Below are 57738 nucleotides of genomic sequence, written 5' to 3' on the forward strand. Positions count from 1 at the left end.
ACTAGCATTTGGAAAAGGGGGAGACATTTTTAGGATGGATAGCAAACGTCCAATCCTGTCAAGCATTAATAACCCTGCAGCCTAGTCTATGCCATCCTGAAGTAGCTGATAACAAAGAGCACTAGCTGCAGGCTACCTGCTTGGCATGTGTTTCTGTAGAAGTGTTTACGTTACACAGGGAATAGTGTGGAGAATTAGTTGGTGGGTGCAGAGCGCTTTCCTTCACACGGAAGTCACATACACAATGTTTACCTTTGTCCCAGGGGTGAAGAGAGATCCTGCTGCCTCAGGGCTCAGATCCGGATTTACAGCTATGCAAAATCTGCCTGGCTGAGAATACAGGAGAGCGCTGGATGCCAGGGAGGTCGGGGGGGCTCAGAGTGCCCTGTCCCCTGCTGGTCACTTGGTTTATGTATCACTTTGCCTGTATTGCATTGGTAAGTGTGTCCTACTGCTGCACCCCCAGTGTTGGTGTGCCATGCAGGTTGCTATCCTGCTTATTGTTCTGCTGATTTTGGGGTCCTGCCCTCCATCTTGCCCCACCCACCCCCTGCATATTATAAGATTTCCTGCTGCTCCGTATAATGTGATTTCTATCCTAGAACATCCCTTGTGTTTACAGTGTTCCCACGTGTTTCCTGACCAGATGGTCACAGTGCAGGGGGCAAAGTTCTGTGGACACAGCTACTCTATTGTGGACAGAGTTCAGTCATTTTGGGGGTTGTGCATTAAGGTGGGGGTCTACACTAGATGCCTTCTTGTGTCTTTGTACCTTATTTTACAAAGATATTTTTTCTTCCCTCTTTAGATTTGGATTGGTCATCCCTCTGGACTATACATTTACAGCCGTAAATGACTGAAAACATGGCGGACACTTCCAAACTGGAGGCAGAATATGAGTGTCCCGTGTGCTGGAATCCATACAACAATACCTTCCGCACCCCCAAGCTCCTGAGCTGCCACCACACCTTCTGCATGGAGTGTCTGGCCCACCTGAGCTTTACCACCCAGATCAGAAATCGCTTGCATTGCCCGCTGTGCCGCCATACCACAATGTTACACCTGGACCAGGTGATTGCCGACCTCCCCACCAACACGACCATCCTCAGCCAACTGAAACTGGAGACAGAGAATCCTGGACTGTCTGCTCGAGACACCCGGAGACTCAACTTCTTCCACCGCCCACCCTCTGTCTACACACTCAACGTAGGCCAGGACATGGGGTCCTTGTATGGTACGCAACAAACTCAGGTACAGACACCCCCAACCACTATTCCCTCTAGTGACTCCTCCTGGCAGTGTCTACAGAACCCCCAATTCCGTATGTTCTCCTACATGATGATGACTATGCTGGTGGTCAGTATGCTGCTCATCTTTTCCATTTTCTGGACTCGCAAGCTACTGTGGGGACCAGGGTGACCCCCGGGAGGGGGCTGGGATCTACCAAATGCATATAGCCATACATGTCTAGCTTGTAAATGCCATTATAAAGATCCTCTATTACTCCAGTGTTCCTAATAAACCCTGTACAGTATAAACTACCCAGCTTTCCCAGGCTTGAGTGGCAAACCTACCTGTTATATAGCAATGCAGCATTTTATAACATGTACCTCAAAATATGGAGGCATCTTTTATCTTAAAGGGGTTGTCCACTTTCAGACCAATATTGAGAGACAATTGTTATAGTTTGTATAATAAAAAGTTGTACAATTTTCCAATATACTTTCTGTATCAATTCCTCAAAGTTTTCTGGATCTCTGCTCGCTGTCATTCATTCTACTTACCTTTAGTGGATGAAACTCTGACCATGGTCACGTGATTTACAGTCCTTGGTCATGTGATGAGCACACAGGTGCCGCTCGTTATAGTCACAGCACAGTAATCAGACATCTGCCTGGTAATCAGCTGTGCACCTGTGTGCTCATCACATGACCATGGACCGTAAATCACATGACCATGGACCGTAAATCACATGACCATGGACCGTAAATCACATGACCATGGACCGTAAATCACGTGACCATGGTCAGACTTTTATCCACTAGAAATAACAGAATGAATGACAGCAAGCAGAGATCTAGAAAAGCGTGAGGAATTGATACAGAAAGTATATTGAAAAATTGTGTCACTTTATTGTACAAACAATAACATTTTTTTTCTCAATATTGGTCTGAAAGTGGACAACCCCTTTAAATACTCTTTTAATATTGAGCAACTTAGTTTTACTTTTGTACTCCAGTCACATCCAGAGCTGCATCAGGTAAGTCCATGAAATGTGGGGCTGAGAATAGATGGAATCTTTCCAATGATATTGGGGGACATTTATAATGCCTTGCCAGTTTTCTCAGTGCAAGACTTGTTACTGGAGCTTCGTTTCTGCTGACAAGCTCGTATTAAGAAATGTGATTGTGAGGCAGTGACGCCACGGCTCAGCTCATATCGTGGGCAATCCAATACTGTCAGCAGAGATATGGGGAGCAGCTTGGTCCCAGGACACATGACCATCTATTTCAGCTGGTATATCAGATTTGTTTTAAAGGGGTTTTCTGGCCCCAAATCCAATTTTCATACTAATGATAAGTCATTAGTACGTGGTGTGTGGACGTCTGACACCTGGACACTGCACAGATCCGCTTTTCCTTCAGTCTTTGGGTGTTAGAAGCCATACAAGTCATAGGAGTATCTCTGCAGTTCACCGGAACCACCACTATGCAGTAGATGGCACTGCCGCGACGCTCCTATTACTTGTATAGCAGCAGTGCTGGACGCACCACCCGTTCACTAGCAGATTCCAGCACCAGAGGCTGCTAGAACAGCTGATCTTTGCGGGATCAGGGTGTCAGGCCTCAAAGATCACATACGGATGACTGAATCCTGTGGATTGGTTTCCCTTACGAAAACTGGATTTGGGGCTGCAAAATCCCTTTTAAGTATATTTAGTAGACAGCACATTGAAGTGAAGGGGGCTGAGCTGTAATACCACACACAACCTGAGGACAGGAGGGGTGCTGTTCCTCCACGCTGCAAATTAAACATACAATACTGCCAGGAAAAGACAGATCCAGCCTCGCTAGGAAATAAGAATTTATTTTAGCAAAACAAAAAATATACATATAAAAAAACCTCTCCGATCCAAGACTCTCCTGAGCTGCGGTAGAACCACAATTACCAGCATGTCCTGTTCTTGCTGGGAGTTGTAGTTCCAGTTCACATAACTCTTCTCCTCACTGTCCAATATTTTACATCTCCTCTCATTCCGCCATCCACAGCTTAAAGGTTCTGTCGTAGGAGCAGGTGGCAATGAGCTCGCCGTCTAAGGAGATGTCCACTCCCATCACTTTCCCCTCGTGACCGGCGAGTGTCTTCAGTGGCGACCACAGCGGGTGCGTCCATACTTTGGCCGTGTTGTCATACGCTCCGGTCAGCAGGTAATGTCCGTCTGTGGCTGTGGACCGAGAGGGCGGAATAATTTATACACAAAGTGCTCAGAGGGCAGACAGCTATTCATTCCATCCTACACCCAGCACCCCACAGGCCAAGGCTCTGCAGCTCCTTCACTACTTACCAAGCACAGCGCCGTACATTGTATAGCGGCTGTGCTCGGTACTGCAGTGCAACCCCATCTATATGAACAGAACTGAGAACAGGCCATGCAACCTATGAACATGATGTTACATGGCTTGTGAGGCTCTTGGGTGTCAAACTCCTGACAATCTAATAATGACTTTTCTTAAGAACAGCTGCTGTGTTGTCATCATCTTATATATCAATATATACATCTTACCCTAACATAGTGAGATATGTGTGGACACTGATAGGGAGCTCTGACAACACAAAGGCTGGCAAATCCAAAAACCAGGATCGCAAAAGTGCAGCCTCAGGCTTTGGGCCAGTAACTTAAAATACTGAGACCTCAGTCTGGAGTATAGTAGACCTTAGTATGGAGTAAAGCAGGGTTCAGCAACCTTTGGCACTTCAGCTGTTGCAAAACTACAACTCCCAACATGCTCAGTTCACTTCCATGGGAGTTCCAAGAACAGCAGAGCAAGTATGCATGCTGGGATTTGTAGTTTTACAGCAGCTGGAGTGCCAAAGGTTGCCTACTCCTGGAGTAGAGTATAGTATGGAGTATTGTAGATCTAGGTATGGAGTAGAGCAGGGGTAGGCAACCTATTTTGTTCAGTGTATGGATTTGAATAAAAAAAAAATCAAAAAAAAAAAATCAAAGATGAGGTTCTTGGACTACCGGGCAAAAACTGAAAGGATGAAGATTCCTACATTAAAGTCATATACCACAAACCGTAACATCGGGGTGCTATCATGCTGTCATCCCAGTCACGTACATTTACCGTTGTTTGCCTTGATTCACCTGTACTCTTCCATTAGAAACAATGTAAGTACATGTGTATCCTGCAATCAGTGGTAAATGTATGGGGCTGGTGAGGTAACATCTGTGGTGCGGTGACACTATGTACCTGGATGCTGCATCCCCAGCCGCCAGTACTTTCACTTTTCTGTAAGTGAAACGCTGATTAATTTCAGTCACTTTTCATTTCTGGTGAAGCGGTAACAGCAAAACCAGTCAGGAATTAACGGTGTCACACTTACCCCAAAGTGACAGCACTGGGGACTGAATTTGGCTATAGATGCATCTGGGTACACAGTGTCACCACCCGAAAAAAAAAACAAACAAAGGCTGAGGCCCCACATTGTGGAAACGAAGCTTTTTTTTGTTACAGATTTTGCTGCGTTCTTCTTAGCCAAATCCAGGAGTGGATTTTAGCAGAAGGGAGACATATAAAAACTTATTTTTGTATTTCCCATTCCTTTAGTAGCCATTCTTCTTTTTAGCTAAAATAAAATCAATCTGCAACAGAAATGCTGCGTTTCTGCAACGTGGGGCCTCAGCCTAAGGCCTACTCCACACAAATGGCACAGATGTGGTTTTCAATTAGCTATACATTAAAAATGAATTGACAGGGCTGCAAATACAGACAGGTATAGGACCTGCTCCACAATTTGCAGCTCTTCAATTTGGCCCATTTGATGCACTGCTGCAAAAACGGAGTCTATGTGTACAGGCCCAATGAAATGTAATAGTCCATAATTTTATCCACAATTGTAGATAGTCTGGTCATGTGAATTACAGTTTAGCAACTCCATGTGCCTCATATTAATAAGAGTTAACTCCATTATGCCCCTCACATTAACCCTTGTGTACTTTACATAAGAGTTACTGATATGTGAGACATAGAGGTAAAAATTAAGTATTTTCATCATTGAGGTCCTTTATTAGTACTTCCATATGTCTCACATATCAGTAACCCTTATATGAGGCACAGGACATGATGGGGTTAACTGCTATTAATGTGAGGCACATGGAGTTACTAAAACTAAATTAATAACCCCAAATGCCTGACATTACCAGGAATGGAAACCCCAGAATGTGTCTTTTTATTTTCACTTAGCTTTCTTCCTTCTCCTGAGGAAGCCTTTGCAGGATGCAGACGGCAGGAGCTCATCACTGTAGCAGGCAGGGTCCTTGTTCTGTACAGTGATGAGCTCCACCTTCTGGGCTTTCCTCACCCCTCTCATTAGTGGACAGGGAAAGCAGCAAAACAGAGCACTAAAGGGATGCTCCCTCTTCTTCTAATACCTGCAGGTCTCATGCTGGCTGCTGTGCCAGCAAAATAAGCCAAGTGTGCCACGGGTTGCCAACCCCTGGAGGAGAATATAGTGTGGAATATAGTAGAGCTGAGTATAGAGCATAGTATGGTGTATAATAGACCTCAGTATGAAATGTGGTCCACTCAGCTGTATGGAAAATCCAAAACCCACATGTACTTACGCTGGAAACGCACGGCACTGATCAGGTTCTGGTGAGCAGGGATGGTGTAGATGCAGCGCCTCTGCCGCAGGTCCCACACTTTACAGGTGTTGTCCCCACTGCCAGTAGCAATGTGAAACCTGGAATGGAAGAAAGCCATGTGTGAACTGTCACCAGCTACAGAAGAGTACACAAACTATGCTATTTCCATTACTATATCTACTACTATTTGGCATCAGATAATCCAGAATCTCAAGACTAAGCTCCATAAAACAGCGGCAGATTATTATAGGCTGTCTGGGTGATGGCTCTGATAATTCAGCTTCATTCAGACCCTGTGAAAGCAAACCTATCAGGATGATTTATTATTACATTAAACCACTCACAGTTTCTTATGGATCCTGAATTTATACTAACATACTTACACTTCCCCTGCACAGTTATACCTTGGCTTTAGTGCACATAACACAGATCTCAGGCACATGTACAGCGAAGCTTGGGTATACATCTCTGATGACACCGAATAACAGTGCAGGCGCACCAGAGATGGCGACATGGAGATCAGACTCCTCGCCAAGAACGGGTTGTTTTACATCAGGACAATCTGCGTCACTAAACCACTGATCCATAAGGACCTGTGGGTGGTTCAGTGTCCCAAATCAGACATCGGAGCCCTCATCTTACCCATTAGGGGAGAAAGTGATGCTGTAGATTTCCTTCAGGTGACCTTCCAGGAACATAATGCAGCGACCAGTCCGCAAATCCCACACTCTGCCAAAGGCATCCAGACCTCTGAGGGGAGAGAATAAACCATGTCACATGATCGCATGTCCAATAATGCCCCAGCAATAATTACTATCATGGCTGCATCATTGCATACCGCTGTGGTACAACTACAACCCCCAGCAAGGACTATAGTATCACAACAGTTGGAGAGATTCTAGACCAATATGTGGGGATACACAGAAAAGCAGACTTTAGTGCAACTTTATATCCTCTTTTTCTAACCATGTTGTAAGAATGTAAGACTGCTGGTGAAAGCTACCCAGGTAGTGCCCTCTTTATTGTAGGTTCTTATACTCACCAAGGAGATGTGCAGAGCATAACATCTGTGAGCGATTATAATAGAGCACTGCACCCTGATACTTGTAGTACTGAACCCCTTTAGCAGGCAAGATGAATGACAAAGGGGTTGTGCCATTATGGACACTTATGGAGAAGAAGATGGATGATTGGGCACTTGTGTTACTGGCTGCTCTATTCACCGTCCTTAATGACACAATGGTTTCCACCATCCTCTCCTGATAAATTATACTCCTTACCCAGTGCCCGCCAGGGAGCCGTCACCATGGAAGGAGAGGTCGTACACTCCTTTACTGTGACCCTCCTGATGCAGAATCTCCTCCTGGGCCTCCAGGTCCCACAAGCGCCAGGACTTGTCATAACTAAATAGACATCAAGAGGGAGAAGACAATAAACCCATCTGGTCTATAGTCCATTATATACAATATATCATGTCATGTCATACGTACCATGTAGTGCCCAGAAACCGCCCCGATGGATGCCACACCACTCGCGCCACCCTCACACTGTGTCCTTCAAGATCTGCAACTGGTTCATCACTGTAGGAAAGACATTGCAATCACTGTATCTATAGATCTGAAGGGGAACTCCACCTTGTAACACCATGTCCGTATTTGTGTGCTAATCTATGGAGTGGACAGAGCTACGTATTTCATTATATAAATACAAATCCCCTGCACAAGCAGAGCTAAATGAAAACACGCTGACCTCCTACTAGGGGGAGCCACCACTAGGGGGAGCTCAGAAGCGTACAGGATGCTGTAATGTCATTGAGCTCAATGTATATAGCATATACAGCTCCCTCTAGTGGAGACCTGACACTTGGCAAATAATTAGTGAAACTAATTTACATTAAAAATAATGTTTAAGAATGGACATTCCCTTTAAAAGATCTCATTATATAACATATTATATGTCTATAAATAGCTCCTTCACCCTTACATCTTGGAGAAGTCACCCGTACTCAACTCAGTTCATCTAAGCTAATCACAGAACTGATCCATTTACACACACGATCAGTGTCTATTCCCCTGACTGGAGGATTCACTCCCTGCAGGGTAGTAGTGTAGGTGGTGCTGGCGCACGTGACAGTAGGGGCTGCTGGTACTGAGTGATCTCATGTATTCCCTGCAGGGATCATTCACCAGGACTACGCTCTTCGTCCCCAGTGCTCATCATAATTACTCATCAGGGAAGGGACTTATTGAGGTAAAACGAGAAAAATACTCATCAAGCAACTAATGAGAGTGCGCGGCAGCGGCCATATTAGAAAGGACGCTGCTCTTCAGGAAGGAGGTGAATGAAAGCCGATTATCTCCTGCTATTAATATGAGACCGAAACTGTGCTGTAAAGCCTTAGCATCCCCATCATTGTGTACACATGTCCGAAGAGGCCGGGTGATCCCACCATGATTGGGGTGTTGAGGAGGTGACCCTGCCATGACCAGGGTGTATGAGAGGTGACCCCGCTACGACCGGGGTATTCAGGAAGTGACCATGCCATGAACAGGGTGTTCAGGAGGTGACCCCGCCATGAACGGGGTGTTCAGGAGGAGACCTTGGGCTTTCCTTTTGTTTCCTGAGGAGTACCTGCCATCTGGTACAACAAGAGCATATTGAGCCTGGTATTACATGTACAATCAGAGCTGATGATTCACCAGCCAAAAGGATGCACAAGGGGGGTGAAGAGGAAGAACGGGCACTATGGGAGCTGAGGAGAATAGCCTGGACTATAGGGGGTCAGATGGTGATAGCAATGGAAAGGAACCCACTGTAGAGAGACCAAGGGAGACACTCGGGGCTTTCTATAGAGACCACAGAAGACAAGCCAGGGCAGCTCAGAGCCTGCTCTATAGGAGACACCTGGAAAGCTTATAAGAACCTCCTCTATAGGGTTCAAAAATGCAGAGACTGCATTACAGGGGTCACATAAGAAGCATATAGGGATAATACAGGAGAGGAACCCATGGGGAAGCTTTATAGGGTTAATGGGAGGCACATGGAGACACCACAGGGTGAAAAGCCCACTCTATAGGGTTCACATAAGACAAGGGGAGAGTGTAGAAGAGTCTATTATATAGGGGCCATAATGGTAAGACATTAGAGTAACCTGCTCTATAGGGACCACAGAGAAGTCACAAGAGGAAAAACTCCATGTGGGAAAGAATGGACGTACTGTATAGAGTACCAAAGGAAGAAACACAAAAGACAATGTAAAAGAACCCACTGTACATGGGCAACAAATAAAGGCTGCCCTAAGATATAGTCCAGAGCCACTGGGAGGACAAGATGGCTGCCACTCCCCAACCCTACACACAGGCAGACATCCTTATTGGGGGGCACCAGCGTGGTATGTTTCTCCAATGACATAAGATGATGTAGAAGAGCCCACAATGTCTCCAGGTAAATCTGTAAGCCGCTGCTCTGGTTATATCACAGATACAAGATCGGGACTAATTCCTAGAGGTGCGTCCTATGCCCATGGTAGATACCTGTGTTACATAAACCCCTGGGGGGCCCTCACATACAACACATCGATGAGCAGGACAGAAAACATGGCGAACAAACACTTGGTCCTAGAAGTTTCTTGCCTGTGAAGGTTTCTATTCACTGACAGCAAGAAGTGAAAACTCGACCCTTTAGGGTCCGCTCCAATGTAGTGGCAGCCACAAGTAAAAGAATACCCCCCTCCCCCCCCCCCCAATGAAAGCACAATTATATAAACACCCGTATAATCCCATCCTCATTGGCGGTCACCACTATGTTGAAATGGACCCCGAAGAGGCTACTTACTATACGCCCTAACCCCAATAATTCTGCTTATTTCCCATCATGCCTGCTCGGTACGGACACGGGAATGATTCGCTCACCTTTCCAGGTTCCACAGTTTGACAGAGCCATCGGCAGCACAAGACGCCAGATTTACGTCCTTCTCATCCAGAGACAATGTGGACTTGGGGTGAAAGACTATCGCCCCTACATTCGTGTTGTGCCCTGGAAAGAAAATAAAATCCCATGTGTATTAACCCTAAAGTGACTCCAAGGTAACCAAAAATCTGTGAGAAGCTACAAGAATGCTGGGAGTTGTAGTGTCCCACATCTTAGAGATTATTTCTTACTCCTGACAACCTATCTGCCCCTCTAGTTACCTCTTAGAGTCCGTATAGGCTGACAGTCTGGAACAGACCAAAGCTTGCAGAGTCCACTCCTGGGAAGAAAAATATGAGATGTGTCAATGTGAGCTAAACAAAGCCCCCTACCCACACAAGAGGTCGCCATATAGTACAACACCTGTCAGCTAGAAGCAACAGGACTTAAAGGGGTCTCCTGGCCCCAGGTGTTTTGTTATACTGACTAAAGGTCATCAGTATCTGTGGGGTCCCCTGTACAACGAAGGCGCGGGGTAAAGCTCCTGAATAGCAGCAGCTGCTTCTGTCCCCATCCAGGGTTGTAGCTTCTAGTTCCAGGAGGATACCAGATTGGTGAGGGGTCCGGGTGTTGGCCCCTATCAATCAGATACTGGCGACCCAATGCATCAAAGGTAGGTCCTCTTGCCCATATCAACCCCCAGTACTGCAGTAAGACCTGCCATAAAGGTGCCACTCCTGACTACCATCACTTACCAGCACGCTGTAACCAGGAGCTTGGAGTTGGGACTGAAGTGACAGAAGGACAGAGGGCGATCGTCTCCAATTTGACTGCAGAAATTGTTCAAGGACTGTGGAGCAAGGACAGAGCATCAGTGAATGTGTAAAAAGCTGTGATGACCCCCACCCGGACTAGAAGAATCCGGATATACAGAATCTATACATGTTCATGACCCCCCCCATGTTTCGATTTCTCATACACTTCAAGATCTTCACTTGCTGTCAGTGAATGTAACCAAAACAGATCTCACATCCATTCAAAGGCAACAATCCCACCCTGATGACATAACAGACAGTTTGCTACAATGTATTAGTGCAGGCAGTGGGAAGTTCAGGACTGTAATACTGAGCTCTGCGTCTTCTGAGGAAGTGACATCACGTCCATCAGTCACATGACCAGGATGCAGCTCAGTTTCAGTAAAGATTAGCTGCAGCACCAAACACAGCCACAACACGATGTACGGTGCTGTGCACGGTATTTAGTGAAGAAGCTGCAGCGATCAATATCATACTCTTCGACATCCCCTTTAACACTGAAGCACAAATCTCTTTCCTGATCTGCCTCTACATTACTTTGGGTGTGTTCACATTTGCATTGTTTGATCTGTTTTTCAGGTTTGTTGCAGGGATACAAGAACGGATTAAAGGGGGACAACAACAGACCCCAAAGGACCTCACTGACTATAAAGGGCACTGTCAGGTACTTGTTGTTATCTTGCTGACATGGCCGAATGAAAGTCTTGCTAACACATGCACAAATGTGAACGCAGCCTTATATGGAAAAAATGACATATGCAGGGATGACAGCTGCACCATGTGAATACTCTGCTAATAAAATGGCCGCCGCTTCCACCCCGCATTCTACTCACCCGCAGAGATTTGTGCTGATCTTGTTTCTGGGATGTTCTGACAGATTCTGGGATGCTCCTGAATTCCCGGGCATTCTCCAATCGCTGCACCGCCCTGCACAAGATGGGTATATAGAGAACGTGTCAGATATATAGTATACATAATAGGATACTTGTGCTGGTCAATCCGCGGCTGCTTTCATTGCTGAGAATATAAATATAATCTAGGCTGAGTAGAAGAGGCGAAGCATGAGAGCCATTCCAGGAGCAACAAAGGGCTAAACTCTGTGTCCTGCACTAAGCAAAACACAGAAAATCCAATTAAACTACATACCGAGGTAAGGAATATCGTGCAATCCACAGTCGTGCAGTTTTCAGCGAGCTGGGCCCCTCATGATACCAGGTGTGTTGGTACTGGGGAAAAAGAAAAGAAATCTACTAGCACCATTACCCAGAGCAGTATTCCCAGAATGCATTGCAACACTGCATCATATTCAGGGTTCATCCAACCTCGCCATTGTCTGAGACCCCTGGGTAATGCATACTCATGACCTACCCACAGGACTCTGAACCGGTACACTGATTTTATTGCTAAGTGCTGTATATAAGGTATATACAGCAAGAAGCTGCTCTGCTCCTATAGAAGTGAATGGGGAAAGAGCAGCCGCTCGCCAGCACCTCTGCTACAGTGTACTGAGCCATAAGCTGTATACAGTGTATGGAGATGTACTCTGTAATGGTGCTGGAGAACTCCACCTCTGCCCCACTTCACTTCTATAGGAGCAGAGCTGCTTCCGGCAGCAGAGTCAGCCGATCAGCGCAGGGTCCGGGTGTGGATCTGATAAGGATGACCTACCCTGTACAAAAGTCATCACTATCCATTGCCCAGAGATCTCAGATGACACCTTGAATCGTTGTACAATGTAAAGTTCTACAACTTTCTAATATATATTTTGTGATTCAGTTCTTCACCACCTCTGCTGGCTGTCAGTGAATGGGCACATTCTAGTTTACATTATCCTAGTTCACATAGGTGAAGGATTTGCTGCATTGTAGGAAACCCTCTGTGAGATTGACAGCTTTCACTCCAGGTTCTCTACACTGATACATTGCAGGAAACTGTAGCACAAGATGTATAAGCGAGTTGCAGAGCCATTCATTATACAGTGATCGAACTGGCTGGCTGCCATTTATGTGAGGGCTACATGGTACCATGTGTTGCAGAACAGAATGGTCAGTGTGTCTTTGGTGTCTCACCATAACATCATGTGACTGCAACGCAACAGCTACAGAAAATCCAAACCTGTTGGATTTTGGTCAAAGGTCTCAGGTCACGTGCAATGTTTTACGCCTAGACTTGAAGGGACGTTACACACAACTGTGACTTGTCTGTTACTTGGCTCACCAAATCACAGCTCTAAAAAGTCGTATGACATTAAGTCTTGCACAAGTCAGCTACATATCATGTGACACATGTCGTCATGTAGCCCTGGGCTTATCCTACATCAGATGACAATACAGTAACCTGGTATAAAGAAGACACTTCCCAGAAGGCAAATCACCAGAGCAGACACTGAACATGCAGGGCATTCTGGGAGATTTCAGCTCTGAAACCTAATGAATTGTGAATACAGCTTTGGAGTATAATACAAAATAAAAAACTTCCTTAATATAGAACCCTACATTACCATGGCCGATTTCCTACCTCCTCACTTGATGTCTTTGCCTTCTCTTCTTCCTTCTTGGTCTTCTTCAGGGCATCAGTGCCGACCACTGAGAGGACATTTCGTAACCTGAAACGTAGAAGGGTTTATTTGTGTCCTATGTAATGAAAAGGGCTTGTGCGCCATTAACCACAATCCAGGGGCCCTCCTGTATCCTCTCACCTCTCTCTCCTCTCTGCTGGGCCCTCTCCAAATAGCGTGATGGGCTCCCCTAGGGCCCTCAGACAGGCCTTTACCTCAGAGTCATCGGTGGACACATTAATCTGTCGCGCTCGCTTTCTGCGCTCAAACTCGGCAAGAACTTCGGCCTGCCGCTCGCTGATGTGTTCTTCAAGGTCAAACGACTCTCCTGAGGAGGAAGAAGCGAAACATTTCAGAGGCGGCAGAATTAAAGGGTTGTCTAGTGAGAGCAAGTTATCCCTATTCACAGGGCAGGGGTTATATTGTGGATCCCACCACTGAGACCCCAATGATCATTAGTATTGGGGTTTTATCCCCCATTTTCGGATGGTTCAGCAAATTGGACACTCACACTTCTCCACTCATGTCCATGGGACCACCAAAAATTGCCAAAACACTGCTCTGAGCTATTTCCAGTGGTCACACTGAAATTAATTTAGTGGTGTGTGCTGTCTGAACAGACGCTCCAATAAAAAACTGGAATGCAAAACCTGTGATCGGTGAGACCCACTCCACTTTTTTAGCATGTTACCCCCATCAAGCGCCAAACTAGGGGGTCCTAAAACTAACCACCCAGCTGGGCAAGGAAAAAACGATAATCTGGCAGCAACAATGTGTAGATGTGTGTGTGTGAAATAAAAATGCAAAAAATTAAGAACATGAACCCTGTCTAATGTGAACACAGTCTAATACTGTATAGCAAGTTCTGCAGCTCTCTATCAGATTTCAGTCTAACATGTCTGTTTGTTTAATAATGACTGAGAACATTCATGTTTAGAACCACAACTATTTTTTTCACAACTGAGGGTTTGTTATCATTGCATCCAGTCTAAAAGCTCTCTGTGATGTAACAACATCGGCAGCTCAAATGTCAATCATAATAGATTGTTACAATGTTTCAGTGCTGGTAAAATGTATCAGACTGGATCCACAGAGGAAAGGATTGTCTAGACAGGACAGAATTGTAGCAAACTCTCAGCTGTGAGAAGTATCAGGTCAGATTTCCAGTTTTAGATGTAAACAGGAATGTTCCCATTCACTGATGTGAGCAGAAATTTGTTAAGTATACACTATTAGAATGTATACGTAGAGTTACATAGGGTTAATACGCCCCCGAAGCAGTAGTGAGGGATCGGTCACCTCCTCCGATGTTGATGTTCCCAGACTCTATTCCAGCCTTCACTGCAGCTTTCCCCAGTGATGTCTCGCCCTTAGAGATTCGCTCCTTCTCCTTATCCGCCAAGCTGCCGTAGAAGATACGTGACTTCTTCACCACTGGGATCCCTTCATCGTCCGACATCTTCAGGTCTATGGATAAGAAGTGATAATAAATAAATGGGAGAAATGGACAATCTGACCAGTTACACAGTAAGGCCTGGTTCACATCTGCGTTGGTAATCCATTCAGGAGAGTCCACATGAGGACCCCCCGAATGGACTACTGAACACATTGGCAAGTGGTGGGCAGTGAAAGCACATGGACCCCATAGACTATAATGGGGTCCGCACGAGTCATGTGGAGAGGAAAGTAGATTGTGAACTACTTTCCTGTCTGCATGTTCCGTGAGGAAGCACACGGACCCCATTATAGTCTATGGGGTCCATGTGCTTTCACTGCCCACCACTTGCCAATGTGTTCGGTAGTCTGTTTGGGGGGGAAGAGGGAGGTCCCCATGCGGACTCCCCCTAACGGATTACCGATGTAGGTGTGAACCAGGCCTAAGACCTCAATCAGATGGAGTATTTTGCCACTTGGGTCTGTATATATTTAGGGCTTCTGGCCTGGATACTCTTCTTATTAAAGGGGTCTGGGGTCTATGTATATAGGTCTAGTTCGGGGGTCTGTACATATTTAGGGGGTATGATCTGGGCCCTGTATTTAAGAGGTCGGATCTGGGTCTATATTTATTTTAGGTGGTCTATGTTAATTCAGAGGGGTAATGATGGGGCCCATAATAAACATTTTTCGCCAAGCCCCTGCCTATTATTTTACTGCTGGTCTTGGATGTGGAGTAGTCGGTGCAGACTGATGTTGTGGCCATTACACCTCTAGCCGTCTCTTTCTTTCTCTCTCACTGCCAAACAGTAAATATTTGGTATTAATTCTGTGAGAGTTACAAGATTTGGTATACAGTATACAGCGCTGGAATAGATGGCTCTGTACAATGTATACTGACCAGGCTCCAGTACTGCGGCTCTGCTCCCACTGAAGCCAATCAGAAGAGATCTACAGTAAGAACGCCTGACCAGTACATAGTGTACAGAGTCCTCAGCCTCTGGATCCAAGCACTGTATTTTATGGAGAATGGACGCACCTCTAAACAGCTGATCTGTGCCTGGGCCGGTGGTCAGCCCCCACCCATCATATTGTTACGGCATTTACAAAGGACACGACGAAAAAAAAATCATGGACAATCCCTTTAAAGCTCAATGGAAATTATGGTGCAAGTGTGAACACACTCTTATATTCCCACATGTCAGGAGTCTTGGAAAGCTGGGTGAAAACCTATAAATACGGCCATACTGGTTTCCCACCCTGCGTCCCCAGAACTGGACAAAACTGAAGGACAGAAATGTAAGAACTACAGAGCTGAGAGGGCCAGGAGCAAAGAGCGGGACATATGAAAGGGTCCTGACTCCCCCTAGACTGACACAACTCTACAGATCTGATAATTAACAGAGCGGGGTCCGGGGTGGGGAATAATAAGAGAAAATGACGGAAATTACCTGAAATCTCTCTGGAAGTGGCCGCTACACGTTACAGAAACTACTTCCGGGTCAGCTGGGCGGAAGCAACGACATAACCGGAAGTGGAGAGAAAAGGGCGGAAGTAGCAAGACGGCTGTATGCGGAGAAAAGTGCCAGGACTCCGGCTAGGTAATGGCCCATGGCAGATACATGAGGGGGCTCTAACAGATACAGCCCACACAGCTGTATGAAAGCGTACATGATATTACATGCAGCAACTCAACACATAGGATCACACAGTAGACTTAGATACAAGGTCGGCGTACACATGATAGGCTGAGCTATACTAGACGTACCTGACAGTATCACACAGGATGGAAGACTTAGATACTGGCTCAGCATATGGCTGGTAGACCCAGCTGTATTGTATGTAGCCGACAGTATCACACATGATAGGCTTAGATACACAGCTCAGCAGATGGTATCATACATGAGAGGATTAGATACACAGCTCAGAAGACAGTATCACACAGGATAGGATTAGATACACAGATCAGCAGACGGTATCACACAGGATAGGATTAGATACACAGCTCAACAGACAGTAGCACACATGATAGGATTAGATACACAGCTCAGCAGACGGTATAACACAGGATAGGATTAGATACACAGCTCAGCAGACGGTATAACACAGGATAGGATTAGATACACAGCTCAGCAGACAGTATCACACATTATAGGATTAGATACACAGCTCAGCAGACAGTATCACACAGGATAGGATTAGATACACAGCTCCTCAGACAGTATCACACAGGATAGGATTAGATACACAGCTCAGCAGACAGTATCACACAGGATAGGATTAGATACACAGCTCAGCAGACGGTATCACACATGATAGGATTAGATACACCGATCAATACACTGAATCAGACAGTAGGCTTAGATATAGGATAAGCATACACATGATAGGCTTAGGTACACTGGATGTAGCAGACAGTATCACACATGATTAGATACAAAGCTCAGCAGACGGTATCACAGAATAGGATTAGATACACAGCTCAGCAAATAGAATCACACATGATAGGGTTAGATACACAGTTTAATACACTGAATCATACAGTAGGCTTAGATATAGGATAAGCATACAAATGATAGGCTTAGGAACACTGGATGTAGCAGACAGTATCACACATGATTAGATACACAGCTCAGCAGACAGTATCACACATGATAGGATTAGATACACATGATATAACTAGAATATTTAGTCTTTGATAAAATGAACTCCGCTTTCTCTTACTTCTGACTGTCAGGATATGATGGGAGTAGTAGTTCTATAACAGCTGCTGCTCCACTGTATAGTGACTGCTCTTCCTTCTCTATAGTTGCAAAGATGCTGCGCAGGAAGCCCACCCGCCTGGAGTTGAAGCTGGATGACATTGAGGAGTTCGAGAGCATCCGGAAGGACCTGGAGGTGCAGAATGAACAAACTACCCCTGCCCACCTCATCCTCTCTAAAGGATATTATAATATTACATACATGGCCCATAAAAATCCTGCAGGCATAGGGGCCACACAGTGGCTTAGTGGTTAGCACTGCAGCGCTGGAGTCCTGGTGTTCAAATCCCGCCAAGGGAAAAAAACCTTCTGCAAGGAGTTTGTATGTTCTCCCCGTGTTTGCATGGATTTCCATCCCATATTCCAAAGACATACTGATAGGGAAAAATGTACATTGTGAGCTCTATGTGGGGGCTCACAATCTACATTTAAAAAAAAACCAAAAACCTGCAGGCATCCCGTGCATATCTACTAGCTTCTGCCTGTGACTTTGTCTGCGTGTTGTTGGCATCAATGATCTGCCTGCTCTGGCATTTCGACAGCTCTCAAGCTGGTCTGCTGCTGAACTTGTTCCTCGTGCCATGCCTGTGATTGTCCCGGCATCTCAACAGCCCGCAGGAACGCAATATAATGAGCGTGTTGTTGGCGTCGATGATCCATCTGCTCCGGCGTTTCGGCTGCTCTAAGGGCCACTCGATGCCTAGCTTGCTCAATCCTCCTAAGCGCCGCTTGAGGAGAAGTCTGTTGACTGCTGGCTACCTTCATAGCTCTTGTTTTTTGAGAATTTTGTGACAAATTAGATTTTTATTTTCCCAGCATGTTTAAGATAGGCAAACTGCCAATTTGGATTAAAAGGGTTTTCCCATCTCAGTGATTCTCACTTCCTGTTTTTGCATGATTGAGTAACAAACATACAAACTTTCACATTTTTAATATTAGTAGGATATGTCAGTGGCCGCTGAGCAGGATATTCTACAGAAACACCCTAAGGTCATAATATGTCCTGCAGTCAACTGAAGAGAATAATTTCTAAGCATGAGTGTAATAATAGGGCTTCATTGTATTATATAGTTATACTACTGTGTACCCGCTTCTTTATATTATATAATATTGTACTTCCATGTACACAACCAGTGCTCACAGTCATCCACAGCATCAGACCAATACACCTCATACTTATCACATCTGAAGGTCTGTTACAAATGTGTCTATTCTAGACTGATACAATGTATCCAGCTGATCAGAACAGACGTTTGTGCTGTAGGTGTATTGAATGCTCACAGGACTGGATACAAATGTGACAACCTCTCAGCTGTGATATATTAGATCTGTATTCTTTGGGGTACCAGCTTGTACTTATCCAGCTTTTCCTTCTGTCTGCAGAGTCGGAAGAAGCAGCGGGAGGAGGTGGACCTGTCAGCCAGCGAGCCAGACCCCAGCGCCCCCCTCAGTGTGGATTCTAAGACGCGAGAACAGACCATACATGACAGGATTGGCTACAAGCCACAGCCCAAACCCAATAGTCACACTACACAGTTTGGAAACTTTGAGTTTTAGTATCTAGAAGGTCCTGAGGATAAGACTTTGGGGTGTCAGTCTTGGAGCAGAGGACTCACCATTTCTAGATTATAAATGTCCACAGAATTTCATTTTTTTATATGACCTGTGACCTGAACGCAATCTCTGGAGAACTTGTATCGGAATATGAAATGGAATTTAGTAAATGACTGCATATTCCAAAATGGGGAAAAAGCTGAATCCTAAAGGAGGATGTATGGGTGTGGGGGGCATTTAAAGGGATATTAAACATTCAATATGTAAGATGCCGTTCTTTACTCTCATTGCTGTGCAGTTACCTGCAAACTATTGTTCTCTGTTGTCAGCCATTCCAAAATAAGCAGGAGAAAAGACTTAGTGTTCCGCTATGGCAGAAGATGCAGGTCAAGTTATTCAGGTTCCTGTCTGTATGAATGGCAGCGTTGCTATGGAAAGACACACCCAGTTTATAGGGACCCCCACTAACAGCAGTGTCTACATCTATGATGGGATCATCTTAGGATTTGTGTGTATGATGCAGATATTAGCTTGTAAGGCAGATCCTACTTATATGGTAGTGAAATTCATTTAAAGTCTATTATATACTCCAGTCACATCCAGAGCTGCAATAGTATTCTCCCATTATCATTCGCATGACCACCCAGAGCCCCAATATCTAATGTGTTTGTCAATAATACTACAGAAATTAAACTTTATTATCCAAGAGACTGTACCTTGAACTTGCAGCAGGTATGCATTGTGGTAAAGTGCAGAGAATCACATGCTACACAGTGCTTGCTCATCCTGAGTTACATCCTGTATTATACTCCAGAGCTGCACTCACTATTCTGCTGATATAGTCACTGCCTACATTCATTACAGATCCTGTATTATACTCCAGAGCTGCACTCACTATTCTGCTGATATAGTCACTGCGTACATACATTACAGATCCTGTATTATACTCCAGAGCTGCACTCACTATCATAGCTGTGGACACTAGTAATACTACCACCAACCACAAGATGTCACTCTCACATAAATTTGAAAATAAAAATATTAAATGAAGTTGAGAAACACGAATTTGCAAAATTGTCACTATTAATGTTTTATTAAAAGGATTGAATATTTTCTTTTTTGAGGTTTGTACTATTGGAAAAAAAAAATCATACAAGTCATAAAATGTTCACTTTTCACTAAAAAATATACATAAAATAAGAATTTAAATAAAAAATAAATGGTGAAACTTAAAAAAAATGTAGATTTCTGCAAGCTATATTAAGTGTCATCTAGGTGACAACTTCATTTATTCTTGATTCTATTATCAATACTGTTTCTAATTGTTGAAACAAGTACATGGAGATCTTTGAGTGCGCCTTGGGGGCGGGACTATGCAGGGGAGGAGTTTGCATGGTATTGGTAAACCATGATTGGACTGCATGGGTAGAGATCTTAATTACTGACTTATGTGGAGATTTTAATTGCTCCTTGTGGGCGGGACTGCAGGGGGGAGGAGCTTACACGCCAATGACATCGGCACAGGCCGCGATTTCAATTACTGAAGATTTCCTAATCACGTATAATCCGGATCGAAATGGGATTTTATAAAGAAGTAGTAAATTTAGGAGGAAACGACAATGATTGTATTGGGAGTTCAGCAATGGCTTTTCCATCATGTCTTCCGGCAACCAGAAGTTAAGGCTTGACGTATGCTACTGGGCCCCCTAGTGACTAAATGTGGTGTCTTAAGGTGTTCTTAAAAGGACACTCCAAAGGAAATGCATTGCTGGTAACTTCAAGGACATCAACATTAATTACAGATGTGATATCAAAAGGAAATTTTTAAAAAATGAAGGCCTCGGAGGAGTTTGTCATATTGGTCACTCGTCGTCTCTGTGGATGAGGCGGAGAACTTTGCCGGCGTCACCAGATGTCCCTTTACCCGATCCCTTGGGGGTGGTCCTTCATTAATGGCAATGTTCAGTTATGTCCACCACCACCGCCTTCTTCCAGCTGAAGAGGAAGTAGCCGGTGCCTGCTCCGGCCGCCACAGCGATGCATAGGTAGGCGTTGTAGGTCATGAATATTAACATAAGGAAGTAGCTGACCACAACCTGGATGATGTGAAGAAACGTCTGGAATATGTGGGGGAGGCTCACCATCTGTTGTCTGAGGGAGGAGACAAGAAAGATTTAAAGGTGATGTCTATATAATTTCCTATAGAAGGCCCCTGCAGTCAGATCTGACCTGGGGGAGGAGGGGGATGCTGCATAGTATAATATCATTAATGACCTCCATTGTGTAGTGTGAACACCACAATGGACAGATCTATGAAGCAACCCCCCCCCCCCCCTCTTTTTGATAAAGAGATAGCCCGCCCATGTCTTACCCTACAGTTTTGTGTGTCTCCATTAAGGTGGTGCCATTGGGTCCTGGTACTGGCATGGAGTTATACCGGATACTGACTTGTGACTTCCTGAGGAGGGATTCTCGTGCGATCTTCAGCCCCTCGTACAACATTGCGAGCAGAAAAACGGCCACAAAGGCGCCAGCCATTTCTATACCATGCAGTAGGGAAAGAGATCCAAGTTAGTAGGCGCCATGCCCCTCACCCAGAACAGACATATCATGGAGTGTCCGTCAAATTTCCCCGACTGCTACAGATATAACCCCTCTATATGGGCCTTCAGGTAGTATCAGGTGACCAGAGCTATATATGTTACCTAGACTGACACACACTAACGTATTAACAGGGTAGAGTGGAGATTTGTGGGGTTGGATTGCTTCAAAGGGCATTCTCATCTTATAAAGTGATGGTCTATTGCAAGGATCCCTGACGGATCCCGAAAATGGTGGCTCCGCAGCTCTGCACAGAACCACTCCAGTAGTAAATGGGACTCAGGGCTGCAGCTCTTGCATCTAAAAGGGTCCTAGAGGTCAGACCACCAAACTTAATGTTATATCCCAGCAATTTGGTAATATCTCTTTAAAGCATGTGCACATTTTATTTATCACTTCGCAGCAGCTTAGAAAATGGAGCAACATTGCTAATCTGTATTGTATATACAGCTTATGTGAAGAGCTATGTATTACCATGGTTACAGACTACAAGCAAGCCCTGAGTAGTCTGATCCTACTTTCTATCCTCTGTCTCCTCTTGTACTGTCTGTAGGTTATTAAGAAGAGGGGGAAGAGCAAAAGGTGAAGCAAATGAATCTAGATGAAGATGTATGGTGTCATTGACTAATGTGGGATGAGGTCACCAATGGCTGACCCTGCACGTACTGACCTCCCGCTGTATTGATCACCAGCCCCGAGAACAGAAGCTCCACGTTGTCATATCCAAAGTAAAACACCATGTGCTGTGCAGGAAAACAAAGAGCAGACAGTCAGTGGTCATTGACAATGGCTTCCCTAGCTGTACTCCACCCATGAGGTCCCACCAGAAGTCAGATCCTGCAAAGTCATCCTCCCAGCTTTTTTAGGCTCTGAATAGCTAGTAATGCAGCTTTGTCCTGTAGTGCTGCATAACTGGATAGATTTGCAGGAGACAGAAAGCTGGGTGTATAGGATTCCTCTCACCACCATGATAGAACAGAGGTATGGTATGACCCACAGACTCTTCCATCTTATCTATGCCAAGACATCTCTCCTGAAAGACTCCCTACAAGGTGGACTCACCATCATATGCATAGAGCCTCCATCTCCACCTCCACCGTGGTGATGCCCAGTCGTAGTGTCGTGGTGACCGGCGTGGGGGTCAGATGTGGTCATGCCATGGTGGGACATTTTGGAAACCTTCAAAAACAGCTACTCTGTCAAACCTATAAAAGAAACAAAAAGCATAAAACTTTCGACTCATTGTGGCATTATTTTCTTTATCTGTAGAGTTTGTTGTAAACTGTAAGTCCAACTATATAAAGATACAATGTTATTGTGTACAGTTGTACAGCGAAAAATACAATAGATAAAGATATAATGTAACACTGGTTTATAGAAATTGTATCATCCAGTAGGGGGAAATAATGAGCACAGCAAAAATCTCCATACTGTAACCTGGCATCCAAAACCAAAAATCGCACCAGCCATTCTACTGAATTTCAGTTCTCCACAAGAACAGGTAACTCAGTGTTGTCATCAATCAAGCACAGCCTTGTTACCTAGTAACTGTCTGATTCTAGAGTTCCCCTTTAAGTTCAGCAGTGCTCCAAGGTAAGAGATGACAACCCATATATCAGTATAAAAAACAGGACACGCTTCACCTGGAAATCATCAGTGAGAAGCAGAGAGAACTAGTCAAATGTCACTAGATGACTATCTGACCAGACAGCGCCCCCGGGGGACAGACCTCACTTCTGTGTTTACCATTCACTGGCACCAACTGCAGATTAGATCTGTGAAACTGAAGAAGTGAGATCTAAAAAACAGAGACAACCTGTCTGTAGCATCAGGAAACTAGCCAATCGAGGCTCAAATGTAGTCCAAGTCTAACATGTGTAGTAGTCACTATGTACATACATGACATTACTTATCCTGTACTAATCCTGAGATATATCCTGTATTATACTCCAGAGCTGCGCTCACTATTCTGCTGGTACAGTCACTGTGTACATACATTACATTACTTATCCTGTACTGATCCTGAATTACATCCTGTATTATACTCCAGAGCTGCACTCACTATTCTGCTGGTGCAGTCACTGTGTACATACATTACTTATCCTGTACTGATCCTGAGTTACATCCTGTATTATACTCCAGAGCTGCGCTCACTATTCTGCTGGTACAGTCACTGTGTACATACATTACATTACTTATCCTGTACTGATCCTGAATTACATCCTGTATTATACTCCAGAGCTGCACTCACTATTCTTCTGGTGCAGTCACTGTGTACATACATTACTTATCCTGTACTGATCCTGAGTTACATCCTGTATTATACTCCAGAGCTGCGCTCACTATTCTGCTGGTACAGTCACTGTGTACATACATTACATTACTTATCCTGTACTGATCCTGAGTTACATCCTGTATTATACTCCAGAGCCGCGCTCACTATTCTGCTGGTACAGTCACTGTGTACATACATTACTGATCCTGTACTGATCCTGAGTGACATCCTGTAATATACTCCAGAGCTGCGCTCAATATTCTGCTGGTGTTGTCACTGTATACATACATTACATTACATATCTTGTACTGATGCTGAGATACATCCTGTAATATACTCCAGAGCTGCACTCACTATTCTGCTGGTGCAGTCACTGTGTACATACATTACATTACTTATCCTGTACTGATCCTGAGTTACATCCTGTATTAAACTCCAGAGCTGCACTCACTATTCTGCTGGTGCAGTCAATGTGTACATACATTCATTACTTATCCTGTACTGATCCTGAGTTACATCCTGTATTAAACTCCAGAGCTGCACTCACTATTCTGCTGGTGCAGTCAATGTGTACATACATTACTGATCCTGTACTGATCCTGAGTGACATCCTGTAATATACTCCAGAGCTGCGCTCAATATTCTGCTGGTGTTGTCACTGTATACATACATTACATTACATATCTTGTACTGATGCTGAGATACATCCTGTAATATACTCCAGAGCTGCACTCACTATTCTGCTGGTGCAGTCACTGTGTACATACATTACATTACTTATCCTGTACTGATCCTGAGTTACATCCTGTATTAAACTCCAGAGCTGCACTCACTATTCTGCTGGTGCAGTCAATGTGTACATACATTCATTACTTATCCTGTACTGATCCTGAGTTACATCCTGTATTAAACTCCAGAGCTGCACTCACTATTCTGCTGGTGCAGTCAATGTGTACATACATTCATTACTTATCCTGTACTGATCCTGAGTTACATCCTGTATTATACTCTAGAGCTGCGCTCACTATTCTGCGAGTGCAGTCACTGTGTACATACATTACTTATACTGTACTGATCCTGAGTTACATCCTGTATTATACTCCAGAGCTGCACTCACTATTCTGTTGTATACATACATTAGTCAGCAGAATAGTAAGTGGATTTGGCAGATTTCATTGTATTCACATATAGTGGTGTCCACAGATCAGTTCCTGCACCCCCTCCCCTATTGTGATGTATTATAAGCATCCCCCTCCTCCCTCCTGGTGTCTGCAGGTTTGGGTCTTATCTCGGTAACCAGATTACACATGACATATACGGTGCGGTCAGTTGGTGCCTGCGGCTTGTTCTCTGCCATCTCTGTGCACATCTCACGCATCAGGATTATTACCAGTAATCACATTAGACTGGACCAAACTCAATTTATATCACAGACATTACGCCCAATAATTTGTCACTTCTTCCTGTTTTTTTGCTTTTTGGGTATTTTTATAGTCCAATTTTCTTCTACGATTCACTTACAAAGAGCGCCCCCTGCAGGGTGCATGGGTCATGTGATTTTTATTTTGTCCTCTTTGCAGACAATCCCATCTAGACCTTGCAATTACTATGAGGTCTCCGAGCCCGCGGTCACCTGGGCAGGGCACATCCTACTGTACGCCGCACAATAACGGCGTGTTTACCATGTAAGGCCCCCTGTGATACAATATACACACAGCTCAGTCAGTACATCCTGTCAGCGGCCCCGCTCCAGGATGTCATGTGTTAAGTCCTAAGCTACAAAGTTATGGGTCCTCTGAAGCTCTGACATTGTAATGTAACATCCCCCCTCCCAAAACTGCTTCACTTGGAGGATCCCAGGAAGCCACTGTAGGCCTCAAACTAATGCAGAGAGCGGTTTCCCATGGCTACCAATCACATTTCAGCTCTTATTTTTCCAGAGCAGGTAAAATAAAAGCAGTGATCTCATTGGTTGCTATGGCTATCAGTGGTCTCAGCTCACAGCAAAATGGCAGCAGGAGTTTACTGTGCTGGTCCTGGCAGGTTACATCATGGACGCCAGAAAGCATTACGTAATCTGGGCGTTCATGGAGATGAGGTGAAAACATTGAGCAAGATTGGAAACTGGAGCTGGAGGCTTAAAATAGATTCTCCCTGCAAAGAGTTAAAGGGATTCTATCATTCTATCATTAGAATCCCTTTCCGAACTAAGACCACGTCAGAATAGCCTTAAGAAAAGCGACTCTTCTCCTACCTTTATTATTCTGATCCATTCCGCTGTTCCGGTGTTTTTTTCGCTGTATGCAAATGAGTCTTCAGAAAGCACATGGGGGCGTTCCCCTTTGCTCAAAAAGCACAGGGGGCATCCCCTGTGCTGTCTGAAGACTCTCCAGCGACGCCTCCATCTTCTCCTGACTGTTTCTTTGCCGCGTCATCATCCGCATCTTTAGCCAAAAGAGCCGACTGTGCATGTCCGTCATTTTCCTGTGGCCGAACAAATGCTCTTTTAAGAGGCCACAGGAAAATGGCCGACAGACATGAACAGTCGGCTCTTTCAGCGGAAGATGAGGTGAAGAGGCACTCAGGAGAAGAAGGAGGAGTCACTGGAGAGTCTTCGGACAGCACAGGGGAACGCCCCCTGTACTTTCTGAAGACTCATTTGCATACAGCGTAATAACACTGGAACGGCGGCGCGGATCAGAATAATAAAAGTAGGAGAAGAGTCGCCTTTCTTAAGGCTATTCTGACGTGGTCTTGTTCAAAAAGGGATTCTAATGATGGAATCCCTTCAGTAATGGAATGAGGAAGGACGAGAGGCCATAAAACTGCGAGTCATAGAGGAGGACTTGTCTGTACATTACATAGGCAGCTCATCATTGAAATGGACATCATGCAATACTTCATTTCCCCTCTGGGGGTGCTGTATGAAAACTCAACAACTATTGACTGGTTCCCCCACAAATCATTAGGGGTCAACCTTTACTTGTTAAAGTATCCTACTAATGAAAAGGGATTGTGTAAAGTGGCCATCCCCCATTAACCCCTTCCGCTCTATGCCGTAGTATTACATCGCGCTGAGCGTATATTGCACACCGTAGCGCAAGGACCATGCTGTATTATACAGCCCAATCCCGGGCTAGTCAGAATATGCTAACAGTTAACCCATTAGATGCTCTGATCAGTAATGATCAAAGGTCCACAGCACCCCCCTCTCAGGTCTCTGTGGTTATATTGTGGAGTCCGAGGTGTTGTCATGGCAGCTAGGAGACCAATCCTGGTTGTCTTTCCGTATTATACAGAGGGAGAGTATGTTCCATGTACTGTAATAAAGAAGTACCGGGATCAAAATGGCGATTTACATAATACTGATATCGATACGGTATTACATAAATGTAATGACCCATCGGGCACAACTGTCATGTCAGTTATAATGCCGAGAGATCGCCATAAAAATAGAACACAGAAAATAAAGGATTTTTTTTTTTTTTTTTTTTTTTTTTTTTTTTTTTTAACATGGATCCCCCCCAAAAAAATTAATAATGATTTGATTTAGCTTTTATGTGTACCCACTGAAAGCACAACTCTCCTTGTAAAGAATAAGCCCTCACATGTCGACAGAAAAAAGAAAGTAAAAAAAATTGTCCTGCATACATAAAGGGTTAAATATTTCTACAATTCTTTATAAAAAAATAAATAAATACAAATTAGATATACATTGGATGTTTCTTTTGGTTTTGTATTGCCTTTGGCAGAGAGGATATGCCCAATGTGTAGACCCTGTGTATGCGCCCCCAGAGTACTGCACCTTCAAAACCAAAAATAAGAGAATATAATGGACTATAACAAGAAAAACGTTTGCAGCGTTATCCGCCTTTGGAAATAATACAAAACATTACAAGCACACACATCATAATAGTGAACCCATTGCATTACACATGCCCATTGGTCCTGGAAGCTGAGATACAAGCTGCTGTTTGCTGGGTCCTCAAGGAGTTTTTGCTCCAGCTATACTGACCTGTAGCACTGGTGACTCTGCACACAGCTCCTTATAACTTGGCTTCCTTAATCCCCACCCATCCAGACTACTGCCGCTCTAAATCCAAACCACCATAGAACATAATGGAGAATTGTAATAGAAGCAGCGCTCACCAGTCCAGAGAAGAACTCGTGATGTGTCCCTGGGGTGACGGAGCTTAGATACTCACAGGACACTCCACCCCTGATCGGTCATCATTTACATGTGCATCATCCAGTCACTAATATGGCCCCTGGCACATACCTGTGTGGTATAATATGTGCAGCATGCATAGAGAGAAGGTTTAACCCTTTAAGGGCAACAAAACAATACATACTACATATAGAATAGAGGAAAGCGTAAAACATATAATACACGTCTATGGGAAATCCAAAAACAGCAGAGCACCCCTATCCCAGATGACAAGGCCAATCTATTGGCCATCCATACAAAAGCGATTTGTACGTTGCCCTTTAAACATCTGATTTTTTTGCCCTCGGGCTGCTCGTCCCTGATTGAGCCCTTACAAGACAACCGTGTCAGACATTCCCTAAAAGTACACACAACACAAGACGTGGAGCCAAACACTGCAACACCATGGCACAATACGGAGATTCCTCATGGTCATTTCCTTGTTGGCAGGTCAAAAACAAGAAAGTCTTGAAAGAAAACAACCAAAAACCATACAAAATGTACTACAAAAATACCAGAATCAAAAAAAAAAAAAAAAAAAGTCAATGAGGTGTCAAGAAAAAAAAACAAAAAAAAATTATGAAAAAATAAGTAGAGAAAATGAATCACTAAAATACCAAACAGAGAAAACAAAAGACATGTATATAAAACATGGGGTACTTGTATTTCCCCCTTTTTCGATGGGAAACTATTTGGAGCTAGTGATGACCCCTTCCCCCGTTGACCCAATTTAAGACTCCATTGTCCATTGACCTTGGTGGAACTTTTTGGATTAAAAACCAAGACCTGAATGAATTAGGGCATAATAGTGGGTGCTTGGGTTAGGGGCTCCCACTATTCATCGCTGGTGGTCACGTGGTCTGGATGATGAAGGAGGGGTGAATGAGTCATTGACATGCCGCAGATAGGACAAGTTGGAACCTTTCCTGGTGACCCAATTTAAGACGCCATTGCACTCTTGAGAGCTGAGCCCCACTGGCACTGGTTTGGGGTCAAAAGCCAAGACCTGCATACATTAGGGCACTAGATGAGGTCCTGTTTTTGGGGCTCGTCTCACACCTTATAATATCCTTTCAGTTACAACATATGAAATTCAAAAAAAATTTCCATTACTGGACAATTGTAGCTTTATTGATTTGGCAACAAAGTACAGTATTGGGAATGATTGTTCCTTTTAGAAAGATAAATGAAGATAATATTGATATAGTTCATGTCACACCCAGACACTACTGAAAGACACCACCAGTGGTCATGTGTTCAGCTTGGTCTTATCTACACAGGTAAATAGGACACCTGAGGAGGGGTGAAAGATCCATTGACATTCTACAGATAAGACAGGTTAATTGCAATGCACACACTTAAGTACAGGAGAACTTTCTTATCAGTCACAGTCTTCAGTAAACACATTTTCGAGGTGTCAGCATTACATATGGTTACACCATCCCCTCTGACATACTGCTATATCATAGAGAGTGAGGTTGGGCATATGTAGTTTGATAGTAAGATATCTATAGTAAGCAGAAGATGGGGTTGAATTTTAACCACAAGGATCACATGACCAAGGGATCAGATGTCCTCCACCACCCAACTCCTTCTGATACTGTACCAGTCAAGACCAAGTGGAGGAGGAATGAGGCACCGACGAACCCCAGTCCTGTTCCCCACTATCTAAAGTTTGGCCCATATATGCTTTAAAGGGAGTCGATCATTAGAAAATGACCTTTTGAAGTAATGGCACGTTGGAATAGCGTTACCCCTGTGCTGCGAGCACACCCAATTCTTCACCTCTCGCTGCCCCTTAGTGCATTCTCTTTACATCCCCCTGCATATTCTCCTGTTCTTCTGCCTTGGGTAGGCATCCGACACTGCGCGATACGTGCTACTAATCCCGCGCATGCGCAGTCAGCTCTGCCACTTCAGGTTCGGATAGAGCCGACTGCGCATGCTCTGTCCACCATTTTGCAGTGGCCTTTTACACACGTGCTCGGGGAACAGGGATAAGGCTTCCAGTGCTCCTTGAAGAGTAATTTGCATATCAAGAAAACCAGGTTGATTAGAAAAGCGGCTGCAAGGATCAATGAATGAAAGGTATGCCTAGCAAAGCCTATGTAAAGATATGCTTATTTAAAAAAACGATCAATGGTAGACTCCCTTTAAGGAAACTTAAAAAAAAAATGAAAACTACAATAAAGTTGTTTTTTTTAAATAGAGAGAGAAAGTGGAAAATATAAACTATGAAAAAATGAAAACCAATAAATCAAACACATCTAAGTCACTGGATTCGGAGAGTGCAGTGCAGTTTCTGATCTCTCCCCTTGGCTGGGTGCGTACATTGCAGACACGCAGCACTTACACGCTTGTCTCTCCTACCAATCCCCCAATTACAACGATTTATGGCTGCTCAAAGTCTCTGAAAGTGAAGTCCATCAGTGATCAGCAGAGCCCCTGCCCCATTTATGGCTGCCCCACCAATCATTAACCAAGCAGCGAGAAGATAACAGGACTATATACAAAAACCATATAAAGATCCAGGAAAAAAGTAATGGCCATTCAGGATCCCTAGAAAGGAGGATGACAATGCCTTGGCTTCTTATCATGGATGTTGTCAGTGGTTGTCAACTAGGATATTAATATTGTACTGAAAAATAGAATAGCGTACATGACGTCCTGCGGAGCACCTGAGATAGTACAGGAAACCCAGCTCTGTGTAGTCAAATGCACAGCCCCGCAGGGCCTGCCTGCCCGGTAGTCACAGACTGATCCTTATTAACCTGCATGCAAGGCTGGGAGAGGAACAAGGAAATAAAGGATCTGCAAAGGAAGCAATAACAACCGGCATACGTGCCAAGATGGTGGATTACACAAGAGGAGAGCCAAAACTGTGATTATATCATACCTGATACCTTCTACACTATACACATATATACCACCACCACACTAATTGTGTACATATAATGCAATTCTACATCTATAGGGGGCAGTATTATAGTAGTTATATTCTTGTACATAGGAGCAGTATTATAGTAGTTATATTCTTGTACATAGGAGCAGTATTATAGTAGTTATATTCTTGTACATAGGAGCAGTATTATAGTAGTTATATTCTTGTACATAGGGGCAGTATTATAGTAGTTATATTCTTGTACATAGGAGCAGTATTATAGTAGTTTGATTCTTGTACATAGGAGCAGTATTATAGTAGTTATATTCTTGTACATAGGAGGTAGTATTATAGTAGTTATATTCTTGTACATAGGAGCAGTATTATAGTAGTTATATTCTTGTACATAGGAGCAGTATTATAGTAGTTATATTCTTGTACATAGGAGCAGTATTATAGTAGTTATATTCTTGTACATAGGAGTAGTATTATAGTAGTTATATTCTCTCTTTTCTTTTTCTTTTGTAGATTGTGAGCCCCACATAGAGCTCACAATGTACATTATTTTTTTTCCCTATCAGTATGTCTTTGGAATATGGGATGGAAATCCATGCAAACACGGGGAGAACATACAAACTCCTTGCAGATGGTTTTTTTTGCCCTTGGCTGGATTTGAACACCAGGACTCCAGCGCTGCAAGGCTGAAGTTCTAACCACTGAGCCACCGTGTGGCCCTTACAGTAGTTATATTCTTGTACATAGGAGCAATATTATAGTAGTTATATTCTTGTACATAGGAGCAATATTATAGTAGTTATATTCTTGTACTTTGGAGCAGTATTATAGTAGTTATATTCTTATACATAGTAGGTAGTATTATAGTAGTTATATTCTTATACATAGTAGGTAGTATTATAGTAGTTATATTCTTGTACATAGGAGCAGTATTATAGTAGTTATATTCTTATACATAGTAGGTAGTATTATAGTAGTTATATTCTTGTACATAGGAGCAATATTATAGTAGTTATATTCTTGTACATAGGAGCAATATTATAGTAGTTATATTCTTGTACTTTGGAGCAGTATTATAGTAGTTATATTCTTATACATAGTAGGTAGTATTATAGTAGTTATATTCTTATACATAGTAGGTAGTATTATAGTAGTTATATTCTTGTACATAGGAGCAGTATTATAGTAGTTATATTCTTGTACTTTGGAGCAATATTATAGTAGTTATATTCTTATACATAGTAGGTAGTATTATAGTAGTTATATTCTTGTATATAGGAGGTAGTATTATATTAGTTATATACTTGTACATAGGAGCAGTATTATAGTAGTTATATTCTTGTACATAGGAGCAATATTATAGTAGTTATATTCTTGTACTTTGGAGCAGTATTATAGTAGTTATATTCTTATACATAGTAGGTAGTATTATAGTAGTTATATTCTTATACATAGTAGGTAGTATCATAGTAGTTATATTCTTGTACATAGGAGCAGTATTATAGTAGTTATATTCTTGTACTTTGGAGCAATATTATAGTAGTTATATTCTTATACATAGTAGGTAGTATTATAGTAGTTATATTCTTGTACATAGGAGGTAGTATTATATTATATACTTGTACATAGGGACAGTAATATAGTAGTTATATTCTTGTACATAGGGGGCAGTATTATAGTAGTTTTAGTGTAATATATGTGAAGTAAAGGGATTACTATGCCAGGGATGTTGATATGTCGGGCGAGTGGGGTTGCCCCTTAATCTCCTATTAAGTATTAGTCCGGTTAGCGGAGTCCTCAGGCTCCTCCATACAGTCACCATTGTTCGGCTCTGTTCCCAGTCTAGGCTGCAAATTATTCCGGCTAATGAGGATTCTTCTTGTTTGTGACCACTGAGCTGGAGTGTGAAATAATAGGCACATATTTGATCATAGCAGACTGTCGACATACTTACTAAGCTTCCCTGGAGCGGATCTCTCTGTGAGAGTGGACTGAACCCTGAAGTTCTGACACACAGCTCATAGACTATGCATATAACTTTTGCTGCGACTCCCACTGAAATGAATGGGATTGCTCTCACACCGAGTCTTCAATAGCTGCTCTCTTCTCTGGCGTTCATAGAAATTTCCGGACAATGTTGCAAATTATTTTGATTCAACAAGTTGCAAAACAAAAATGCAAACAATCCCTCGATTTCACAATGGTACAGTCCAATTTACAAAAACAGAACCATGTGTACTCAAACTTCCCAACTACTGTCTCTTAAAGGGACAGACGCACATTTGCCTGGCCACATATAGGGAGCCATTTTGTATTTCTATTAGTTTTTGGGAAAGTTGGGTGACAATCTGTATGGCTGCCAAGATCCCAACACAGCTTTCCCAGATTCCTGAGCGGTAAATTTGCAGAGATCCAGCTGCTGGTGAATCTAATCTAAGAAACCCCCAGGACACAGAGTGCAATGTGATCCTTTGACGCTATACTGTCTCAGTCACATGATCAGGAATCACACGACTGAACTATATGACCTAAGTGGTCACCGCGTGGCGAGAAAGGGAGTTACTTCCTCTTTTTCAGAGGGAGAAGATTATATAAAAAGTCCTTTCATTGTCTTCTCATTCTTATGGATTCACATATTCCTGGGAAAGCTGGGTGACAACCAATATAGCTCCTGTTGCAGTTGTCACCCAACTTTCCCATAAAGCTAAAGGGCAAATATGTGTAGAACGTGCACTGTAAAACTTTGAAGATCTGCCATTTAGGAGACTGAATGGCAAGTATGGGAGTGAGGAATGCGTATTGCAAAACCATGAAGATCTACCATTTAGGAGCTTGGGAAAGCTGGGTGACAGCCCCCCTGAATAGTGTCATGGCAGTGGTCATCACCCTGCTTTTCCAGTAACAGATAGTATTGGTGGAAATAAATCAGGGACATTTTGCACATTTCGGTCCAGGCAATGTTACAAGTGACAAAATCCCTGCAGTGTTTGTGGCCGATGTAATCAGAGCAAACACTACAATAAACATGGAGAGAGCCAAGCAAAACAAGCAGGGCCAATGTCCAGGCCATGTGCAAATACGTGGGCCTGGACACATGGGCTGGGAAAAGGTGGAGCCTCAGGACGATTCATCATCTGGTTTATTTTTGCTGCTTGTCAGATTATTGGGATTGCCAGATTATAGGATTGAGTAAAGGGTTAAAAGCAAGCAGAGCGGGGACTGCAGTGTAACAGTAGGATCATAGTGGTCATGTATGTAGCCTGCAAGTGCCCTCACATTACCCTGTAATCGCAGACAAGCCCTTCACAGGGGGCAGCGTGGCCCCCAGAGTCAGCGGGAATAATCCTGAAAAGTAGCTGCCAAGATTTCTGCACAAGTCTGGAGCTCAATCTGTAGAGGAGTGAAAAATGGCATCTGCTGTGAGATACGACCAGTGACTATATGGGCATACATAGGACAGAAAGTCTACCATATATACACATAGAACATACAGGGTGGCGGTATTCAGCAGCATGATGTCATGCAGAAACCTGATCTATGACTGTAATGATACTATGTAACGTCTCTGTGTGTATTGATGCAATTTTGTCAGTGACCCGGGCAGTGGTGATACAATGTATCCGAGACAATACAAGGCGGAATACACTGCACTATATACAGAATGATCTCCAGTACATCAAGCAGCACCTATAGACATCAGGATGTGACTACGCCATCACCATAAAGCCTGGGAGGGCAACAGTTAACCCTGCAGCTGCCTCTGTTTGTAGATGACAAATATGGTCAGCAAAGACAATAGGGGCAACTAGCACCATACCCTAACAAGCCCAATGTGTGCTGCATGCAATTTGCCCCTAGGATTATTCTGGTGGGATTATATAGGCACTATAAGGCACTGTTGTTATTGCACAATACGATATGCCATTAGTTATTTAGACACTATATGGCAGTAGTACACAGGTACCATTTCTTATGTTATTACTTGTACTGGCACTACAGCTTGTTGTTATGTTTCCTCCTTCACACTAGACACATCAGCACTGTATGGCAACATTATATATGTTTTTTTTGATTAAACTCCTCCACTGTTCCAAGACATTATATATGCAGTTTATGTATTGTTTGACAGTATTAACACTACCATATAGCACAATTTGTTCATTATATGCTACTAGACATATAGTCACCATATGGCAGTATTATATGTTGTTGTTATATCTAGTATTGGCACCACAACAGGGAAATATATGGAGATGTAGCATGGCATAGTTATTTGCTCCCTATACGACACTAAGGATACAGTAACTTGTAGCAGTATTATATGGCGCAGTTATTACTGGCAGAACGCTATATACATTATATGCTTCTATTATTATCACTACTACAGTACTGTTACATATTCTCTACATGATAATGGACATACAGGCACTATATGGCAGTATTACACAGGGCTATACTTTACAGTTATTCGTAGTTTAGATACTACAGCAAGACACTTATACCTTCTCAATATGACACCAGATACATACAGGCACTATATGGCAGTACTGGTAGGTGAAGAGGGTACCCATCCACAGCCTGGCTTCTTAAAATTTAACTTTTAATTCATGATAGGTTAAAAAAATACAAAAAGATGTGCAAGAAAAAGAAAAATACATAGTGAAAAAAGAATTAAAAAGCGCAAGTTGCGCTTTTTAATTCTTTAATTTTTTTTTCACTATGTATTTTTCTTTTTCTTGCACATCTTTTTGTATTTTTTAACCTATCATGAATTAAAAGTTAAATTTTAAGAAGCCAGGCTGTGGATGGGTACCCTCTTCACCTACCAGTAAATTTATTCCGGCTTTGTCGAAGTCCCAAAGCACACATCGTACACCCTGAAGACTTCGGTATAAAATGGTGAGTTGGAGCCGAAACATAATTTTGTTGGTACTATATGGCAGTAATACATGGGCACTCTACTTTACAGTTATTGCTAGTATACATTAGTACAAGACACTTATACCTTCTCTATATGACTCCAATTATGTACAGGCATTATACGGCAGTATTATATGGCCAATATACTGTATTCTTATAACTAGTGTTATCTCTAGCCTTGGGCCCCTCACACCTTGTATCCAGGGCCCTCCACAGACCCCGCTGTGACCCTGGTGACGGTGGTGTTCAATAGCTGATACATTATAATTAATCTCTGGCGATATTTTCATCTGATGACCTGTACCCATAGCCCTGGCAGGCAGCCACATTGTCACAAAAACCAAACTCTGCCAAACCCTCGCGGTTTGCACCGCTCACATCTCCGCAGAATGTTTTCTTTCATTTCCTCATTCGCAGCTGACGAGGCGGCGACCAAAATTTTTTTTTATAGAAATGTTAATTATAAGATGTGAAGAACATAAAGCACATTAATGTCATAACCACTGAAATGTGAGCAAACTGGAGAGGGGGATGGGAGATTAAACCTGCAGGCTGTCAATCACCCAATGACTCCACCCACTGGACACAGAACCCCAGAGCAAGCAGGAATTTAAAGGGGTAAAGTACAAATTAATAATCTGCCGACTCCTCCAGTCTGTAACGTGTGAGCTGTCAGACACACTATAGCCTGAGTTGTCAGATCAGGAGGGAACCTTTAACTTAAAGGGGAAATTTACAATTGTCTGTACGGACTGAAACTACTGGTCTTCCTAGGGCACGTCAAGCAGGCTAAGGCAACACAGCGACTTAAGATGCCATTAAAGAACACCATGTGGACTAGCGACTCCCTCACCAATATAAATCACATTGGGATCCAGTGGGTCCTTGCAGGGGGCAATCTTGAGTCACGTCCAAAGTGGCCACAATATAGAGCTCGCCTGCCTCTAGGACAGTATCTGGCCACACAGTACACTGCCATGCTTCTACCTGTCATAATGTGATAGAAACCATAAAGGCAAAGGCGACAAGAACTACAACACCCAGCAGGTATCTAGGCAAAAAAAATTATATCACAATAGCTGCCCCCACAAATGTCACTTTGACACATGCAAACACAGAAATAGGAGGAGGAGCCCCCTGCACCCAAAGAGTAGCATTCTGCCCCTGAACCTGCCCCATGGGGCAGACCCGCTCTAGGTGCACCCTTAATATTAACCTTTAGTATCCCCCGGCTACTGACATCCTGGCATTAGGAGAAGCCCCTCCTGGTAGGTCCTGCAGAGCATTGCTCTATTACTACAGGCTGCAGAGCATCTCACCAGCCACACTAGTAAGTACAACGCCTTACTGAGGAGTGACCTGTGCCCGACACATGACCTTACAGAGCTGTCCCCTCCAGGCAGGGCCCCCTCACCTGCTGCTCCCGCCGCTCTCTCTGACCGCTGTCACCTCAGACCTCCACAGCCACGGCCGCTAACTCTGACACATCCGCCGAGAAGAGCCTGCCTACTGACGTCACCGCGGGGCGGAGCGAAAGAGATTCCTTCAATGAAAACTCTTACCTAGCCACGCCCTCATCTGCCAATCAGCTCCCGCGACTCACCAAAGTCGCCCTCTTATTGGTTGACCACAGCGAGGCTTGAAACACGCAGAAGTGCCCGCTCCTGCGTTCCACCACAGCAGCCAGACGCCACGTGATATGTTTTGACGGCAGATTCCAGCATTTGCTTTACGGTAGCGGTAAAGTGAGCCCGACGAGTGGGAGTGCAGGCAGTCAGCTGACTACCCTGTGACTGTCAGGCAGCCCGGAAGAGGCAGCTGGCTGCCGGTGGGGTCTCTTGTACCTTGCGCTGTCATGTTTGGGCCAGATGAGGATGATGCGGACTTTTTGTCTCCTACTGGAGGGTAAGTAGCCCCTGACAGAGGTGAGAGTCCCATCCCCCCTCACTAACTGACATTCAGTAAAAGTGTAGAACTAAGTGGAACTACAAGTCCCAGCCGTGTGGGAATGCTGGGATTTGTAGTCCCATAGCAACTATGGCGCCACCCTGTGACTTTTCTGTGACCCGAGACCCGTCCTTTCTTTGGCTTGCCATTGTCCGGTCAGGCTATCTTTGTGATCAGTGGAAATTGTTAGCGCTGGACGCCATGAGGGTCGCCACGAGCCGGTCTGCGGACACTGACACCTGCATAACTTGACTTTTACAAGTTTACAAGACTTTATTCAATTCTTCTCTAACTCTGCTTTCTGTCAGTGACGTCTCGCTCACAACTTACAGTTTGATGGCTTTTTAGGCTGTGTTCATATTTACGTCACTTGTCCGTTTGGTGCAGATACGTCACAGCCTGACAAAAAAGTGTCGCAATCTCAAGTTTTTTTCTTCAGCGATTTCAGCTAAAGCAATGGACACCCTATGGACCCCATTATAGTCAACGGGGTCTCCAGGGCTCCGTTCATGTATTTCAGGGTCTTTCAAGACTACAACCACCACCAGTCCCTGATAGAAGCAATGAGAGTTATAGTACCCTCCTAATCCCTTTTATACAAAGAGAAATTCTGTCATGGGGGCTGGACCGTGAACCTGCGCCATCCCTCTGTCCTGCCATGACCAGCACTTTGGGACCTGTCCATGGACACATTGATCATCGCTGGCATGAGGATCTCTTTAATTGTTGCCAAGGTCGCCTTTACAAAGGATCTATTATTATCCTATATTGGTCCAATGCCAGCATGTTACATAATCCAGTACAGAGGCGCCATTCACACCGGGATCACTGCTCCACTGTCTGGAGAATAGCAATCCCCTAGTATAGTGCAGGGGTGAGACACCTCAAGAAACTACAACTCCCAGCATGCTCCATCCACTTCTATGGGAGCTTCAAGCGCAGAAGATCAAGTGTACATTCTGGTAGTTGTAGTTTCACAACAGCTGGGTTGCTGAAGGGTGCCGACAATGATAAGGTGATGTCATACACCAGGGCTCTATGGGTTAAGACCCCAGTTTTGGGTCAGTACCAAAAACATCTCAGTATATGACAGTCTATGGGTGGCCAATCTGTAGTGTTTGCAGTGCAGTCATCTCATTGGCGATCACTACAGTCATCCTCTGACTGATAACAGAGATCACTAGATTGCAGTCTGGAGTGGTCATAGACCAATCATCTCATTGCAGATCACTACCATCATTCTCTGGCTGATAACAGAGGACATTAGATGGTAGTCTGTAGTGACCATAGACTGATCATCTGTTTTGAGTCCACTACAGTCAACCCCTGGCTGATAACAGAGAGAACTAGATAATCTATAATCTCAGTCCTTGCTGATAATAACTTACTATGAGGTTTCCAGAAGGAAGTGACAGCGGGAACCACGAAGGCTGAAAAGCAGAAGTCCAGGGCACTCCCTAATCTGCTCTATATAATCCAGCAACAGGTGATGTGACCGGCCACAGGGCCCACACTACTAGTAGCCACAGCTCTTGGGTTTTGACATCTGTTTTAGGGAAAGTTGGGTGACAACCAATATAGCCGCCATGGGCCCTCCAGCTTTAGCTCAATGTTCTCTCTAAGTGCCTTACAGCTGTTTGGTAAGGGAAAGCTGAGTGACAACCCGCACAGTAATGGAGGTCGTTCCCCTGGCTTAGCAAACTTTAGTTTTGTTTGAGAAAGCTCATATCACCGAAAGAGTAATATAAAACATAACCTTTAATAGTAGATAATTAAAATAATAAACCTAGTGTATATAAAATTTTTCCAAAGTGGTGTAGTTTTGATGCATTCAAGAGACCACTATGATACATTCAAGTACAATGTTTTCCTATATAGAGGATCTCGGTTGGTTGAGATCTAACCATAACTATCACCCACAGGTCTGGTGATAGTTATGGTTAGATCTCAACCAACCGAGATCCTCTATATAGGAAAACATTGTACTTGAATGTATCATAGTGGTGTCTTGAATGCATCAAAACTACACCACTTTGTAAAAATTTTATATACACTGGGTTTATTATTTTATTTTAATTATCTACTTTTAAAGGTTATGTTTTATATTACTCTTTCGGTGATATGAGCAAATATAGTGAGTAAATTGCCCGTCAGTGATTTATATTGTTTGAGAAAGCTGGGTGACTTCAGTAATGGCAGCCTGTTGTTGGTTATCCAGTCTGATCACTGCACATCTGCCTCATTATGTAGGTTGCACCTACATAATGCTCCTATATTAATGGATGCACAGGTTGACTTGCTTTTCAGGAGCATGGGAAAGCTGAATGACATCACTGACAGGACCCTTTTTGCTTCTCACCTAACTTTCCCAAAAACAGATATCACTGCAGAACAACTTCATGTAATTTTGAGATTCAAGGACTTCTATTAACTCTCTTAAAGGGCCACACATCACATTCCTGAGGTTGCTTATCACATGACTGACTCCTTTGTTGTCTGGTCACGGTTTGTTCTTTTTGTGGTTTTCTGACCTTGTGTGCCAAGGCAGCATGAAAAGGAAACTATGCGTTATAATCCTTGTGTATAGCCATGCCCCTCCCCCACATACACCAAGGATCACCCTCTTTGGATTTCTCCCACCCTGATTTGTTCAAGAAGGTTCTAAGGCACCCCAAAAAATGAGTATGTGGGGTAATGATGGACACTTCACCCCCTGGCCTAGTGGTTAGTTACCTAGTGAAGACTACGGTATGGGATAGTGATGTATTCTTCTCCCCCTAGTGGTTGGTTATATAGTGATGAATATGTGGGATTGTGATATACTTATCTCCCCCTAGTGGTTGGTTATATAGCGATGAGTATGTGGGATTGTGATATACTCATCTCCCCCTAGTGGTTGGTTATCTAGGGGATTAGTATGTGGGATCGTGATATACTTATCTCCCCCTAGTGGTTGATTATCTAGGGATGAGTGTGTGGAATATTATCTGAATATGTGGTTGATTATCCTCTAGTACTATGAGCTACTCATGGGATCGTTTCCCTCTACTGGCTAGTTTTCCATAGGTAAATCTGTAACAATAAAATCCTCATTCCCCTAGTGATTAGTTACCCAGCAATGACCCCAGGCAGTGATACAGCAATAGTCGCCTCCTAGTGGAGTGGCCATTTGCAATATTATCTATTCGGCACAGTGCCCCCTGGTGGTTCACATCTCTCTGACTTAAAGGCCATTGTTGAGTGAAATCTTCCAGTGCAGAGAATTTTGGGCCATGAGTTTGTTCCTGTAGCCCGCGGCGCTCCCAAACTGGTGTCAGATGATGTGTATTAGTGGAATTAGGGCCGTCACCAGCGGACATCCTGCTGCCCTAACCACTTCTCTTCGGCCGTGTGGGGTAGGAGATGTTATCTGCTCGTTGGTTCCTCGGACGCCGATGGTAGAATTTTGTGTTGAGGTGACAGATATCGCATATACTTGTCACTTTTGCACTGAGGATGGGCCCAGGAGAGTCGGTGGAGACCATGTTTCGACCATGGAGGATGGACTACTGCTGGCAGGAGAACCACGGGTCAGTGCAGGAAAACTAGAGCCAGTCCTTCATGTATCAATCTGAGGGTTTGCTGCAATGTATCAGATCCTCTCAAATCCAGACTGATTCATTTTACTTCACTGATACATTATAACAGACCAGCAATAACCTAGATGGTCATTTTACTCTGTTCTGCTACCTTTTATTGTACGTTGTATCCAGTCCAATATGTCTGCCGTCTGTCAGGAGCTTCATTACACCATGCACCTAGTACTTCTCACATTTGAGGGGTTGTTACTATTGCATCCAGCTCTTAGACAATCTCTGTGACTCCAGACTGATACATTGTAGCAGATGATCAGGGAAGAAAGATATTTGTTACTTGGACTGTCTAGATTGGATGCAATTGCATCAAACCCTCAGCTGTGTAGAGATAATAAGTCGAACTCATGATATTCCCATTTACTGATAGCAAGTAGAGATCTTGGAGTTCTACTGCCAGATGTGAAAAACAGATCAATTCTGCTTTATTTTGTCCTGTCTGTTCTGGGAAAGTTGGGTGACAATCATTATGAAACTACTTTTCAGTGTTGTGCATGTCAAATCTGTCTAGTTGTACAGTGATGTATTCCCCTGTACGATACCTGCATTCTGGAAGGATATAACTGCATCACTCAGCTTTCCTAGATTCCTGACTGTCATTCACCAAGCTTTCCTAGATTGCTGACTGCCATATGACCCAGCTATCGCATACACTGGACAAGGACTGTGCGGCTGACTTCTGTTTTCTTCCTAGGGCAAAGCTGGCCTCTCTCTTTGGAATGGACCACACGGTTTCTGCCCAGGGCAATGAATCTTTCCAGTACACCGCTCCGAAGCAGCCAAAGAAGGGCGGAGTGCCAGCTGGTGAGGATGGAGGGCTCTGAGCATTGGTCGGGCCCCAGTTTACTCCTAGTGGGGACTGAACCTTTGAAGCAATTGTAGGAGTAGGCGGGGGGTCTCAGGAAGGGAGGAGGCAGCCAAAACATAATATCCACATTGTCCTCAAGTTTCTCTATTCATATTCCAGGTACAAAGTCCCCCAAACCGCCTGGAGCCAGCGGAGCTGCACCAGCTGTACTGTTTGCGACCGCGGTCCATGCCTATAAATAGTGAGTGCTGACCAGGGGTCACTGTATGTAAGACCCCTACACCGCCACTGTATATAGGGGAGTTATAATGTACATGGATAGCATAATAGTGAGTGCAGTTCTGAAGTATAATACGGGACGGAACTCAGGATCAGTACAGGATAAGTAATGTAATGTATGTACACAGTGACAACACCAGCAGAATGGTGAGTACAGCTCTGGAGTATAATACAGGATGTAACTCAGGATCAGTACAGGATAAGTAATGTAATGTACGCACACAGTGACTGTACCAGGAGAATAGTGAGCGCAGCTCTGGAGTATAATACGGGATGTAACTCAGGATCAGTACAGGATAAGTAATGTAATGTATGTACACAGTGACTGCACCAGCAGAATAGAGAGCACAGTTCTGGAGTATAATACAGGATGTAACTCAGGATCAGTACAGGATAAGTAATGTAATGTATGTACACAGTGACTGCACCAGCAGAATAGAAAGCACAGCTCTGGAGTATAATACAGGATGTAACTCAGGATCAGTACAGGATAAGTAATGTAATGTATGTACACAGTGACTGCATCAGCAGAATAGTGAGTGCAGCTCTGGGGTATAATACAGGATGTAACTCAGGATCAGTACAGGATAAGTAATGTAATGTATGTACACAGTGACTGCACCAGCAGAATAGTGAGCACAGCTCTTCAGTATAATACAAGATGTAACTCAGGATCAGTACAGGATAAGTAATGTATGTAGACAGTGACTGTACCAGCAGAATAGTGAGTGCAGCTCTGGAGTATAATACAGGATGTAACTCAGGATCAGTACAGGATAAGTAATGTAATGTAAGTACACAGTGACTGTACCAGCAGAATAGTGAGCGCAGCTCTGGAGTATAATACAGGATATAAGTCTCTCCCAGTGATCACACATTGTGGTCTATTCTGTATACCTGGGACTTCGGGTACATTATTGATAGTTTTAGTCTCAGTCATTTGTCTTATTCTTACCCTCTTTGCACAGTGTGAATGGGCAGTATGTGAAGCAGGGCAAGTTCGGGGCAGCTGTCTTGGGTAATCCTGCCAGTAAGGAGGTGAGTATAGGAGCTGTACTGGGGTGCAGTGTTACATATACATGGTGTGATGTCACCTCATTGCTCTTGTATATGTCTTGTATGATGACCTGTGTCTCTCCCCTCCCCCTCTCCTTTATGTATGTAGTACAGGATCCTGCTCTACCTCAGCCAGCAGCAGCCGGTCACTGCGGTCAGGATACATCCTGGATTTGTGTTCACGGTAAGCTTGTGGTCCTGATAGGGGATCCTGTATCTAATCCCTGGTGTCCCTCCTCAGGTCTATAGAACAATGTGCTTGTTATATATCAGCTGCCATTCCAACAAGCCTTTTAGTGGAAGTGAAATTGATCTGTCACGTCTACAGTCAGGGGACATTTGTCGCTCTGGATGAATATTCATGTCAGATCTGGAGCTTTATTACCTGAAAGACTGACGCTGCCTGCATGATAGGGAATCAGTGTCTGACTGTCCGGACCCTCCAGAGATCATAAGAGCTGGCATAGCATGGAGCAGTAGCTGTGACCCCCACTTCATTCAGTGCCATAGGAGTGAATGGTGGCCACACATGTGCATTACCACTCCATTCACACACAGCACTTGGTGGGGGGGGGGGCCTTGTCTCACTATCTCTGGGGTCCCAGCTATCAGATTCCAATGCCCAGATCAAATGTTGTAGGACACATATAGCTCTCCTTTGCCATGCGCTACCACCACAGGTCCTACACTAGGCTTAATGTATATTTTGTTGTTATAGCTGTAGCTTGGAGAGGTACAGGGAAGATTTGCCATTCAGGCCCTAAAGAAAGCTGGATAACAACTCCTGTTAGAACTACAGTACTAACGTTGGTTATAACCCAGCATTTCTAGAAATGGATCTTACTTCTGGTATATATCTGCTGAATAGGAGAGTGTGTGTATGGCTGCACTCCTGGAAGATGATGCGTACACAGTATCCTCCGACCACTCCCTTCAGGCCTTGCCTTCTGATTTCCGCAGGTCCAGCTTAATAATTACGCTGCTTTCTATGATGACCAGAGACAGAGCTGGTCGATCATGTTCGAGGTCGAAACGTCTGCAGTGGAATTCAGCAAACAGGTGAGCCATGTATATGGTGTGTGTATAATGTATATGTATAGTTTGTGTACTAAGTTTGTATGGTATGTGTGTAATGTATACATGTAGTGTGTGTTTGTATCTGTATAGTGCGTGTGTATAATGTATGTAACTTGTGTAGGTAGTGTTTGTGTGTATAAATATATATATATATATATATATATATATATATATATATATATATATATATATATATGGTTCATGTGCGTGTGTGTGTGTGTGTGTGTGTATATATATATATATATATATATATATATATATATATTATAATTTGTAATGTGCGTCTATTATGTATTTGCCTGTCTCAGGTCTGCCTTGCCAGGTGTAACAGTGCCCCTTCTATTGACACCGTGGTCTCCCAAGATCTCCTCGCCGGGGAGGGACAAGCTGCAGATGTCGGAGACTTGATGGAAGTTGCTTACACCGGCTGGTTACTCCAGAACCATGGAATTGGACAGGTACCATGAAGAGGGATAGATCGGAAGGTTCTGTCTGATCAGTCTGACATGGTTCACATGCTAGAGTGGAGAGCTCCAACCTTTGGCTCTCTAACTTGTGTACAACTACAATTCCCAGCATGCCCGTTCAGCCTGTGATTGTGATTTGTAATGGCTGTAACTGATACTCATGAGCCCTGTAGTATGATTATGCCCTGGTTGGGGGTGATAGTGACCCCGCTGGACCCCAGGATTTTGCTCGGATCTTGCTGTCCTTCCCAGTTACTTACTAAGTTATCTTTCATTCTGATTACTTTCAGATGTTTGACTCCAACGTTCAGAAGGACAAATTACTGCGGCTGAAGCTTGGCTCTGGAAAAGTGATAAAGGTGATCTGTACATCTCTCCTTCCAGGTTCAGTCTGTTATGGAATTGTTTGGTTTGGGCAGACTTTGAGTCCTGTTCAGTTAGTGATGCCAGTCATCTAGACATAGCGCCATACCTATGAAGTGTGGTGGTGACTGATACTGCACGTGAATCACCTTCATTTAAATGGTCAAGGTTCAGTACCCTACACAGCCACAGGTAGTAATAAGTAATGAAGATGCCTTGGTGCTAGTGCTGTGAGCACTTTGTTCTGCCAGGGGTGGACCCCTATTATCAGATGTTGCAGATGATGGTCGTAGTAGTACTAGTTTCTTGAATGGTACGGTTTGCAATGCACTGATGAATCTCTTTATCTCCCTGTGGTGGTCCAGGGCTGGGAAGATGGCATGCTGGGGATGAAGAAAGGGGGCAGAAGACTTCTGGTCATCCCTCCTGCCCTTGGATACGGTTCTCAGGGACTGAGTGGCAGGATTCCCTCTAATGCCACCCTCATCTTTGAGGTGGAAGTGAAGCGGGTAAGTGACTTTTACAGTATTACCTGTATTATTTCAGTATTTCATACCACTGCCTATATGTGCCCTTATGGAGTTGTCTGGACCAATAGGTCATCAGTATGTAATCTATGGGCATCTGACACCTGGACCCTGCACAGATCAGCTGTCTTGGCAGCATTCTGGGTGTCTGACACCAGCAGATGACATAGCGATGACCCATCCTGTGGACAGCATGTCAGTAGTATGAGAAATCCTCTTTGGCTCGGACACTCCCTTTAACACTGTGCTGCTTAGTATCTGACCAAGAAGTAGTGATATTACCGAGGCGTGAGGCATATAGGTGCCTCAGATAGGAGGTATGGCTGATGTCCCTATAGATACCAAACCTGTATGTAATCAGATATATGTAATGCAATTTTCTCCTGTTCAGATGAAGCAGAAGGACCAGGGGTCAGACCGGCAGAGCATCGGCTCCCGTGACTCTCCCGTCTCCATTACAGACAGTATTCCTGTCGAAAGTCTCCCTCAGCCGCCAACATCAGTGCCGCCAAAGCCTGGGTATGCCCAACCCGGCCATTATTATACATCCCTTACACTTTATCACCCAGCTTTCCCAGACTCCTGGATGGCAGTTGTACATTTACTGATGGATTCTCTTCTCCAGGGATCCTCCAGACGTTCGTGCCAAGTCTAATTCCATCAGTGAGCAGCTGGCGGTAAGTGACCCCCCCCCCCCCACCCCCTCCTCCGCTTCGTCCTTCAGCGCTGGCATGCTGCAGGTTAATGCTGATCGCTGATGTTTATCCTGCAGAATCCTGATATGGCGAAGGCGAAGCTCATCTCCCGTATGGCGAAAATGGGTCAGCCCATGTTACCCTTCCTGGCAGGCAGCTCCCCCCCACAACCTGATTCCAGTGACTCAGAAATTGAGGTAAAATGTATTTTTGGCATTGATATGAATTTGTGGTGTCATATCAGATTAAAGAGTTTGTTTCATTTCATTGCCATTTGTAAGGTCTCTGCTTGCAGTCAGTGAATGGAAACATCTAAGGCCTGGTTTACATCTGCACTCATTATTCTGTTCAGGGAGTCTGTATGGGGACCCCCCAAACAGAATACTGAACTCATTGACAAGCTTATGAAAGCACACAGACTCCATAGACCATAATTGGGTCCGTGTGCTTTCCATGCAGTCTCCGCACGAATCATGTGGAGAGGAAAGTAGTTCATGAAATATATTTGTCTCCACATGACTCGTGTGGAAAACACACAGACCCCATTATAATCTATGGCAGGGGTAGAGAACGTACGGCTCTCCAGCTGTTGCAAAACTACAACTCCCAGCATGCATACTTGCTCTGCTGTTCTTAGAACTCCCATGGAAGTGAATGGAGCATGTTGGGAGTTGTAGTTTCACAGCAGCTGGAGAGCCGAAGGTTCCCTACCCCTGGTCTATGGGGTCCGCGTGCTTTCATAAGCTCACCGCTTGTCAATGCTCTAGGTATTCTGTTCGGGGGGGTCCCTATGTGGACTCCCCAAACGGAATACCAAATGCCGATGTGAACCGAGCCTAATACTTTTGACAGCATGGACTTTGCTACAGTTGTGTCCAGTCCAGGCTATCTCTAGGGACTGCTACATTTTCTTGCGATGATACAAAGAAGCGAACCAACATGAGGATTTGTGATTACCTAAACTGAAACACTGCAACAAATCCAGATGTAGGACGTCTTACACATTTAAAATAAAAAAATTTTAAGCTTTGCCATCAATTGTAAAACAGTGTGTTTCTTCTTTCAGGACCCCAACACACAGAAAATCTCCCCACATCCTGCCGCTCCCCTCACTGTCCGGCCCACACCACAGATCAGCCACCCTCCTACTATAGCAGCTCCGGGTATAGATAATATAATATATTGTATATACTCACCAGTTACCACTTAACTGCTCTGTTTACAGCAGTGAGAACAGTTCAGGCGTCATTCCCTATATAACCTTTCTTTATGTCCTTTACAGTGCCGCAGCCAGTACCAGGGCTCCCCGCCTCCTCTGCTGCCCTCTTACCAGTGGGGCATCTTCCATCCCAGGGCGTTCCAGCTGCTCCAGGCTTCCAGGTAATACATGCAGTATGTGAGCCATCTAGTGGTGGATTTTGGGTGTTGCAGCTGATAGATTTGTCTCCAGTCCTGTTTGCAGTATGTTCACATTAATTGACATTGAAAATATCCCAAATCTACATCTAATTTATAGAATATTCTTATTTTACCCAAAACATTATCTATTTTACTTCTGTTATAATTTTTTTTAGCTACTGTCAACGTGTAACCTCCACGTATGTACCAATGCAGTATTATTACCTGTACGTTGTACATTATAGCACTTCTAATTGTCTTTCAGCCATACACTGGAATCCAGTATACATATCCACAGAACCCGACAACCCAGCTGCAGCCGGTCAGCCATGTCTATCCTGCACCTGTGCAGCAGCCGGCTGCGTATCAAGGTACGAAGGGTGTTCCTTTATGTCAGTGAAGCTCCACAATGTCACTCATTGCCTGATTTCAGCAAAGATGCTGTTCTTACTGTTGAAGGGGTTCTCAGGGACTCGTTATTGCTTTTGCCTTTAGGATAGGTCATCAGGATCAGATCAGTGGAGGGGAACTGCAACACCCCCCCCCACCCCCAGCTGATTGAAGAGGGTGCAGCATTTAGCCTGGTCATTTGGTCTCTACTGCTTACCAAGCACAGCGCTGTGTGCTGTATAGTGGTTGTGCTTGGTATTGCAGCTCAGCCCCATTTATTGAATGTAATGTCACTGGCCTGGGAAGTGAGAAAGAACATCCAAGCACTGCAAACAGCTGATCAGTGGAGTCTGCGAGGTCAGACATTACCACTCAAATATTGATGGTCTACCCTAAGAATTGGTCATTGATATCCTAGTCCAAAAAAATCTTATAATGCATCAAAAACCTTGATGGGTCCCAGACGGACCCCTCTGTAAATCAGTGGGGTTGCTATTGGATTTAGCAGTCTCATGGGTTCCATTATTATTTATTTAATATGTCCATTCACTGCAGATGGAAGGCCATCAACTGAAGATCAGCGTGGGGTCAACACCCCGCAGATCAGCTGTTAGAAACAGCAGTCATGTGATGCCTCATTCATTGGTCATATGACCTGTTTGGAACTTGGTCCCATTCAAGTAAATGGTGTGATCCGCAATACCAAGCACAACCACTATAAACATAGGATAGGTCTTCAATCATTAAGCCTGGAAAAACCCTTTAAGGGTGCATGCACACTGAGTAACGCCGGTGGTGTATGAGAGCCGTACACGCCGGCGTTACAGCAGGGCTGCCGAACACTTCCCATTCACTTCAATGGGAGCGCTCGTAAACGCCGCTGTTACGAGCGCTCCCATTGAAGTGAATGGGAAGTGTTCGGCAGTCTGCCGTAATGCCGGCGTGTACGGCTCTCATACACGCCCGGCGTTACGTAGTGTGCATGCACCCTAAGACCTCTTGCTTATGAGTCAGAGGTAGATGCGGTCAGAGATGCTCACCTCCAGCTTTTGTGGAGTGCCCTCAGCATGAAAGCAAGATGGCTGCTGCCACCCATGACTGAGCTAATCTTCTCTATGCCACTCCTCTTCATTGTGTGTTCATCTGCTCAGCCCCAGGTGACGTCACTTCTTTCCTGATGACAGAGGCGCGACAGCACAGCACAGAGATCCGGATGGCCATTGGCAAAGTCATTGATAAAATTGACAACCTGGCCTCTAAGGTATGGAGTACTTGTGTGATCTGTACTGTGGTCTCCGCCACTTCTTGTCCTCTTACTTTCATGTCTGTCGGAGCAGGTGGACAATCTGCAGAAGGAGAATTCAGCCGGAGCCTCCCATCTGCTCCCTGGAATATCCTCCATCACCATGGAGAGCGCCATGATCATGAATAATATCCAGCGCATCATCCAGGTGAGCGTCCGAGAAGGGGAATGGGAGAACACCTACTGTGCACACCCATACCAGGCAGTGAGCAGCCATGATCTTGGAGACTTTTGCATTAGGTAAATCCAATAATTTAATGTTTGTTTGCCTGTCAGGAAAATGAACGTTTGAAGCAAGAAGTCCTGGACAAGAGCAGCCGCATAGAGGAGCAGAACGGAAAGATTGGCGAACTTATAAATCGTAACCAGAGGTAGAACTCTCAAGGTGCTGCCATCTAGTGGCAACAAACTGGAATGACTCTTAAAGGATTTTTTTCAATGTTAAATATTGATGACGTAACCTTATATGTGATTGGTGGGGTTCTGACACCAGGGACCCTCAGAGATCAGCTGTTTGAAGAGACTTTAGCATTTGGATGAGCGCTGAGACCTCTTCACTGAATACCTAGTACAGTGCCGTATGTGTTATAATGGCTGCCCTTGGTATTGCAGTTCACCTGCATTCACTTGTACGGGATTGAGCTACAACCAAACCGTGTGACTGTTGAATGTGACATCACTGGTTTGTCACTAGAGTGCTGCTGCCACTTTGTACAGCTGATCCATGGGCGTCCTGAGTGTCACTTAACTACCAATCTGATTTTCCTAGAGGTAAAGTCCTCAATATTTATCTCTTGTAAAACCCCTTTAAGACCTCAGCTGTTTAAACACTTGGTGAGGTGTTTATAGAGATGCACGTTATTAGATATTTTTCATACATTTACACTGGCCTCCTATCCTCATCCTCAGGTATGTAGAACAGAGTAATTTATTAATGGAGCAGAGGAACGACTCTCTGAAGACATCATCTGAGAGCACACAGGCTAAGATGCTGCACGCCATGCAAGAAAAGGTATTTCTAAGCAGATGGGTGTGTGCATGTGCATTTCCCTATCATTGCTGTAGGCCTATGTCTTCCAAGATTGTGTCCATACAGTCAGTTGGGTTGCATCACTAGCCTGTAGTCCAGAATGGGCCGTCATAGATGTGCTATTTAATGGGTATTTAGATGTCATACTGCCCCCTAAGGACAAGAGTATAGAAATGACCTATTAGGAGATGTAAATGCTTGGTGCGTTGTCCCATAGCGCTCTGTGATTTGCTTGCTTGTTCTCACTGTCGCTGCTTTCTCTTTCCCAGCATGCTTTGCATTTGGATCTGGGAAGGTATCAGGTGAGGTCTGTGGGAACTCCTTTCATTCTTTCTTCCTGTAATTTCTTTCACTAACCTGTGATTCTTCAGCCCATTAGTCCGCGTTTTGTTATGTCTTACTGTTGGGAGACTACAACTCCCAGCATGTCCTGACAGCCAGATTGTAGACTAGTAGTGGTGTCACCAGGATGGGATCTACTAGGGTCACTCACTATTCACTCCTTATTCCAGGCCAGAGTAGCAGAAGAACTATCTGCTGCCACCGGCCAGCTGTCCCGTCTTCAGCTGGAGGTCACAGCATACCAGAAGAAGGAGATGGATCTTCGCACACAGCTCGCCGCCTCCTTGCAAGAAGCCGAGAAGTGTCGCGTGGAACTTGGTTCTCTGCAGGCCCAGCTCATAGGTGAGTGCGCCCTCCACTGTGGACTTCCTGGCCTACTCTGGCCCTGGACTAATAATTTCTTGTATACCCAGAAATGAAAGAGACGTCTGAGCTGACCAAAACCCGTGCCAAGACTGAGAAGGACAGCCGCCGGACCCTGGAGCTCAGACTGACCGCTCTAGAGGAGGAAATCTCAGATCTGAAGATAGAGAAGGAGAATCTAGAGAAGGTGAATGTCCTGGAATGACCGCTATATGTTGGTTTGCATTATGTGCCTCTATCACTGGTTCCTACTGCAGCAGGTTCAGAATTCTAGTGTTTGGGTTATCGAACGATGGGCCTTTCACCAATATAGTAGTAGTAGTTACCTTGCATATAGTTGATTACTATAATGGAAATCCACTTCTACACAGCATGCAATGTAAGTAAGTAGAGCTGCAGTGTAAAGCATTGACATTCTTAGACAAAAGAACATACAAATTAGCTGGAGTCACCTGTCTCTGTAGATAATATTTTTGGGGGTAATAATGGAGAAGGAGCCAGAGGTGCATTGCCTGTAGCCCAATCTGTGAAGGAATATTGAGTGGATATTTCCGGTCTGTGATGTAGAGCTTGTCTGAGAGGAAGAAGAAGTCACAGCAAGAGCGACAGCGAGCGGAGGAAGAGCAGGAGGAGCAACGGCGAACCTTCCAAGAGGAGATCGAGAGTCTCAGACGACAGCTGAAGAAAAGCCGTGAGCAGGCAACTGCTGAACAGGTCAGTAGGGAACAGAGTGACGGCTGTGTGGGCAGTGGATTGGTCAGAGATGTAAAGACCATTATTGACTTCCATTTGGCTTATAGTATCTATATCAGGAGTAGGTAAGCCTTGGCACTTCAGTTGTTGTGGAACTACATTTCCCAGCTTGCATCATTACTCTAGAACTCCCATTGAAGTAAATGGAGCATTCTAGGAGTTGGCGTTTTACAGAAGCAGTAGTGCTGAAGGTTGCTGGTCCTTGGTCTATATGATTTTTCCATGCACACTGATATTTTGGGGTTCACTTACTTTATCATTGCCTTGTTGGTGTTCAGCTGTCGTCCTCTCAAGATGAGCAGAAGCTGCTGGAGCTCCAGGATCAGGCCGCACAGGTAGAGCCCCTGAAGGAGAGGGTGAGTGTGGATTGTTACCTATAGTCTTCTGATTTGGTGGCAGGGTCAGATGGCACAAATCTCAGGTCATATGACTGCTTTATGTCTCCTCTACAGTGCGCCCGGTTACAGGGTCAGATCACCTCCCTCAACAACCAGCTACAAGACTTGCGTGACCGAGAAAGTGATCTGCTGTCTGCAAAAGACCATGCAGAGGAGGTGAGAGAGAGCGGCTGTGATACTGTCATGGGGAGTCATGGAGTAAAGGGGTTTTCCATAGCAGATAGGATCAATCATCAATATGTGATCGTGTAGGGAGAACGATCAGCTGATTGATGATGGTGCGTACTCTTCACTAAATACACAGCACCGCGCTGTACACTGTATAGTGGCTGTGCTTGGTATTGCAGAATAGCCCTATTCACTTGAATTGGACTGAGCTGTTGCCCTACCATGTGACCTATAAACGTGATGTCATCACCATACGGTAGTGCTGAACCACTTGTGATCGCCATGGCTTCTTCATTCAGCTGATCGACAGGGGTGTCAGACCCTCAGCTTTCATGTAAGGCTTGGAAAACCCTCTTAAGTATAACGCAAGGTTGTCAAACTTTGCAGTTTGCACTGAAAAGGTTTTTATTATGGAAAAATGTAATGTAACCTTGGCAATGGGTCATATTATAACATTATATCTCTTTTATTGTTCCTTTCCTATATATTAATGTTGTCTCCTTTGATCATACTCACGCTCCATGACCTTGTCTGGCCTGATTATTGATCCCACTGACCGCCATGATCAGAAGTTATCCCGACTTAAGGAAGGATCCGCGGAGCTCGAGCCTCTGAGACTGAAGGTGAGTCCTCCACCATCAAAGCCATCCTGACTACTCATGATCCGTATACTTATTGTCACTTATTTCTCCGTCCAGTGCACTCAGCTCCAGGCTCAGGTCACTTCATTAACAGAACAACTTAGAGACGTTCATGTGACTAAAGAAGAAGGGCGTCCGGTCAGCAATCCTGCCGAGGAGGTGAGACGTCATGTGGCTCATTCTTAATGTGGTTTGATCTGGATGGCTACTTTATTTGCATTGAGCTGTATAACCTATAGGGTATGTAGCAACTGCAACGGGACCACTGCATCTGTGGGGTCTGCGGTCAGTTAATAACCTAGTAATAACCTACATAGAGCATACAGCTCTTGTACTGCAACCTGTGGTTCTTGGGACAGTATAATTCCCAGTATGGCATGACAACCTGTAGAGCCACCGATATGATGTCATTGCATACTTTAAGATGACATCCTCACCCTTTAGCTCCTGGGTTGCTCCCTGACTGGATCTAGATCTAAATGTATATTTATTTACAAATTGATAATATTCCCTGAATATTACAATCTGAGGAAGTTTATAAGGGTGCATTCACATGGTGCTGCTAAAATCTCATATAGTTTTAATGCAGTTCCTTAGAGGGATTCTATCATTTGAATCCCTTTTCCTACAAAGACCACGTCAGAATAGCCTATAGAAAGGCTATTCTTCTCCTACCTTTCTATTTCTGATCTGCACCGCAGTTCCTAAGAATTTTCTTTATTCCTTATTCAAATGAATCTTCAGAAATCACAGAGGGCATCCCCTGTTCTCACTGAAGTCACTCTAGCAACGCCTCTCTCTACCACATCATCAGCCAGCAGAGCTGACTGCGCATGTCAATTCGGCCATTTTCCTGTGGCTGAATGGATGCTTGTGTAAGAGGCCACAGGAAAATGGCTGAATGGACATGCGTAGTCTGCTCAGCTGGCTGATGACGCGGTGGAGAGGCATCGGCAGAAGAAGACAGAGGCGTCAGTGGAGCGTTTTCGGTGAGCACAGGGGACGCCCCCTGTGCTTTCTGAAGGCTTGCTTGCATAAAAAAGAAAATTGTCAGGAACGGTGGCGCGGATCAGAAAAAGAAAGGTAGAAGAAGAATATGGTCTTTGTAGAAAAAGGAACTCTGATGATAGAATCCCTTTAAAGGGGCTCTATTAGCAAAATTATGCTAATAGAGCCTCACACATGCGTGAATAGCCTTTAAAAAGGCTATTCAGGCACCGTAAATGTTATATTAAACCCCGGTCCCGTTTTTAAATAAAAGCATTAAAACATATATGCAAATCTTACCGAACGTGCACCATGGGCGGGGATGCACGATGTGACGTTAGCTTCGGGCACGCCTGCCTCTTCTGTCTTCTTGTAGTGACGCCCTCTGGTTCCATGTCTTCTTCCGTCTTCATGTCTTCAAATCCTGCGCCTGGGTAGTAGCGCTTCCCTCCGGAGCGCTACTGCGTAGACTCACTCGCCATTTTACTTAATGGCAGTTCACGAGTGTACTGCGCAGTAGCGCTCCGGAGGGAAGCGCTACTACGCAGGCGCGGGATTTGAAGACAAGAAGATGGAAGAAGACATGGAACCAGAGGGCGTTACTACAAGAAGACAGAAGAGGCAGGCGTGCCCGAAGCTGACGTCACATCGTGCATCCCCGCCCCCGGTGCACGTTCGGTAAGATTTGCATACATATTTTAATGCTTTTATTTAAAAACGGGACCAGGGTTTAATATAACATTTACGGTGCCTGAATAGCCTTTTTAAAGGCTATTCACGCATATGTGGGGCTCTATTAGCATAATTTTGCTGATACAGCCCCTTTAATGTTATAGGCGAAATATTTATTTTTAACATGTTTCACCTGTAAAATTAAGAAACTGCCCCAAAAATAGCTTAAAAACCATATTCAGTTTTTATTTTTTCAGCTGCACTGTGTGAATGCCTCCTATACCATTGCTTTTCTCCTGCTTTCTCAGGTGAAGAAGATCATGAATGGCGTCTTCCAGTCGCTTAGGAAAGAATTTGACTTGGAGGAGTCTTACTCCGGGCGGGCGGTGCTGGGGACCATCATGAGCACCATAAAGGTAATGGACGTCATCATGGTTCATGACCATACCAGACCTTGTTTTGCTGATGGATCTGTTATAATGCACTGATACATCTTTTCCAAGTAAGTGAATGTCTTGCAGTGTGGAAGAGCTTTGTTTTTTTACCTCCTTTTGCATTTGTTTCTTATTAGGCCACCACACTACAGCTACTTAACAAAACTCAGGAGAAGCAGCCTGCAGAAAGCAGCAGCGAGGAGGAGGAGGAGGAGGAAGAAGAAGAGGAGGAGGAGCCAGCTGGTGTAGCGGCACACCCTGAGCTACAGGTTCATCTGCCGACTCTTCAGAGTCTAAGTGAACCTACCTCAATAGATCATGAACAGATTGAGGAGACTCCTAAGACTAAAGAAGTCAATGGTTATCCAAACCAAGAGGTGCCCACATCACTGGAGAACCATTATGAAGACAAAGCAGTAGAGAACCACCATAAAGATGAGGTAATGGAGGACCACCATGAAAACAAAGCAGTGGAGGACCATCACGAAGACAAAGCAGTGGAGGACCATCATGAAGACGAGGTAGTGAAGGTGATTGAGGAGGATCTGGACACCCCATCAGCTCTTGTGCACATGATCTCCAGTGACATGCCGGAGTCCAGTACGGTTACCCACGTAGAGATCAACAGAGAATCCAGTAATGATCCACTGGTCATTGAATCTTCTCTAGAGGTCGGAACTGCTGATGAAGACCTGAAGGAAGATGCTTGCAAGTCTGGAGAACCTTCAGGTGCCTTACCCAAGACCAGTGAGGAAGAGAAGCTGGAAGGTCCTCCACCCCTGGGAAGTGATGAGGAGAGTAGCAGCCCTGTACCTCCAAAAGAAGAGACCCCAACACGTCAGTCTACGGGAAGTCCCGAGACACAAGGGAAGGTACACAGCAATCCTAAGCAGAAGACTGCGGATACCAGGTCAGTTCTGGTTGACATAAACCCATCTTTCCCAGAAAGGCAGACTTGTCAAGTTTGTTGTGTCATTACGGGTGGTGACAGGTGGGTCTGATCTATCCCATATAGGGGAGGTTTAGAAGGTGACCTATGGATGTGCCCACTATCAGGTGACTGGCTACTAACTTGCCCGGTCATGTGACATTGCGGCCACCTTATACGTGTCTGTACCTATTGTATTTTTACTTACTTTCAGTCCAGCTGAATCGGATGAAGAGGATTTATTTAAAGCTGCGTCTCCTGTCATCAAAGTGAAGCATGAAGAGGAAGAAGAGGAGGAAGTGGTACGTACCGTATCTTATCCCATTCACCTGAATAGACATTGTTGTTAATATTCAACCTGCCTTGTGTGAACAGTTACCCATCACATACCATAGTCTTCACGAATGAGGTGTGTGCCTCCTGCATCCAAGTACATCCAAGTACTTCACATAAAAACTTCATTTCCTACAACTGACTGTGTCTTCCGTCTTTAGAGCATGAAGGGACGTCCTCCCCCTGCCCCTCTTTTTGGAGATGACGATGATGAAGATGATGACTTGGACTGGTTGGGGTAACTATAACCTCTGGCTCTTGAAGGTGAACCTTAAAGATGAACTGCACAGCAACATCTCAAGCACATGAGAGCGCGAGCGCCGGAAAACTGGAGGAACAATGAACTTTTTTAGTCTCAAGCCATGGCTGCTGCTGAGATCAGCGCCAAGGAATCCTCGCCCGCTGCAGTCACGTATACATATATGTAATGGTATAATATGACCGCGGAATGGAATCTACTCCTAATATCAGATGTGTCAGCCTCCTGCACCCAGAATGCATTGCAGGAAGGAGCTCATGACCCAGAATGCATTACAGGAAGATATGTGGGTTTGGATAACTCCACACCGCTGTGTCTATTAGTTGTTGCCAGTTGTATGTTACTAACCGAATACAGATGGGGAGGCGCAGTTATAACCTCCTGGTGTATTTTTAATACTCTGTAGCTGTGATAAGCACATTGTACTTCAATAAATCAAGTTCAGCAGTGTCTGATTTCCTGGTTTATTGCAGTTTTTGTGACCATTTTGGAAGTGAAAAATCTACCCACAACCCCAATTGTAGTGCATCTGTTTACCCATTGTTCTCTGGTATCAGTCATCCTTTAGGATAGGTCAACAGCTGAAGATCGGCAAAGACTAACCTGGGACCCCTGAGGAGGATCAGCTCTTTGAAGTGGTATTGGTCCTCCCTGGGTGCCGCTTCTGCTTCACAGGTCATGTGATGTCA

General features: G+C 44.4%; 5 protein-coding genes across 5 annotated transcripts; 3 read left to right on the top strand and 2 right to left on the bottom strand.

Annotated features, from left to right (window-relative positions):
* Positions 1 to 848: 848 nt before the first annotated feature.
* RNF183 (ring finger protein 183) lies at positions 849 to 1419 on the top strand. The gene has a single exon (XM_075259119.1). The coding sequence runs from the start codon at positions 853 to 855 to the stop codon at positions 1417 to 1419; it is 567 nt and encodes a 188-aa protein (XP_075115220.1). The 5' UTR covers positions 849 to 852.
* Positions 1420 to 3118: 1699 nt separating this feature from the next.
* PRPF4 (pre-mRNA splicing tri-snRNP complex factor PRPF4) lies at positions 3119 to 16095 on the bottom strand. The gene is made up of 14 exons (XM_075259531.1): positions 16036 to 16095; positions 14450 to 14617; positions 13292 to 13478; positions 13111 to 13198; positions 11740 to 11819; positions 11427 to 11520; positions 10534 to 10628; positions 10060 to 10118; positions 9781 to 9904; positions 7360 to 7449; positions 7150 to 7272; positions 6512 to 6619; positions 5849 to 5967; positions 3119 to 3445 (listed from the first exon to the last, which is right to left on the bottom strand). Exons 2-14 carry the CDS (start codon positions 14607 to 14609, stop codon positions 3252 to 3254), a joined length of 1521 nt encoding a protein of 506 aa, XP_075115632.1. The 5' UTR covers positions 14610 to 14617; positions 16036 to 16095; the 3' UTR covers positions 3119 to 3251.
* A 6-nt stretch (positions 16096 to 16101) lies between these two features.
* On the top strand, positions 16102 to 19985 carry CDC26 (cell division cycle 26). Its single transcript, XM_075259535.1, has 3 exons — positions 16102 to 16185; positions 17394 to 17482; positions 18730 to 19985. Exons 1-3 carry the CDS (start codon positions 16155 to 16157, stop codon positions 18901 to 18903), a joined length of 294 nt encoding a protein of 97 aa, XP_075115636.1. The 5' UTR covers positions 16102 to 16154; the 3' UTR covers positions 18904 to 19985.
* Positions 19986 to 20131: 146 nt separating this feature from the next.
* On the bottom strand, positions 20132 to 37306 carry SLC31A1 (solute carrier family 31 member 1). Its single transcript, XM_075259534.1, has 5 exons — positions 37214 to 37306; positions 22564 to 22706; positions 22172 to 22244; positions 21272 to 21440; positions 20132 to 21051 (listed from the first exon to the last, which is right to left on the bottom strand). The coding sequence occupies exons 2-5, from the start codon at positions 22669 to 22671 to the stop codon at positions 20850 to 20852; spliced, it is 552 nt and encodes a 183-aa protein (XP_075115635.1). The 5' UTR covers positions 22672 to 22706; positions 37214 to 37306; the 3' UTR covers positions 20132 to 20849.
* Positions 37307 to 37538: 232 nt separating this feature from the next.
* Positions 37539 to 57491, top strand: FKBP15 (FKBP prolyl isomerase family member 15). Its single transcript, XM_075259561.1, has 30 exons — positions 37539 to 37704; positions 42073 to 42182; positions 42346 to 42427; positions 43434 to 43503; positions 43631 to 43705; positions 44482 to 44580; positions 44907 to 45056; positions 45356 to 45424; positions 45794 to 45937; positions 46347 to 46474; positions 46581 to 46632; positions 46728 to 46847; positions 47717 to 47813; positions 47933 to 48030; positions 48314 to 48419; positions 49590 to 49699; positions 49776 to 49889; positions 50018 to 50112; positions 50651 to 50753; positions 51284 to 51455; positions 51527 to 51663; positions 52044 to 52190; positions 52508 to 52585; positions 52682 to 52783; positions 53365 to 53418; positions 53494 to 53595; positions 55404 to 55511; positions 55667 to 56439; positions 56672 to 56759; positions 56952 to 57491. Exons 1-30 carry the CDS (start codon positions 37655 to 37657, stop codon positions 57030 to 57032), a joined length of 3714 nt encoding a protein of 1237 aa, XP_075115662.1. The 5' UTR covers positions 37539 to 37654; the 3' UTR covers positions 57033 to 57491.
* Positions 57492 to 57738: the final 247 nt, after the last annotated feature.

The sequence above is a fragment of the Leptodactylus fuscus genome, chromosome 11 (genome assembly GCF_031893055.1).
Source record: "Leptodactylus fuscus isolate aLepFus1 chromosome 11, aLepFus1.hap2, whole genome shotgun sequence".
NCBI classification, from domain to species: Eukaryota; Metazoa; Chordata; class Amphibia; order Anura; family Leptodactylidae; genus Leptodactylus; species Leptodactylus fuscus.

Bases quoted from the DNA above. Each gene is read 5' to 3' on its own strand.
- FKBP15 (XM_075259561.1), top strand. From the start codon at position 37,655: ATGTTTGGGCCAGATGAGGATGATGCGGACTTTTTGTCTCCTACTGGA. The intron at 44,581-44,906 runs GTGAGCCATGTA...TGCCTGTCTCAG, and splicing joins CAGTGGAATTCAGCAAACAG to GTCTGCCTTGCCAGGTGTAA. The intron at 48,031-48,313 runs GTAATACATGCA...ATTGTCTTTCAG, and splicing joins CAGCTGCTCCAGGCTTCCAG to CCATACACTGGAATCCAGTA.
- CDC26 (XM_075259535.1), top strand. From the start codon at position 16,155: ATGCGGAGAAAAGTGCCAGGACTCCGGCTAG. The intron at 16,186-17,393 runs GTAATGGCCCAT...CCTTCTCTATAG, and splicing joins AGTGCCAGGACTCCGGCTAG to TTGCAAAGATGCTGCGCAGG. The intron at 17,483-18,729 runs GTGCAGAATGAA...TTCTGTCTGCAG, and splicing joins GCATCCGGAAGGACCTGGAG to AGTCGGAAGAAGCAGCGGGA.
- RNF183 (XM_075259119.1), top strand. From the start codon at position 853: ATGACTGAAAACATGGCGGACACTTCCAAACTGGAGGCAGAATATGAG.
- PRPF4 (XM_075259531.1), bottom strand. From the start codon at position 14,609: ATGTCGGACGATGAAGGGATCCCAGTGGTGAAGAAGTCACGTATCTTC. The intron at 13,479-14,449 runs GTGACCGATCCC...CTTCCTCCTCAG, and splicing joins GAACATCAACATCGGAGGAG to GAGAGTCGTTTGACCTTGAA. The intron at 7,450-9,780 runs GTGAGCGAATCA...TCTTTCCTACAG, and splicing joins AAACTGTGGAACCTGGAAAG to TGATGAACCAGTTGCAGATC.
- SLC31A1 (XM_075259534.1), bottom strand. From the start codon at position 22,671: ATGTCCCACCATGGCATGACCACATCTGACCCCCACGCCGGTCACCAC. The intron at 21,441-22,171 runs GTCAGTACGTGC...TGCATGGTATAG, and splicing joins GGTGATCAATACAGCGGGAG to AAATGGCTGGCGCCTTTGTG. The intron at 21,052-21,271 runs GTAAGACATGGG...CTCCTCCCTCAG, and splicing joins GAGACACACAAAACTGTAGG to ACAACAGATGGTGAGCCTCC.